The sequence below is a fragment of the Pinus tabuliformis genome, chromosome 9 (assembly GCF_031772625.1).
Source record: "Pinus tabuliformis cultivar Carrire ecotype Pingquan chromosome 9, CPIR1, whole genome shotgun sequence".
Lineage (NCBI taxonomy): Eukaryota > Viridiplantae > Streptophyta > Pinopsida > Pinales > Pinaceae > Pinus > Pinus tabuliformis.
The window spans coordinates 1737966873-1738038961 of record NC_142307.1 but is presented as its reverse complement, the minus strand read 5'-3'; positions in this window follow the sequence as shown (position 1 = coordinate 1738038961).

The following is a 72089-nucleotide window of genomic DNA, read 5'->3' as shown; positions in this document are numbered from 1 at the left end:
GTGATCAAGGAAGAACAGTATACAAGCAAGAGAAGTTTGAAGTTTGGTTTCTGAATATTGAATTGAGTTCTTATCACATCTATTTCACCGATGGCGTTGAGTGGTTTGAGACTAGAATATGCCCTTGATGGCAGTTCGGATTATATAGCCTGGAAGGATCACATGGAGGTAGTATTAGAAGATAATGGTGTAGGATTTTGTAGAATTTTTCTACAAATCAACTAGCTCTGATACCATGTAGAAATTTTTCTACAAATCAGCTAGCTCTAATACCATGCAGAAATTTCCCACCTGTAGATCAACCTGGTAATGCAATGTACCAAAGAAAAACACTTGATCTACTTCTACAAACAATTTAGCGGAAGCTTAATCAACCATGAGCAACATCAATAAGAACACATATAACTGATAAGAAGGAATCAATCACACATAACATAGAAGAATTTAACCAAGGAAAGCACCTGCCTAAAACCCCATCTCTATGTTATCATACAAGTGGAAATATAGTCCGGATTACACAAAGCCTTAGCTCGGAAGCTATCCAGCTCTCAGTACAATCCCTCTTCTACTCATAGACAATCAAAGGTTTCTCACAACCTTCTCCTCTGTCCTCTAAGCCTCCTATTTACTTGTGCAGTTTCCTTGGGGTCCAGTGTTGCCACCTGTGTGAATTGGCCTCTTCACATGCTCACTAACGTCTTATCTAACTGCACAAACTTGAAGGCGATAAATCCTCATCATGGATGAGCTTCCTTTATAGGAAAAATATTCATCCAACTGATAGTACACGGTCCCTTCTCTGATCTCAACTAGGTCTCTGTCTGAACTGCCATGCATCAGTTATCCATGAGAGAATACTCAATTATCTGAAAATAACAGTTGTCACATGCATGCAAGCATTAACAAACTGTATCTTATTAATTTAACAACTTGTTAAATTAATCTAACTGAACTTGACTAAGTTAAACTAAGTCAACTGATCCTCTCAATATAGAACTCATCATTAATTCCTCAATCAGTGGAGAAAATCAAGGACACATTCCCCAATCAGTGGAGAAATTATTGCATGTTCTCACAAAGACTTCAAGTTTGATTTTCCTTAACTAATTAACTCATGGAGAATTAACTAATTAATATTCAAACTGCTGGTAAGACCAAATTTGAATTTTACTTCCTATTTTAGACCAGGGACTGTCTAAAAATAGGAATCCAACTTGAACTTCTAAAAATATGACTTCTATTTTTAGCACTTCCATTTTTCATTCCCTATTGCCCAATCCAGCACTTATGCCCAAACTGCTATTTTTAGCACTTCTATTTTTAGCAATTTCTTGTTGCCAATTTTCAACACTCCCTCTCAACAAGAAAGGCTTCCTCTCAAACCCGATCCTGTACCTCTAGAATGCTCTGCATGCAACACATTTACCAAGTGTGGTTGCTCCAACAACTCTCAGAACAAAAAAAACTCCCAACTGACCACTCTGTTGGGCTAGAAACATACTCTGATGTTGAAGCTCTACCTGTTGCTGACAAGTACTCCCTCTCTGACCTCTATGCTACTGCAACATCTCCATGCATCTCGCACCGTTGCACCCTTCTCTGTGCTACCCTACATAGTGCAACACACTTGTGCCTCTCGCATTGTTGCAGCCTACATGCTCTGTGCTGTCCTCGGATTCCCTACACTGTAGCTCTCTCTACCACTCCATTCGCATCTGTCTCTACCCAATCATTCAATTCCTACTACTCCACATCGGGGCTTCCATAGTAAGGTCTCATCCAAGAGGTTGGGTACCTCAAGGATCCTGCCCCCCCTCCATGGGACGATCACTCCACATCGCCCCACCTCCAACCTGGAGGTATGAATGCATGTGATCCCTCTACCCACTTGGCTTGAAATTTCCCCCTACTAGATCTCTCTGCATGAGTGGATGTCTCCACTCGGTCTCCTCTCATCTTCTCTAGTTGTGGCTGCTCCACAACCTCCTGAAGTTGCTTCACCGATTGTGTCTCCTCCACAATTTTCTGAGACTTATTCTGGCGCTGCATGTTGAGAGGTAATTTACTCTCCCTCTAAACCACCAAGTATCTAACCTTTTCCTTGCTCCTCAAGGCTTTGCTTGCATCTTGTACCTCAAGTGCATACAGGTTCTTGGCTAGCACACCAATCTGTTTCCACTTTTCCGCCATCACGAAATTTCCTAGAAAAAGCGCTGATTTTAAATCGGCAATATCTCCCTCATCCAAAATCTGATTTAGCCGATTTTTTTTTTCTGATTTTGGGTATTTTTCCACAAGGAATCCAAATATACTATTTATTTTTGAAAATTTTGAACAGAAATTTTCAGATCTGTTCTGCAAACTCTCAGCCCGAAACTCAAAACTTTGAAATCTCCTCTCAGTATATTATTCTCTCCTTGATCACCTGTGCTCCGATACCATGTAGAATTTTGTAGAATTTTTCTACGAATCAGCTAGCTCTGATACCATGTAGAACTTTTTTCTACAAATCAGCTAGCTCTAATACCATGTAGAAATTTCCCACCTGTATATCAACCTGGTAATGCAATGTACTAAAGAAAAACACTTGATCTACTTCTATAAAAAATTTAGCGGAAGCTTAATCAACCATGAGAAACATCAATAAGAACACATATAACTAATAAGAAGGAATCAATCACACATAACACAAAAGAATTTACCCAGGGAAAGCACCTGCCTAAAACCCCATCTCTGTATTATCATACAAGTGGAAATATAGTCTGGATTACACAAAGCCTTAGCTCGGAAGCTATCCAGCTCTCAATACAATCCCTCTACTGCTCATAGATAGTCAAAGGCTTCTCACAAACCTTCTCCTCTACCCTCTAAGCCTCCTATTTCCTTGTGCAGTTTCCTTGGGGTCTAGTGCTGCCACCTGTGTGAATTGGCCTCTTCACATGCTCACTAACCTCTGATCTAACTGCACAAACTTGAAGGAGATAAATCCTCATCATGGATGAGCTTCCTTTATAGGAAAAATATTCATCCAACTGATAGTACATTGTCCCTTCTCTGATATCAACTAGGTCTCTATCTGAACTACCATGCATCAGTTATCCATGAGAGAATACTCAGTTATCTAAAAATAACAATTGTCACATGCATGCAAGCCAAATTGTATCTCATTAATTTAACAACTTGTTAAATTAATCTAACTGAACTTGACTAAGTTAAAATAAGTCAACTGATCCTCCCAATATGGAACTCATCCTTAATTCCTCAATAGTGGAGCAAATCAAGGACACATTCCCTAATCAGTGGAGAAATTATTACATGTTCTCACAAAGACTTCAAGTTTGATTTTCCTTAACTAATTAACTCACGGAGAATTAATTAATTAATATTCAAACTGCTGGTAAGACAAAATTTGAAGTTTACTTCCTATTTTAGACCAGGGACTGTCTAAAAATAGGAATCCAACTTGAACTGCTAAAAATAGAAATTCTATTTTTAGCACTTCCATTTTTCATTCCCTGTTACCCAATCCAGCACTAATGCCCAAACTGTTATTTTTAGTAGTGCTATTTTTAGCAATTTCTTGTTGCCAATTTCAATAAACGGTCTAAAGGACTTCATTGATCAAGAAGTCCAGAAGCCGATTGATGCTACTCAACTAGCAGAATGGAAAAAGTGTGTGGCTAGAGCTAGGAGAATCATCCTGGAGGGAGTTCGAGATCACATTGTCTCGAGCCTCCATGGGAAGGAGACTCCGTTTTCGATGGGGAAAACATTGAAAGATATTTATCAGAATAGAAGCGATAAGAGGAAGTTGGCACTGAAAGATAAACTTCAAAAGATCAAGTGCGAAAAGGGCGACACAATATCTACATTCCTGAACAAGCTCATCACCTGCAGGGATGAGCTTGGAAGCATAGGGATTGTGACAACTAATGATGACATGGTGAGTCTTGCACTCCTCAATCTTCCTAAGAGTTGGCATAGCTACCAGGACTTGGTTAATGGAAGAGAAACTGCCAGATTGGAAACAACTTTGGTCGGATCTGATGCAGGAGGAGATAAGGCGTAGCACCAGGGATGGATCTTCATCAAAACAAGATGATGAAGAAAATCTAGCTTTAGTGAGTAAAGCTAAGAAAGGGAAAGGGAAGGCATCCCAATCCAAATCTTCTCATGGTGGGAAGAAGGTTGACAATTCGAAAGGGAAATTCTTTCACTATCATGAAGTGGGCCATTATGCAATGAATTGTCCACTAAAGAAATCCAAGAAGGGTTCCTCCAAGGGATCTGATGGTGATGCATTAGCCTCACAGTTTGAGCTGGATTTCTCGCTTATCGCATGCATGGTTTCATCCATGGTGGGATGTGTTTGGTACCTGGACAGTGGAGCTTCTTTCCACATGTCGGGTGACAAGAATCTTTTCAGTACATTGGAGGAGAAGGATCTCCAGATGTAGATCAAGATGCGAAATGATGGAAAGTATTGTGTCTCAGGTGAAGGTAAAATTGTGTTTCAAAGGGAGCATAGTGCTCCTCTCACCCTATCTGTTGTTAAGTATGTACCAGGTCTAAAGAAGAATCTTGTATATGTTGCTATGCTAGAAGATAAAGGCTATGATGTAGTATTTAGTAAAGGAAAAGTTTTCCTTAGGCATATCGACACTGGGCAAACCAAACAAATAGGGATTCGAGTAAAGAATCTCTACAAGTTGGAGGTAGATGACTGTGCTGCACTAAGTTCCAAAGTAGAGGTGATGCAAACCCAAGATGTTGGCGAGCTGTGGCATAGAAGACTGGGCCACTTGCATCACCAGGCCTTGAAGATCATGCGACAAATTTCTATCGGCTTACCCAAGGGAAAACTAGAGCAAACAAACACATGCAAAGGATTCACCCTAGGTAAGTATGCAAAAGCTTCCTTTCAGGATCAGGATAGTAGAGCTGGAGCAATCTTAGAGCAAGTTCACTCAGATGTATGTGGACCATTCTCTACAGCCTCCACCTCTAAGAAAAGGTACTATGTTATTTTTATTGATGATTTTTCTCGTAGATGTTGGATCTACTTCATGCAAAAGAAGGATTAAACCTTCTTGAGGTTTTGTGAGTTTAAAGCCTTGGCAGAGAAAGAATCAGGAAAGAAATTAAAAGCCTTGCGTAGCGACAATGGTGGAGAGTATGTTTCCCAACAGTTTAAAGACTTCTATGCTACAGAAGGAATTAAACAGGAACTGATGGCACCTCATAACCCACAACAGAATGGGGTGGCCGAAAGGAAGAACAGATCTATTGTGGGAGCAGCTCGAGCGATGTTGCATGACCAAAGCCTACCACTTCATATGTGGGTTGAGGCATGCAATACAACAGTGTACCTTTAGAACAGAAGTCCTCATCGTATTTTGGGGATGAAGACACCTATGGAGGCTTTTTTGGGGAAGCGACCAGATGTGAGTCACTTCCGCATATTTGGATCACCAATTTTCTGTCATGTGACCAAAGATGCTCGGAAGACTCTAGACCCAATAGCTGAGTTGGGGATACTTGTAGGGTACACAAATACACCCGACAACTATCGTGTGTTTCTGCCTGCCAGTCAGAGGACCGTAGTGCACATGGATTTGAAGTTCAACGAGCAGAGAGCCATGCGAGTGTCACTTGAGAGGGAGCTCAAGTTGCATGGTGATGAGGAACTTTTAGTTCCAAAGGAGGAGGAGCCTCCTGATGATGTGGATCAACCACATGTAGAGGATCCAGTAGTGGAGACCACGACTCCTGGAGAGTATTCCAGAGACGAGCAGAAACGCACGTGGGAAGCTGACAGATTGATGCTAGATGTGAGAGAGAATGTGGGGTAGCCATCCTCTCAGCGCAGACAGAGGATATTTCCCGAGAGATACACTGGATACATGGCCCTGGTTGGGGATTGTGTAGCGACCGAACCTTCATCCTTTCAGGAGGCAGTGCAGCAACCAGCCTGGGTTGATGCAATGGTAGAAGAGTACGATTCTATCAGATGGAATAGTGTGTGGGATGTTGTCCCTAGACCAGGGGACAACTCAGTGGTTAGCTCTCGATGGATATACAAGGTAAAGCAGGCAGCTGATGGTAGTGTTGAGAAACACAAGGCAAGGTTTGTTGCCTGAGGTTTCTCACAGGTTGAGGGGATTGACTACGATGAGACCTTTACTCCCGTAGCAAGTTACTCATCTATCAGATCGATGTTAGCTCTATCAGCTCAGATGGGTTGGAAGATCCATCAGATGGATGTGAAGACGGAATTCCTCAATGGGAAGATTGAGGAAGAGGTATACATTGAGCAACCCGAAGGATTTGAGAACTTTGATCATGAGTCGCATGTTTTCCAACTCAAGCAAGCACTGTATGGCCTGAAGCAAGCACCTCGTGCTTGGTATACCAGGATCGACAACTATTTCACCGAGTTGGGCTTCACCAAGAGTGAAGCAGATGTGAACCTTTACCACATCATGGTAGAAGGTAAGCCATTGATTATTGTACTTTATGTCGATGATCTAATTTTGACAGGTGATGATCAGCTGATCAAATCTTGTAAAGAGGACCTTGCAAGAGAGTTTGAGATGAAGGACATAGGCCTCATGCACTACCTTCTAGGCATGGAAGTGTGGTAGAAATATGGGGAAGTATTTGTGTCTCAAGGCAAGTATGCCAATGAGATACTTAGGCGCTTTCACATGGAGAAGTTCAAACCCATGTAAACTCCTCTAGCTGGGAACTAGAGGAAAGAGGATGCTACTTCAGGTGAGGTAGTAACTACTATTGTTTATCAGCAGCTGGTGGGTTCACTTATGTATTTGGTGAACACACGACCTGACTTATGCTTTGCGGTGAACCAACTGAGTCAAGCTATGGTTCAGCCTACCAAGCTATTTTGGAAGGCAGCGAAGCATGTGCTGAGATATCTCAGAGGAACTACACAATATGGATTATGGTACATATGGACAGAGTGAGTGAAGCTACAAGGCTTCACAGATGTAGATTAAGCTAGTAGTCCATCAAACCGGAAGAGCACTTCTGGAGGAATCTTCAACCTTAGTTCAGCTGTAGTTTCTTGGTATAGCAGGAAACAAAGATCAATTTCACTTAGCTTAGCAGAGGCTAAATACATGGCTGCTAGTCAGGCAACATGTGAGGCAATTTGGATGTGGAATATTCTAGTGGGATTGTTTGTTCAGATGATGGATCCTACTGTGATATACTTTGATAATCATAGCTGCATAAAACTCTCTAAGAATCCAGTGTTTCATGATAGGTCCAAGCATATAGATATCTATTACCATCATCTACAGGACTGTGTGGTCAAGAGGATCATGATGTTGTAGTATGTTTCGACTGAGGAGCAAGATGCAGATATTTTGTCTAAGGCATTGTCAAAATGCAAGTTCAATTTCCATAGAGACAGGATCGGGGTTACCGATAATCCCTTTCTTGTTGAGAGGCAATGTTGAAATGTGCAACAAGAAATGCTAAAAATAGAACTACTATAAATAGTCGGGATATAAATAGCAGTTTAGCCATTAGAGATCTTAGCTACAATGGGTGAAAAGTGAAAGTACTAAAAATATCTTTTCTAAAAATAGCATTTCAGGATCCCTTCTTATTTTAGTCAGTCCCTGGACTAAACATAGGAAGTAAAATTCGAATTTGATATTAACAGCAGTTTGTAAATTGATTAATTAATTCATCTTGAGTTAATTAGTTAAGGTTATGAACCTGAAGTCTATGTGAGGACATGCAACAGTTTCTCCTTTGATTGAGGGATTTATCCATCAGTTAAAGAGATAAGAGTGAGTCGTAATATTGAGTTGTAATTAGTTGGCTTAGTTAACTGAGTCAAGTCCAGTTAGATTAATTTAACATTTTTTTAAATTAATGAGAGTTCAATTATTTAATGCTTGCATGCATGTAACTATTGTATTTCGGATAATTGAAGATTCACTCATGGATAACTCATGCATGTCAGTTCAGTCAGAGACTCAGTTGAGATCAGATGGAGGGATAGTGTACTATCAGTTGATAGGATATTCCTTGGTGAATATTCGTTGCATGCAGAAGGAATATTATTCCTTGAGGATTGCACAGTTGGACCTGAGGTTATAATGAGTGTGATGAGGCCAATTCACACATGTGATATCATTGGAACCCAATCAAAACTGTGCAAGGAAATAGGAGGCTTGGAGGGCTTGAGGAAGATATATTCTATGTCTATTGAGTCTTGAGCAGTATTGTTTGATTGCAGAGAGAGCAAGATAGCTTGACAGCTGATTCTTTTTGTAACTTGAACAAGATTTCCACTTGTATGATAATATAGAGTTGGGGTTTTAGGCTAGTGCTTTCCCCAGTGATATATATTCTGTGTTATGGTTGATTACTTCTCAATTCTCAGTTATATCTATTCATGCTTGATATTTCTAATGTTTAATTAAGCTTCCGCTAAATTGTTTGTAGAAGTAGATCAAGTGTTTTGCTTTAGTACATTGCATTACGAGGTGATGTACAGTGGGAAAATATACACACTGGTGCAAAGTAGAGGCAATGTTTCAACTCTGTGAATGCCTTCTATTTAGATTCAGACCAAAAAAAAATTACTTTCGCTCCTACTTTGGTGACTTGACTCAAGGGCAAAGTGATATGAGAGAATCCCAACATGAACCTACGGTAGAAATTGGCAAGACCCAGAAAGCTGCGGAGCTCTATCAGAGTGGTTGGGGCTGGCCAATCCTGAATGGCTTGCATCTTTGTTGGATCCACATGCACCCTCGTTCATCAATAATGTATCCTAGATACTAATGTCATCTAAGATCGAGATGTCAGCCAAGCCCAAGATGTCATCCAAGATCAAACTAATGAAGGTTGCAAGAGCATTCGTCAACCCAAAATGCATAACCAACCATTCTAAAAGGCCCTCCTTGGATTTGAATGTAGTCTTCCACACATCAAAGGGTTCAATTGGTACTTGGTGATATTCAAACTTTAAGTTGATCTTGCTGAAATACTTTTCCCCCTTGAGTTGGTCGAGAAGGTCATCAATCCATGGGATCGGGTACCTATTCTGGACAATGATCTTGTTCAGCGCCTGATAGTCAATACAAAGTCTCCATGTCCCATCCTTATTCTATACCAACATGATCAGGCTCCCATAGGGTGATGAACTCGGCCAGATGTGACCTTTCTGCAATAAATCTTGAATTTTCCTCTTGATATCATCATTCTCCAGAATGGATCGCCGATAGATTGGTCCATTGGGAAACGATGCACCTGGGGTTAGATCGATGGAGTGCTTGACCTGATAATTCAGAGGCACCCTTGCGGGGGAGGTGAAGATGTCCTCATACTCCTCCACGACCATGTCCATCTGTTGTTGTCGTGCGGAGGGGCTTGTCTAGAGGTTGTGGCCACCGTATTCTTCTTTCCATGAAAGCATATCGTTAGAAAAACAAATTTCCCAATTTTGGAAATGAGCTTACTGCATTGTTTTGCAGTAACCAAAGAGATGGTGGTAGGCAATGCTACCTCTATTATCTTATAAAATTTATTTCCCATAGTAACAATAACAGTGTGAGGCCTTGACTCATACACAGAATGTTGCTTCCATAAGTATGGTTGGCCTAATAATACATCACAAACATCAATGGGAGAAATGTCACATAATACATCATCTGTGAAGGGCTTGATGTTTTATGGAAGGTGGTACTGCTGGCTCATGGGAAGATCCTATCCCTGTTGAAGCCACCCGATAGTGTACAGTTGTGGGTGTGTTGTGGTCAGTAAGACTAGCCGCTTCATGACCTCTGTCGAACTGAGATTATTTTGGCTCCCGCTGTCAATAATGAACTATAGCGGGGAACCCTTTACCCACATCTAGGAGTGCAAGAGGTGCTCCTCTTCCTATGGATCTTCGGGGATCTTCGTGGTGGTAATGATGGCATTGGGCTCTGCATCGATAATCTACTTCCCTTTGTCATTCCCCTTTTCGGGTTCTAGCTCAGAGTCGGAACATGCGTCTGATTCCAAAGCCTTCAAATCGGCCACCGGTGATTTCTTGGCCCAACACTCATTTGTGTTGTGAGTGGAGCTCATATGGAACTCACACCACTTTCCCATGTCCTTCTTGGGCTTCACAGTGTTGTTCTTTGCTTATGGCTTTGGTGGGTTTTCTTGGGCCACCCCACCTTGTATTTGTCCTTTTTTCTACGATTTGGGGGCACCTTTCCCTTGCTTTGGATTCACAGATCCAAAGTCTCGCTTCTTCTGTTTAAACCTCTACTCAATCTTGATAGCTTATCGGTATGCCATGCCGGGAGAGGAGATATCCAAGAACTCCATATCATCCTGGATTTACCTGTGTAGATAGTCGCGGTACTTGAGTACCAAATGTTTCTCATAATCCTTGATACCCAACTTCATGTGAAGGGTATGAAAAACATTGGTAAACTCTGACACATCTTGGTCCCTTCCCTGCCGCAGCGTTGTCCACTTTATGTATTTATCCTCATAGCTCCCAATGGGATAGTACTACTCCTTGATGGCATCACGGAATGAATTTCAAGTGGGTGAACTGAAAAAAGTGAGGTCGCACTTTCATCCTTCTGATCATAGTAGGTTTCCCACCAGTCCTTGACATGGGGGGTAGCTTTAAGAAGAGAAAAAGTAATATTTTCTCGGTTGGAAAAATCATGAATAGAAAAATATCCTTCTAGTATATTTAACCATTTATCTATAGTGTTTGCATCTATTTAGCCCTCCAATATGGGAATGTCAGAGTTTACTTGTAACTTAAAAGGAGTAGAGCCTCTAGAGTGGCTGCTGCATGTGGATGCGTCATCAGTGGGTAATCGTTGAAGGATCTGGGCTAAGTTATCCATCATCGCATTCCATTGTTTCTCGAGGGCCTCCTTGAGAAATATTTTGATAGCATCTCCTGCCCCCTCATCTTTCTTTTCTTCCCCGATGGGCAACTATCGGGGTTTGCAAGGCTAATCTTGCAAAGGTTCAACCAAATCAATCCCTAACTTCTTATATCCCAACCTCATTGGAGACATGAAAGGAAAAATAGAGAAATAGAAGACCGCTTTGATACCACTGATCAGGATTTAAATAGGAATGTAACGAATTAAAGATATAACCATAAATACAAATATGCAGTAGAAATAACACTTCATTTCATTAATATCAAATATTGAAATATGCTTACAAACAGAATGGAAATAAGACTAGCTCAGGCAATGGTAGCTTATCTCTGAGAATAGATGTGGCAGTTACATGCCTCTGAACTGTGTTACAATCAGGCTCAAAGGCCTATTTATTATTGAGAAGAATGGAAAACCCTAAACATCCAAAAACCTAACCCTAAGAGATGAAGCGCCAAACTATGGGCCCTATTTGGGTAAATTGGTACATCAACTTCCCGAGGTCGTAACTTTGGCATACGATCTTCGTTTGACGTGAAAAATACCTTTTTAGAAATATCTATATGAGGACTACAATGTTTGAATAACCAACATTGGTCCACAACCCTTGTCCATTCCATTTTTCCCAAAAAATGTCGTTTAGGGCCTCAAATTAGCTCCAGAAGTTCAGCATCCAAAAAACTACCAAAAATAGTAAATTGTGCTACAAATAAGGAAACTGAAAAATGAAAGAAACAATGGTGGGGGTCCAAGTGGAATAGGTGGGTGGCCACCAATATCCACCTAGATCATTCCTCCCCCCTTAGGAAGCAATGTTCCCCATCATGTTGAGTTTTTCCATGAGATGAGGAAACTTCTTCTGACCTTGGTCCCTGGTGAGCCACTTTCCCTGGTAAAGGAGTTGGCCTGCTTTGACAAATTGATATAGTTGGATCCTTTGTTGTAGGTTGTTCTTGATATGCATGTCCATATCCAATAATTTGTGGCTTCATTCCATGCAATTTAGATTTAACTTTGTAGGTGTGAGCTATTCTAAAATGTCTGATGTGTCCAACAATGGTGGGAAGTAGGGTCATATGCGGTCCACATTGAACATTGGGTGCAAACCAAGGAATGGGGGAACGTTGAGCTCAAATGCATTATCTCCCACAGCCTTGGTAATGGTGTAAGGACCATATCGGAGTGGTCTGAGTTTCTGATAGGCTCCGATAAGGCGTTCCTTTTGCAAATGCAACCAGACTTTGTCGCCCACCTGAAACTTGTGTGGCACCCAATGTTGATCATGTCGCTTCTTGTACTTGGCATTTTATTTCTCTAGAATGTCATGGACCTACCGGTGGATATGTTGGATGTTCTCAATGAAGTTTTTTTCCTTATCGGCTTCTGACTAGACATGAGCCGAATCTTCCTGAGTAGCTGCAAAAGGTATGGCCACATCAATGGGACATATTGGTTGGAATCCCAATCCCACCAGAAAATGGTTATGGCCAGTCGAGATGTGGAGAGCCCAATTATAGCTATGTTTCACATATGGGAGGCTCTCATCCCATGTATGTGGATTCTTTGAGTTGTACATGCGCAAAATATAGAAATTCCCACTGTAGATCAACAGATTATGCAATATACTAAAACTCAATACAAGATCTACTTCTACAACACTTTGTGGAAGCTTAATCGAATTGAGCACATATAACTGATAAGGAGAAATCAATCACACATAACATAGAAGAAATAACCCAGGGAAAGCCTCAACCTAAAACCCAAACTCTATATTATCATACAAGTGGAAATATAGTCTGGATTACAAAAAGAATCAGCTCACAAGCTATCTTGCTCTCTCTGCAATCCTTCTACTGCTCATAGACAGTCAAAGGCCTCTCTACAACCTTCTCCTCTACCCTCCAAGCCTCATATTTCTTTGCACAATTTTCCTTGGGGTCCAGTGCAGCCACTTGTGTGGATTGGCCCCTTCACACACTCACTAACCTCTGATCTAACTGCGCAATCTTGAAGGAGATGAATCCTTCTCCATGGATGAGTTTCCTTTATAGGAAAAATCCATACAACTGATAGTATGTTGTCCCTCCTCTGATCTCAACTGGGCCTCTATCTGAAATGACATGCATGAGTTATTCATGAGAGAATATTCAGTTATCTGAAGTGCAACAGTTATATGCAACCATGCATTAACTAACTGAACTCACATTAATTTAAACAAACTATTTAAATCAATCTAACTGGACTTTAATAATTTAACTGAGCCAACTAATTAAAACTCAAATTAGAACTCATCCTTATCTCTTTAACTGATGGATAAATTCCTCAATTAATGGAGAAACTGTTGCATGTCCTCACTTAGAATTCATGTCTGATTTTTCACAACTAATTAACTCATGGTGAATTAATTAATTTATTTTCAAATAGTTCAAATTTGAATTTTACTTCCTATTTTAGTCCAAAGACTGACTAAAATTGGAATCCATCCTGAACTGCTAAAAATAGCAATTCTATTTTTAGCACTTCCCTTTTTCATTCTCTGTTGCTCAATCCAGCACTAGTACCCAAACTGCTATTTATAGCAGTGCTATTTTTAGCACTTCTATTTTTAACATTTCTTGTTGCCATTTTCAACACTCCCTCTCAACAAGAAAGGCATTCAACTTGAACCCGATCCTATACCTTTGGAATGTTCTGCATGCAACACTTCTACCAAGTGTGGTTGCTCCAACAACTCTAGAAACAAAAAAAACTCCCAACTGACCTCTTTGTTGGGCTAGAAACATACTCTGATGCTGAAGCTCTACCTGCTACTGACAAGTGCTCCCTCTCTAACCTCTGAGCTACTACAACACTCCATGCATCTTGCACCATTGCACACCTCTTTGTGCCATCCTGCACTAGTGTAACACTCATGTGCCTCTCGCATTGTTGTAGCCTGCTAGCTCTACACAGTCTTGGGACTCCTGCACTGTATCTCTCTCTACCTCTCCATCCGCATCTATCTCTACCCACTCAGCCAGTCTTGCTACTCCTCATTGGGGCTCCCATAGCAAGGTCTAATCCAAGAGGCTGGGTACCTCGAGGATCCTGCCCCTATTTCAGCCTTCTTGGGACTATTACATCACATCGCCCCACCTCCCACCTAGAGGTATGGCTGCATGTGATCCCTTTGCCCACTTGGCTCAAAATTTCCCCCTACTAGATCTCTCTGCATGAGTGGATTCCTCCACTTGGTATCCTCTCGGCTTCTCTAGTTGTGGCTACTCCACAACCTCCTGAAGCTACTTCACCAATTGTGGCTCCTCCACAATTGTCTGAGACTTCTTCTGGCGCTGCATGTTGAGAGAAAATTTACTCTCCCTCTCAACCACCAAATATCTAACCTTTGCCTTGCTCCTCAATGCTTTGCATGCATATTGTACCTCAAGTGCATACAGATTCTTAGCTAGCACAATAATCTGTTTCATCTTTCCTGTCGTCACGAAATTTTCTTGAAAAAGAGCTGATTTTAAATCAACGATATCTCCCTCATCCAAACTCCGATTCAGACATTTGTTTTTTTGAATTTGGGTATTTTTCCGCAAGGAATCCAGATTTGCTATTTGTTTCTGAAAATTTTGCAGAAAATTTTTTATATCTGCTCTGAAAACTCATGGCCCAATTCCTTTTTTTTCCTTCGAATTCTCTTCTTTGTGTATATTGTTCTCTGCTTTGATCACCTTTGCTCCGATACCATGTATAATTTTTTCTACAAAACCTCACTCTGATACCATGTAGAAATTCCCACCTGTAGATCACCTGATAATGTAATATACTAAAACAAAATACTTGATCTACTTCTACAAACAATTATGCGGAAGCTTAATCGAATTGAGCAAGATCAATTGAACACATATAACTGATAAGGAGAAATCAACCACACATAACACAGAAGAAATAACCTGGGGAAAGCCTTAGCCTAAAACCCCAACTCTCTATTATCGTACAAGTGGAAATATAGTCTGGATTACAAAAAAGATTAGCTCACAAGCTATCCCGCTCTCTCTGCAATCCTTCTGCTACTCATAGACAGTCAAAGGCCTCTCTCAAACCTTCTCCTCTGCCCTCCAAGCCTCCTATTTCTTTTCACAATTTTCCTTGGGGTCCAGTGTAGCCACTTGTGTGAATTGGCTTCTTCACACTCTCATTAACCTTTGATCTAACTGCGCAATCCTGAAGGAGATGAATCCTTCTCCATGGATGAGCTTCCTTTATAGGAAAAATCCATCCAACTGATAGTACATTGTCTCTCCTCTAATCTCAACTAGGTCTTTGTCTGAACTAACATGCATGAGTTATTCATGAGAGAATATTTAGTTATGTGAAGTGCAGCAATTATATGCAAGCGTGCATTAACTAACTTAACTCACATTAATTTAAACAAACTGTTTAGATCAATCTAACTGAACTTGACTTAGTTAACTGAGCCAACTAATTACAACTCAAATTAGAACTCATCCTTATCTCTTTAACTGATGGATAAATTCCTCAATTAATGGAGAAATTGTTGCATGTCCTCACATAGACTTCATGTTTGATTTTTCACAACTAATTAACTCATGGTGAATTAATTAATTTATTTTCAAATAGTTGTTAAGTTCAAATTCAAATTTTACTTCCTATTTTAGTCCAGGGACTGACAAAAATTGGAATCCGTCCCGAACTGCTAAAAATAGCAATTCTATTTTTATCACTTCCATTTTTCATTCCCTGTTGCTCAATCCAACACTGGTACTCAAACTACTATTTATAACAGTGCTATTTTTAGCATTTCTAGTTGTCATTTTCAACACAAAATGTGTACAATCATCTTATTGGCGACCTCTATCTGGCCATCCATTTCGGGATGGAAAATTGTGGACGTAGTGAGCTTGGTGTCCAGCATCGACCATAGACTAGACCAAAATGTGCTAAGGAACCTACTATCCCGATTTGAGATGATAGACTGTGGGATCCAAAAGTGTACCCACACTCATTCAAAGAAGAGTTTAGCAGTGGCTTCTGCTATGATATTCTTCTTGGAGGCTGCCATAATGGTCATCTTTGAAAATCTTTTGACAAACACAAAAACACAGTCGTTGCCATGCTTAGTAGAAGGAAGGCCTGACATGTAATCCATGGAGATGAATTCAAAAGGTCAACTAGGGGTAGGTACTGGAGTATAGAGACCTTGATTCTTGATGGTCGGTTTGAAAATTGTGCAAGCAGTGCATGATCTGATGTACTTCTTAACATCCTATCGAAGATTCAGCCAATAAAAATACTTTTGTAGTACTACCATTGTTTTCTCGACCCCAAAATGCCCAGCCACCTGACTATAGTGCAGTTCCCAAATCATCTTGGCTCGCTCGCTTGAAGGAACACAAAGGTTTCCCAAGTGGCATAGTAGGGCATCCTGGAGCGGAAAATATAGAACTTGCTGACCCTCCAAGAGCATCTGGTATGTGTGCTTGAATTCTTGGTCGCTTTTGTAGAGAAGTGGCCAATCATAAGTCTCGTGCCCATAATATTTGAGCATAGTGTTTAACGCCATGATCGATGCTCGATTGAGGCAGTCTGCAACATCATTGGTGCTGCCATTCTTATACTTGATATTCAAATGGAACTGTTGCAGGTATGTGGACCACTTCTGATGGAGATCATTCTGGAACTTCCCTTCTGTCTATATGAACTGTAGGGGTCGGTGATCTGTGTGGATGATTATTTCCTTCCCCAAAATGTAATGCTTCCATTTTTGGCAGGCCTACACAATTGAATACATATCTTTGTCATATGTGGGATACCTCCAGACTATGTCTGAAAGTGTCTCACTGTGATATGCCACTGGATGCCCCTCTTAAGTAAGGACTGTCCCAATAGCATAGTCAGAGGCATCTGTCTTGATCTCAAATGGATGTTGCAAGTCTAGTAAAGTGATCACTGGTGCAAAGCAGAGGTAGTGTTTCAACTCTACCAATGCCTTCTGTTGAGATTCAGACCAAAAGAATTTTTCTTTCACTCCTCCCTTGGTGACTTGACTCAAAGGCCAAGTGATATTAGAGAATCCTAACATGAACCTGCGGTAGAAATCGGCAAGACCCAGAAAGATACGGAGCTCTGTCAGAGCAGTTGGGGTTGGCCAATCCCGAATGAATTAGATCTTGGATGGATCCACATGCACCCCTTGTTCATCCATAATGTATCCCAGATACTGAAACTGGGTCATGCCAAAAGTGCATTTCTCCAAATTAGCACACATCTTGTGTTGCCACAATGTTTGGAGAACATGTCGAATGTTGTGGAAGTGCTCTTCCCAACTCTGGTTGAAGATCAGGATGTCATCCAAGCATACCACTACAAATGAGTTGGTGAATGACCGCAATATTTCATCCATCAGCCTGATGATGGTTGCAGGAGAATTTTTCAACCCAAAAGGCATAACCAACCATTCGAAAAGGCCCTCCTTGGCTTTGAAGGCATTCTTCCACACATCGGAGGGTTCGATTGGTACCTGGTGATATCTGGACTTCAAGTCGATCTTGCTGAAATATTTTTCTCCCTTGAGTTCGTCCAAAAGGTCATCAATCTATGGGATCGAGTACCTATTCTGGATAGTGATCTTGTTTAGCACCTGATATTCAACACAGAGTCTCCAAATCCCATCCTTCTTCTGTACCAACATGATCGGACTCCCACAGGGCGATGAACTCGGTCGTATGTGACCTTTCTGCAATAACTCTTGAATTTTCCTCTTGATTTCATCATTCTCCAAAATGGATCACTAATAGATTAGTCCATTGGGCAACGATGCACCTGGGGTCAGATCGATGGAGTGATTGACCTGACAGTGTAGAGGCACCCCTGCGGGGAAGGTGAACATGTCCTCGTACTCCTCCATGACCTTGTCCATTTGTTGGTGTCATGCGGAGGGGCCCTGTCTGGGGGTCGTGGCCACCGTCTTCTTCTTTCTCTGAGAGTGTATCATCAGGAAAACAAATTTCCTAGTTTTGGAAATGAGCTTACTGCATTGTTTTGCAGTAACCAAAGAGATGGCGGTAGGCAGTGCTACCTCTGAAATCCTGTACAAACTATTTCCCAAAGTAACAATAACAGCGCAAGGCCTTGACTCATACACAGCATGTCACTTCCACATATATGGTTGGCCTAGCAATACATCACAAACATCAAGGGGAGAAATTTCACATAATACCTCATCTGTGAATGGCTTGATGATGTATGGAAGGTGGCATTGCTAGCTCACGCGAAGATCCCGTCCTTGATGAAGCCACCTGATAGTGTACGGTTGTGGGTGTGTTGTGGTCGGTAAGACCAGCTGCTTCACGACCTCTACCGAAATGAGGTTCTTTTGGCTCCTGTTGTGTTCAGTAAGACCAGCTACTTCATGACCTCTGCAGAAATGAGGTTATTTTGGCTCTCACTATCAACAAGGAACTATAGCGAGGAACCTTTTACCCTCCTCTGGATCTTTGATTTCCTCCTTCTCAATATTCATGGTGGCAACGGTGGCATTGGGCTCCACATCGATAAGCTGCTTCCCTTTGTCATTCCCCTTGTCAGGTTCTGACTCAGAGTCAGAACATGCGTCTGATTCTGAAGCCTTCAACTTGAACACTAGTGACAACTTGGCTCGACACTCACTTGTGTTGTGAGTGGAGCTCTTATGGAACTCACACCACTTTCCCATGTCCTTCTTCAGCTTCGTGGTGTTTTTATTTTCTTGAGGCTTTAGCGGGCTATCTTGGGCCGCCCCGACTTGGCTTTGTACTTTGTCCTGTGGTTTGGGGACACCTTTCCCTTGCCTCAGATTCACAAATCCAAAGTCTCTCTTGTTCGGTTTAAACTTCTGCTTGATCTTAACAGAGTATCAGTACACCATACCGAGAGAGGAGATGTCCAAGAATTCCATCTCATCCTTGATGTACCTGCGTAGGAAACAGCGGTACTTGACTACAAAATGTTTCTCAGAATCCTTGATACCCAACTTCGTGCGAAGGGTATGAAAAGCATTGGTAAAATCCAGCACATCTTGGTCCCTTCCCTGTCGCAGCGTTGTTCACTTTATGTATTTATCCTCATAGCTCCTGACAGGGTAGTACTGCTCCTTGATGGCATCTCGGAATGAATTCCAAGTGCATGTGACTGAAAAAAGTGAGGTTGTACGTTCATCCTTCTACTCAGAGTAGGTTTCCCACTAGTTCTTGACGTGGGGGACGGCTTTGAGAAGAGCAAAAGTAATATTTTCTCCGCTGGAAAAATCATGAACATAAAAATATCCTTCTAGCATATTTAACTATTTATCTATAATATTTGCATCTATTTGGCCCTCAAATATGGGAATGTCAAGTTTACTTGTACCTTAAAAGCAGTGGAGCCTCCAGAGTGGCCGGTTGATGTGGATGAACTACCGATGGGTAACCGTTGAAGGATCTGGGAAAAGTTATCCATCATCTCGTTCCTTTGTTTCTCGAGGGCCTCCTCGAGTAAGATTTTGACAGGATCTCCTGCCCCTTTCCTTCCTCCATTGGCGGTCGTCGAGGTTTGCAAGGCTAATCTTTCAAAGATTCAACCAAATCAAGCCCTAACTCCTTATATCCCGACCTCGTTGGTGACATGCAAATAAAAATAGAGAAAGAGCTGACTTCTCTAATGCCACTTATCTAGATTTAAATAGGAACACAACAAATTAGAGATATAACCATAAATACAAAGATGCAGTAGAAATAACACTTCATTTATTTTATATCAAATACTGAAATATTCTTACAAACAGAATGGAAATAATACTAGCTCAGGTGATGCTAGCTTATCTCTGAGAAGAGATGTGGAGGCTACATGCCTATGAACTATGTTATAATGAGGCTCAAAGGCCTATTTATTATTGAGAAACAATGGAAAACCCTAAACATCCAAAAACCTAACCCTAGCAGATGAAGCGCCAAACTATGGGCTTGTTTGGGTAAATTAGTACATCAACTTCCTAGGGTGATAACTTTGGCATACAATCTTCATTTGACACGCATAATACCTTGTTAGAAAGACCTATCCAAAGAATACAAATTTTGAATGGCCAACATGGGTCCACAACCTATGTTGGTCCTAGGTTTCGCAAAAAACGTCGTTTAGGGCCTCAAAACAGCTTCGGAAGTTCAGGACCCAAAAAACTGCCAAAAATAGTAAATTGTGCAAGAAATAAGGAAACTGAAAAACTGAAAGAAACAATGTTCCAAGTGGAATAGGTGGGTGGCCACCAATATCCACCTGGATCACTAAGGTTTGTGTTTTCGATCAGATTTCATTGAACTGTCTCTACTTCTCTCTGATGTTTGCTCCAATCTTTTGCAGAGTTGGATCCTCTTGCAGCGAGGTCCATATTTCCATGGCCTGTTCAAATAGCTTAGTGCAGCCCTTGACTGTAGCGTCCAAAGTGGCTATCTATTCTTTGATAGCAACTTTGTGCTACTCTATGACTTTTGGGGGAGTAGTGGGTTGTATCATTAGTTGTAACTCAGAGATTTCCAATTGTAGCTCAAACCTGACTCGGTCGATTTCATCATTAGACTCTTTAACTATAGTAGCCAGCTTTTGAATTTTCTCTATGGAGGCCGCTTCTACTTGGATATTGAGCTATGGAAGCTCACTCCAGGCTTGTGCAATAGTTTCTTCCAGCTTCTAGCTTTGTGTTGTTACCTCCTCCTTTTCCTTGAGGGCCTACACCTTTTCCTCAAACATCTACTAGTTATTATTCTTTGCCTCATGGATGACCAGTAGCATGTGGTGCTCCTGTATCCTGAGTTCATCTGACACCCCTTGGTGTAGCTCATGCAGAGTCTGAATGAGAAGCACGACCAAATTCAAACTCATATTCTTCATATACAATAGGTATGCCTTCTCTTCGGCTGAGTCATCGCATAGGGACCCTTCTGGAAACTACACTATGCGGAGATCCAATGTGAGCTCTACTTCCTCAGCTGACCCACTCCCTTGATTAAGGCTCTCTTGCTTCCTACTCACCTATCCCATGCTCGCTTGAAAAATACCTATTTGGACCTGCAACTCCCACAGGCTCTATTGTATGTTACCAAGTGTCTATTGGTATTATTCTTCAAAGTGGCCCCACAAGTCCATCATGGTGTTGCGGACCACATCCCCAATTTTTTCTAAGTCTCCTTGATGACCAAAGGTGTCTTTCCTGCTGATTTATCAAACTTTTCCTTCTTGCGTGGTCCTGTGGAAGACCTCTTCTTCTTCTTCTTGACAATGTGTTATAGCTCTGATACTACTTGTTATAGCTCTGATACCACTTGTTATAGATCTAACCCGGAAATACTATAGATCTGATATGAAAATATAAGATAATGAAAATAAACCCAGAAATAATATGAAAAGATTCTTTATTGATCAAACCCTTAAGGTAGGGAAACACCATACATTCACTCCTTAAGTAAGGAGAACACTCCACAAGCCACATGCCTGTTCATACAATAATCCTTCCCTATTTCCATGTGGAGTTTCTAGCCTCTATATAGGCCTCATACATAAAATACCATGGGTCATTACCATGGTTCCCTCATACCATCAACTAATACCATGGGCCCATTACATTATTATTAACTACTTGTGGTCCCTTACATGACGTGGGTTAACCACCTTATTTATTACTATGGCTCATCCCCTTATTACATTATTACCTTGGGTACCTCCCTTGGTACCCCATATTATCCCCCCTAGGTATATAACATTCCACCCCCCTAAGCATGTTTCGTCCCCGAAACATGGGAAGAACATAAATAATAAGATCTACTCAAAAGAGTAGTCCACTGGTACCATGCACATGCATCTAGCCATCCAAGATAAAGGTGAACCCTCGATCTCGCTGGTGCCTCGCTCGCTTGAGATAGAAGTTGACCGTGGCAGCTCTTCTGTGTTGATGTGTAGTAGGTGTATCTTCTCTCCTCATTATCCGTCATACGGGGGTTGATGTCCTTGTGACTACTTGGTTACCATCTTGATGGTTGTATTGCGGGGTGATGTGGGTGATGATATGTTGAAGTTTTAACCCACGATGTCTTTTTCTTTAATTCACCCAGTTGTGGTGCCTGTTGTGGTGTCTTCTTTTCCAATATGACTTCAACCACTGAACCCTCATCAGATGTGTCAGCACCTGTTACCTTTTCTTCTTCAGCCTCTGTTTGTGTTTGATGGTCGACCATCAACTGCTCATCATCTGATATGTCAGTCCTTGGAACATCTTCTGTGTCAACCTCCGTGGACTCTACCTATTTATTGATGGAAATATCCTGTAATGTAATTTTCTTCTTTTTATACCAGAGCTTCAGGAATTTCTTCTGCACATTAATATTGATAGTACCCACAGATTCCATCCAAGGATATCCCAAAACAACATCTATATTATCCATATCTTAAGCATAAAAATAACCATGAAACACATACTTATCCATAGAAAGCTTCAAATCCTTATAAATTTGAATATCGTCATCATCAACCTGTGTATTTTCAATTTGTTTTGCTGGAACTTGCAATTTTTTTGCCAAATTAACATTGATAAAATTATGTTTACAACTAGGATTGATAGAAACAATGATCTTCTCTTTCTGAATTAATCCATGAACTTGTAATAAGGATATACCAGTAGAACATAACCCCTGACATGTCTCATTCTTTTTTCTAGCACAAGACCATTTGTCCATAAAGAGTTTTTCAAATTCTTTATCCGACAAGTCATCCAACTGTTTGATGCCAAGTGAGTTCCACCATTTGTCAGCCTCTTCTGTCAAATTAAGCCGTACTATAGCTTTCCAACATATCCCATATTTGGACTTTATTCTTTGTATGAAGTCTTCAATAGTAGGACCATTATCTTTTCCTGTAAAACATAGAGTCGCCATGAAGAGGGTTTTGAAAAAATTCACTTACTTGGAGAAAATTTGAAATTGTCACAGTTCTGTTAATATTGCTCAGAATCCCTATTATGACCTATTTTTGGAAATGTAAAAACCATTCTGCATCTGCCCATGTGATAGAAATCCTGATCCAAGCACTAGAATTTCATATCTGCGCTGCAACTCTCTCGTCGTTCCTAAAATTTCTGCAAAAAAGAGCTGATTTTAAATCAGTGATATCTCCCTCATCCGAACTCCGATTCGACCGATTTTTTTTTTTGAAATTGGGTATTTTTTCACATAGAATCCAGATCTACAATTATATTTTGCAGATCTTGCACCAGGACGTCCAGATCTGCGCCGCAAACTTGCTGCCCGGAAAATTCTCTGCAACCCCACTGATTTTTAAATTATCGATATCTCCTTCATCCAGACTCCAATTCGACCGATTTTTTTTTTTTAATCGGGTATTTTTTCACATAGAATCCAAATCTGCAATTAGAATTTATAGATCTTGCACCAAAACTTACAGATCTGATCTGAAAACTCGCCGCCCCCGAAACCTTGCAAAAAAAAAAAAAAATTCTCCACTTTTGTGCCCAAGAAAGAGCTCTGATACCACTTGTTCATACAACAATCCTTGACTATCTTCCTTGAATTGGAGTCTTTAGCCTCTATATAGGCCTCATACATATAATACCATGGGTCATTACCATGGTTCCCTCATACCATCAACTAATACCATGGGCCCATTACATTATTACTAACTACTTGTGGTCCCTTACATGATATGGGTTAACCACCTTATTTATTAGTATGGCCCATCCCATTATTACATTATTACCTTGGGTACCTCCCTTGGTACCCCATATTATTCCCCCTAGGTATATAACACAATGAAGGGGGACTCCAAATTGGTGCCCCCTTCTTCTTCCACCTCTGTTTCTTCCTCCACATGTGTTCACTCAGTGTCTGACTCGTCGAGGTCAATGGTGGCCTATGATGTAGTCTTTTCCTGTGCTGCTTCTTTTGCCTTGGCTGCCACTTATTTCTCCCTTACAACAACTTCTTTCTTCTCTGCAACCTTTTCTTGAGCGGAAGCCTTCTATGGTTCCTTCTTCTTTTTTGTTGTCATGGTCTATGTTATCAAACCTTCAGCAACCTTACCACTACCTGCAATGGAATCAGAAGGGGTGAGACAATCACTTGGCCACTTGTTGACAACCCCTAATATATCTTCCTCGACAACCAAGTAAGGCAACTTGTGCCATATTCCCATGGCATCCTTCTTTGCACGAATGTGAAGATTATGGAAATCTACCTTAAAATCAATGACATTAATGTATTGTGTGTGAAAAGTGGGTGATAACCTTAGCTGCTGGTTGATCACAATCCTTATTTTTGTCTCAAACAAAACTCAGGATATCTTTATCTCCATTATGCGTGCAGGGTGTTTAGTATCCCATGGTGAAGTGAATTTTGTAGCCTCCAGTAGGTCTGAGTCTTGCTAAGGGAATTGCCTCTCTTTAGGCGTCCTCCAGGCCACCAAAGCGATCAACAACAACAACCAGGCATAGTGGAATGCCTTGCCCTCATCCTGGGCCTCCCTGTAGTCCTCCAGAAACTCTTTACATAAGTATTGAGCCCAGTTATACTGGACTCCTTTCATGCACTACGTAGCCAAAGAGACAACTAGTGTTGGTACTTCATCTGCATAACACTTTCCCATGATCTTACCAACTAAGATCTGCGCAGAAAACTGCACCACGACATCTGAGATGGACTGGATGGAATACCCGCACATATTTTTCACCAGACCAAACTCACTCTTCATTTGGTCCGCCAACTTCTTCTCCTACAATTTACCTACAAAATACTCCACAAGGTCCACTGCTTAGTATGAAAGCAATGCTATTCAATGGATCAACATATCAATGATTGGGATGGGTTCTCCCAACCAGAGACACCCATCGTGTACCATCATCAACAGTTGGCGCACACAGATGGTGTTAATATTGGTGTGACTGAAGTGTAGCACCCACAACATATTGAGGAGCCCCGCGGCCCCAACACCAGCTACCCATTTCATTGGTTCTAGTTGCATAACATTTGACTCTTCATAGTAGAATTTTGACAGGTACCTTTTCAGCACCAATTATGGAAATTTATCATGGTCCCCCAGGTCCCAATCCTCCATTTTCAGAGTTGGTATACGAACCAACAAATTTCCCTCAAACAACACACTCTTCAGGAACAATGGTGTGGAAACCATAAACTTCGCATTGTTCGGATCTTTCAGCACTTTAGCGGTGGCTTTTTGGGGTGGGATATACTTCGGCAGCCAAGTTATCAGCTTAGACTCCTTTGCATCAATATCCTATATGCCCTTGCACAGTTCTTCATCATCCAGGTCTAGGGGCTCTATCGGTTGTTTGGACCGATCCATCTTCCCTTTCTCGTGGATTCCAGTTGGGTTTTTCAGCAGTGATTATCGCACCGGAACTTGTTGATTCTTTTTCTACTTCTTATCTTGCATCGTGGAAGCAGGAGGCTTAGGCCTTGGTGATCGAGCTGCATTATTTGGAAACCCTATAGGTACAGGTTGGGCTAGCTCTATCTTAGGGTGAGTTGCAGTCATTCTCTCAATGATGATCTTATAGTGCCATTCAGGCAAGTTATCGAACTATGACTATGAAAGAATTTCCTTCCAATCCTTCTTAGACATACAATAATTTACTTGGTTCAAAGCAAGGCGAAAAAATTTAAGGCGAACTCTTAGGAAGCAAAGTGTTATAATGCGGAGTAGTATGCCATGTTTATAGACCAATTTGAATTCAAATCCAACCATTCCCTCCAATTCCTAGTCATTAATGTACATTTGGTGGTAGATTTCCAAATATATGCTCCATAAATGTTTTTCGCCTGCTCCTTCCAATGGAAAAATCGCCATCAAATCAGCTACAATTATTCCAACGATCACTTTCTAGGTAGGCTGTGTGGGACCAATCCACCTAACGCAACTCCCCTCGGCGCCATCCTTTGATTTGTCGCACAGCCCATTCACTTTGCCTTTCTAACTATCGGGCAGTGTAGTTTATAGTCCCATAATTCCTTGCAACTACCTGGAGTATTAAGACTATCTCTCAATCATATAGTCATTGCGCAGGGGTGGGATCACCCCTGTACAGCTTCAATTAACTCCCATTGACTTTTCCTGGAAATAATTCCCCATTCAGCTTCACGAGTTGAATTGCGCCTCCATCTATAATTTCCTTCACAACATATGGCCCCAGATAATGCATCTGAAATTTTCTCGGGAACTTTGTGAACTTATTTTCATATAGCAACACTAAATCTTCGATCTGGAAGGTGTGTTATTTGATATGGCGACCATGTCATGTCTTTTCTCGGTCCTTTTGCACTTGCCAATGAAATATAGCAAAGAAACGATCCTCCTCCAACTCAACGAGCTGTGTGAGTCATTCCTCCATGGTATCGTGATCATCCATGTCCGTGCTGCAATCCGTAAGCCTGACACTATGTAATCCATGGGCATTACAACCTCTTTCCCATATACTAGTATGAACATTATTTGTCTTGTCAACATTTTTCAGATAGTCTTGCACTCCCAGAGGACCATTGGCATGTGCACATCCCAGTCATTTCTCTTTGTGTTGCAAATCTTCGTCAAAGCACTTTCCAAAATTTTGTTGAAGGCTTCTACTATGCCATTCGCTTAAGGGTGATAAAGCATACTATTTTGATGATATATCTAGAATTCCTCAAGCAATGTAGTAGTTGTCTCATTCAAGAAGTGTGTGCCCCTATCACTCATCAAAATATTAGGGCAGTCGAACCGATACAAGATATATTCAAAAATAAACTTCACGGTAGTAGTGGCGCTACAAGCTTTTACAGGTCATGCCTCCACCTACCTAGTTAAGTATTCAGTTTTGGTAATGATATATTTAGCCCCTATCTTCTTCCCTATTAGACATCGCATGTCCTGTAATATATTTTGGAGTCCTTATGCATAGTGGAAACCAAAGTCCTACATGTAGGATCTTTTGCGCAATTTATCTTCCTGCATAATGTCCTCCTACTATTCCTCCATGCCCTTAAGCAAGGATACTTTTCCCCTCATAATATGGAACTTACCTATGCAATACTTCATCAGATCCCATTTTATATAGATTTCTGTTGATAACAGAGAAATCTACAGCTCAGACCACTAATTCCTTCTTCTATTGTGTCAAATACCCTTTAGGAGATGTACCTGTAGACAAGAATTGAATTATATCTGCAAAATGTTCATCTACGACGTGAAAAACGAAGTGTTGTGCATCAAGCAACCCCATTCTCAATTTATGATAGGTGATCTAGACCAGCATTCAGGTGCCCTGGCTTCACAATTACTTGAAATCATATTCCTGGAAAAGCAGCAACCATCTGCAAATCTTGCGCCCCAACACAGGCTTGTTTACCAAGTATTTCATAGCAGAATGATCTATATACATCTTGAATTGCGCACCCAACAGCTAGTGCCTAAATTTTTCCATCGCATACACCATTGCTAAACCTTCGCACTCTATGGTTGAATATTATTTTTCTCCCTTTGACAACTTTCTACTTGCAAATGCTATGGATGCTCGATATCGCCTTCGTCTAGTTGGGTCAACACAACTCCTAGCACGATGCAGGTTGCATCTACATGAACGTGGAATTCCTTCTTCTAGTCGGGGAAAAATAAAATGGGCATGGTGACCATTTTCTCCTTTAATACATCCAAACTTTTCTGGCAACCCTCATCCCAGCAAAACATCGCATCCTTCTTCAATATTTTTTCAATAGGAGCAGTGATTTTCACATACACTCTGATGAAATTCCTATAATATCTTGTATGGCCCAACATTGCACGCTATTGTTTAACATTCTTTAGGGCTTCCAGATTGATGATTACTGCAATTTTGGCAGGGTCTACCATCAATCCCTGCTTGCAAACAACATGGCCCAAGAGTATCCCATAGGGTACACAGAATATGCATTTCTTCAAATTAAGGGATATCTGATGCTTTTGACAAGTATCCAACATGAGGCACAGATTAGTAACATGTTGCTTTACTAACCTGAACACTGTCCAATCATCGAAGTATACCTCCAAAAATTTATGGATAAATTCCTTGAAGGCCGCAATTACCACCATAGAGAAGATTGCAGGGGAATTCTTAAGCCCAATAGGCATCACTGTATACTGGAAACAACCCCATTCATTTGCGAAGATGGTCTTACTCCAGTCCACCGATGTGATCTTGATCTGATGTTACCCTGAGAATCCATATGTGAATGAATAGGCTTCCTTTCCTCCAACATTCTCCAGTACCTCATCCGTGAATGGGATAGGGAATGGACCATGGACACATGCGTTATTCAACTTCCTTAAGTCTAAGCATATCCAAATTTCACCCTGCATTTTTTTTTGAACCACCATGGGACTAACCCAGTCTAATTCCTCGATAGGTTCAATGATCTCGATTTCGAACATTTTATCCAACTCCTTGCACACTTTTTCCTTATACTTAGGATTTAATCGGTAGGGGTGTTGTTTCACTGGCTTTGCATCTAGATTCAAAGTGATCTTCATGACTCCCACATCCCATACTATCCCTTTTAGATCAAATAACTTGGTGGGAAACAAGTCCTGATACTCGTGCAATAGTTCTGTGACCTTATGTACTGTATCTTTGTCCCAATAGTCACCTATGTTTGCGAACTTTGGTTGCGCTTCCGATCCAATATTTACCTACTTGGTCTTTAAGGGCTCTAATATATCATGGTTTTATGCCTTAGGTCCTTCTATTTCATGCTATCCTTCCGACTCAGGAATGTGGATGTTCCTAATATCTTCTTCACTCTCCTCCATGCTGACATTGTAGCATTTGAGCGCATGGTGCAGCTGCGTACCCCAATCTGGTTGTACCCATTCAACCGATTCTTAAGGCATTTTGAATATAACAAAGTTTATCTCTTGCAGTGCTTCATATATACACTCAAACCCATCTTCAAAGCTAAAAGTTAACAAAAAAAATTCTTTCAAGACATCCCATTCTATGGTCCCATGTCACAGCTCCATTTCCAGATACTTGTTCATTGGGATAGTATCGAAAGGGTGGAAGAATATATGAACCCACTTAGGCTGCAGTTCCCCTCCCCATGCTTTCATCCAACAAGCTAAGTGTGTTATAGACATTTTTGGGCACTACAACCCCAAGCATGAAATGTCCATAAACCAAGGGCTCCTAAGTCCCTAAAGTTGTTGTTCTAACCCCTAAAGGAACAAGGTCAACTGATTACAGCTTCTCCCAGAAGTTCTCCATGAAAAAATGCTCAGAACTGGTCAAAACAGGATCATTTCAGCTGCCCCATAGGAAAAGTGCATTGCATCTCACCTAAATACATTGTGTAGGTGCATTGCATTTCAAAAAGCCCTTCTATGGGCTGCGATGGGTGAGAAGTGACAAATGGCAGTGTCATTCTGCGAGTGGAGAGGCATGGAATCTTTCAGAAACTTCTCCTGTGACACTTGCCTCTCTGAATTCGACCAAGGATGAGTAAGAGATCATCAATCTCCAAGTGGAAGCAAGAACTATCAGAGGGAAGACATTAATCAAATCACAAGTTGACTCATCTCCCTTACAGATATCTATATATGGATCCCTCATCCCAGAGATCCAGAGGCTGGAATTTTGCATATTGTAAGGAATTGTTGTTGGTTTCTTGAGACAACATCAGAGTGTTGGGTGATCTAAGCTTTGTATGAGGTGAAGAGGGGCTTACTTGTGGAGAGGATGATGCTAGGTCAGAACAATTGGTTGTAACTCCCTTGGCTCTTTCTTGTTTATCAATAAAAGCTATTCAAGTTTTCCTCCATACTCTTGTGTCATTTATGTTTTATGCATTTGTATGGTCAATTTACATCTGATCCTAGATTGTTTATGATTATAGATCCATATTCTTGTATAGTGCTATGCTACTGTGATCTTACAGGTACTCTGTGAAGCTGAGCGTGCAAGGGAGCAAGTAGCGAAAGACTATCAAGAGAGAGAGGAATCGAACTAGGAGATTAGCGCAAGACAAAGGTTGGTCTTCTTTGTTCTTCTCTCATCTGTATTTCATAAAGGAAAAACGAAAGTAGCTTTACTTTATTTGTTTCTAAGGTAGCTATCACACCTTAGTGGGATAAGTAGTTCTGTGTAGACACTTTTCCCTGTAACAAAATGGTGACTCCACTGGGGAGACGAATTAGTTTGTTTGTTTATCTTCCTTGATTGTTTATTTTATAAACATACAGACGGAGCCTAGAGTCGAGCCAGGTAGCTTTCGAACTACATTTGCTATGCAAATGCAAAGTAGATAAACGCCGCTTCAGTCAATCTCCGAGATTTGTTTATAAATTAAACAATTGATTCACAAACTCTCTGATTACCCCTTATGGTAGCTCTTAGAACCTCCTTAGATCTACCCCTGATTGTTGCATTACTGATTACCATTTTCTCGGCCAATACCCATGAACTGAACTGCAAACTATGACCCAGAACCCAAGCAAATTCTCGTCTCTGGCCCAACGCAGGTACTGTTCTGTGAATCTGAAATTCAGCGCACTTCCAGAGTGTAGTAGGTGCGCTACATTTCAAATTCCCTGTGTTACAGGTGCGCTGATCAGACTAGGCATTGTTTAGTTTTGGTTTCTGTGATTCATTCTTTCCAATTCTATTCATGAATTTTGCTGCCTGTAATCAGTATGTCTCTGTCTGAAACCCCTTTTCCTTGCTGTTATTCCGCCTCCTTTGTGCAAAAGAACTGTAAATGTTTTTGTGCATTTGTTGAGTCATTTTCAGTTCTCCTTTGCAAAAAGTAACGTAATCGTACTGTCGTCCTTTGATTTGAAAGTGTCGCAAGTGTCGTTTTCAGTCATAAGAAAGAGTTTGGTTGCTATTGATAGTCGATTATCCTGTTATTATTGTATTTGGTCTGAATTTGTAGTTTTTCTAGTGTCAAAAACAAGTATTCACTTCCAAATCGTAAAATGTTGTGAGTGTCTCCATTTCTGATTTCGAAAAGAAACTTGTTAGTAGTTGTTGCTTGAAAAGTAATTCAGATTTGTGCATTAGCTTTCCTTTTACCATTCACATACTAAGAAAGCCGAAAACAAATACATGCATGTGCATTTGAATTTAGACTGTTTGATTGGTTTGATTTAGGACAGTGCATTTAGAGTGTGCTCTTTTCTCTTTGTGAAAGAGTACTGTCTCTCTTTCCTTAGTAGCTAGGATTTTCATTGCACAAAGAAGATAAAAGACTGTTTATCATCTTAGATTACATTTTAGGAATTATACATCTACATCTCGCGGTGAACCTGAAAGGCAAATTTCATAAACAAGATCAACTATAAAATAAACTCAATGAATCTAACAACGCTTTGGAACCTAACGCACAACATCTAGAAGTCTAGGCTAGAGACGTATTCCGGCATCGTAAAGCCTGGTAACTGTTGTTCTCGCTGATGGTTGGGTGATTCCTCCGCTTTGAGAGGATAAGTTCCAGTACGGACTTGTGCTCCCACGTATCGTCGAGTATATTTTGGGAGACCCCAATAGGCTTAATCCTTTATCCATAGGAAGCCGTGTCTGCCGCCCTATCGATCGCAATGCACTAAACACAGCATTCGGGAAGATTGACTGCCGTACCGTAAAAAGTATTCTGCAGTTTTGCGATTGGTTTGGTAATCCCTCTACCTAGATTTCCAGAGCAGTCCCTTTCGTTCCTTTTCAGACTCCTTAATGGAAAAGGTCCATCTGAGCACTTGTCACTTCAGGCTCATTAAAAATCGAAGGCGACTAGAGTCATCTTTTGTTTTTTCTCGACTCTTAAAAATTGAAAAAACAAGTTGTGTCAAAGCATCTAAAATTTATTTTAAACGGAATAATCATCACCCTTTCCTACGTTGATCTTGGGTTGAGAAAATGGAACCCACCAACCAAGGAATTCCCCTTGGAGGAAATCCTAGTCCCTTCTCCTCTTCGGGAGATGTTGGTGCACCCCATTTGGCCACATTGTCGCTTCCAGGATTGACAATCGGCTTGCCCGTATGGCTTTTCTCAACCTCTGTCGTTCAGAACACCGCAATTCCTGAACAATCGAGTCAGCAACTAGACGAATCCAGAGTTACCCACCAACCTTCTACTTCCTCCAATTCTTTCTCTCCTCCTTCTTCGCTTGATGGGGTTGGTAAAGCCAAAAATCAAGTATCTGAGAAGAAGAAGGAAAAGAAGAAGAAAGAGAAGAAGAAGAAGGAGCCAAAAGTGAAAGGGGGCAACCAAGCATCGTCTAGCAAAAATCCACACACTGCACCGACCAGGCCTAAATCGCCATGTGTCATTTGCAAAGGAGACCACTATCATAAAGATTTTCCTTCCATCCCTCGGATCTTAAGGGACTCGTCTCCTCGTTTGCACAACCCGGTGTCGTCAACCTCTGATGATCATGTTGAAAACACACCATCGACTAGTGAAAGTGAAGCCCCAGGACAAAAAGGAAAATATAGATTTCCTTGTAAACTGTGCAAAGGTGATCATGTCGTCCACCGTTGTCCCTTCTTAGACGAGGCTAAAAGAGTTTTGGACGATCATCCGGTTTCACCGTTACGACTTCCTCCTAGATATAAAAAAACTCTTGCCGAGTCCTTCACTAGTTGAAAATCCAGATGACCTGCCCAAGTGGTCGGCCGAAGCATCTATCATTGAAGACAAACCATCTGAACCCATACCAGACGAAAGTCAAAAGGTCGAGGCGGCAGTTGACCCGGTCTTGCCTTCAGAGGTTCCATCTTCAGATGATACAATCACAGAAGAGAATAAGGATGACACCGTCCAAATTCTTTTCGTAAGCACAGACTCCGATGAACATGGGGGAAATTTACCTGTTCCTTTACCGCAGGAAGGAAGTTCGTCAGAGTCGTACCCGGCCGTCCATTCGGTCCCACCTCCAAGCAACCTAGTTGTCTCCTTCGACTAGAATCAACTAGGCAGACCCCGTTTACCGGCTAGTGTACCGTTCCGAATTATTACTCAAATATATAGAATGGTTATGGCTGGTACCATCATAGATGAAGGGGCTTATGTGAGTATCCTTTCCTCGACTGCTTGGAAAGTGCTTGGTTCGCCATCGCTTTTGCCGGAGATGAGAAATCTAACAGGCTTTGACAAAGGAACGAGTCAACCGTTAGGGACCCTTCCCAATGTGCCCATAACATTGAGAGGGAAGATCGTTCACATGAACGTAATGGTAGTCCAAGGGCCCCTGTATTATAATCTAGTCCTTGGATGAGACTATATTTATTGCATGGGAGCCATTGTCTCATCACTCTTTAGAGTAATGTGTTTTCGCACGAAGGAAGAGTGGTCAAGCTCGTAGACCAGCTTTCATTTCCCAGATCACGCATAGCAAATAGTCATATACCATCCCTAAATGGTCTTTTCACACAAGGAATGTCTCATCAATCCCCAGTCCGTCCACCTGATGAGCGCGAGTCATTCGAGGGACATGACTGAAACCCAGGGGGCATGCACCCTGGTCTGCTTCGACAGGAAAACTTCGGGTATAGGGTAGGTTTCCGCGAGAGATATATGACTAGTCTGTACTCCCGTCCATGATTGGAAAAGGAGGTTATATTGGAATAAGATTCCCTCGTCAAAGTTACGTGAGTGGAGTCGTCTCCACCACTTGCCTTTGTCTATTTCGGTAGACATCGCCAAAGAAATGTTTTGTTTGCGCTGTGAATAGAACAATCTTTGGTAACCTGAAAGAGGTAAACTTTCGTGATAAAACAAATGTTTTGTCGATAGAACAAAAGGTAACCTTGAAAATTTATTTTATACCTGGGGGCATGCAAACCTTTTGGCATGCAAGCGAAGAGCGACTGTTTTTTTTCTTAATTTGTAGGTCCTCTAACCCTTTAAACTCGTAGGATTAGTCGTTTCCTAACTTGCATAAAGAAAGGGTGTGGGGCCAAATTCTAAAAAATTGTCATTTTCATATATGAGACATTCTTATTATACGACTGGATTAATCGAGCAGTTTTAGCACATAGTTCAATCTCGTTAAAAAATAAACATAAGCCATGAGCAAATGTTTCTCCCCACGTTTAAGCTCATTAAAAAATGAACTATTTTCCAGTAAATAACCATCGTGAATGTAGTACTTCAGCCTTTAAAGCCTTGGTCGTGTTCTCATCATCACATCCACTCTGTATTGGCCGATCATTCACCTCCATTTGATTGTTTACCCCTTTTGAGGAACAGCTGCGAAGAGTGATCTCACTAGCCATCCTTGTAACACTGTTGTGATTGGAAAATTCCAAACCTTACCCAGAATCAGCTGCTACCCAATATATCACTCATTCCTCAAAAGACGAGTCTCCTTTAAGCTCTTTTAAACTGACTCGTAAAATATTAAAAGATTTCCGAGCCATTGGCCTCTCCAACTCGTTAAAGGGACCGGAAGTGCTATCCCTCCTTTAGATTTTAATCTTTTTGGACCTGAGGGATTATTACACAAAAAGATCGAGCGCTTGTTTTGTTCGGCTCGTTAAAAGTATCGAAAATTCATCCCTTCTGTATTGTTTTATACTTTTTCAGACTTAAGGGATTAGATGACGAAAAAGGAATTTTGGAGTTTCCTTTACGTTCCTTTTCAGACTCTCTAAAATTGAAAAGGACCGAGTTATCTTTGTCGTTAAACTCGTTAAAACTTAATAGCGACGAACTTGTCCATAGCAGACAAGAATGAGTTGCACTATCACTAGGCTCGTTAAAACATAGCGATGGGTTTGCCCGAAGGGCAAATTATAGAACAAGCATATGTTATCCTCCTCAAGCTTGAAAAAAATAAAGAGGTACTGGTCAACAATGATTTGGGAAAATTTGGGAAGAAAACTTGAAGAAACTTTGTTGTTAGCAAGTCGCTCTTGAACATGACACTTTCACTCTGCATCCAAGTCGGGTTGGGTTGTTTCATTCACCGGTCACATCACCATGGTCCCATCACACCATCCACATTTGGGGTTAATGCTACCAGTCTATCACGTCAGTGTTGCCGATATGTTCAAGAGAAATCATTCAGAGAATTCACCTATGTCTCACCCACTACAATACATTTACACTCCATTCTTTCATGACTGCCACCTTGAACCTTATGTCATCAAATTGTTTTCACCTCCATTAAAATCATTTGCTCCGTTCCATGTCATTGATGTGGGATTCATCAAGGCCCTCCTGTGACGGATCGCTTCTTGTCGACATCAGCTCATTATCCAAGAATTCGATCTAGGAACACCCCGTTCAGTACTTTGAAGCTTGCATGCCTCAATGGAAAGTTTCTCACTTCCGGCGACAGGTTTACATCAATGACCTTCGACCGAAATATTTTGCGTGGTGTTCGACGCCAAGTCCTTTATTCACACCACATGAATTGTACTGCAGTACCTTGTGGGTCATTATCATTATCGGTGATTCCTCTCGCGCCTATTAACAGCTTACATCATTGGCTGGTAATCAGGCGATGTCTTTCCATGTTCGACTCGAGAACATCTCTCACATGGATAGACTTGTACTTCGAGTGAAGATCGAACAAGATTGAAGACCTTGGATCTATTTTCATCCATCCGGGTTGCGATATATATTCAGGGAAATAAAGACATCAAATGTACATCATTGCTACACAGATAATCATCCAATCAAAGGGATGATGGCTCTACCAAAATCATCAGTCTACACTCAGACGATTGTCTGTCCTATGTACATGAAAATGAATTTATAAAGCTGCGCATGGGAATGCTTGCCTCAGCTAGATCATGAAAATATTATGAAGGTAATTTATTGTATTGTATCTTATTACATTTCTCCTCCCAGCTTGAAAGAACTTCGGATCCTCATAATAAAGCATTTCACCCGACATCAAAAGATTAACGACCTCATGCTTTACTGGGCAACTATTATAGACATTTTTGGGCACTACAACCCCAAGCATGAAATTTCCATAAACCAAGGGCTCCTAAGTCCCTAAAAGTGTTGTTCTAACCCCTAAAGGAACAAGGTCAACTGATTACAGCTTCTCCCAGAAGTTCTCCATGAAAAACTGCTCAGAACTGGTCAAAACAGGATCATTTCAGCTGCCCCATAGGAAAAGTGCATTGCATCTCACCTAAATACACTGTGTAGGTGCGTTGAATTTCAAAAAGCCCTTCTATGGGTTGCGATGGGCGAGAAGTGAAAAATGGCAGTGTCATTCCGCGAGGTGGAGAGGCATGGAATCTTCCAGAAACTTCTCCTGTGACACTTGCCTCTCTGAATTCGACCAAGGATGAGTAAGAGATCATCAATCTCCAAGTGGAAGCAAGAACTATCAGAGGGAAGACACTAATCAAATCACAAGTTGAATCATCTCCCTTACAGATATCTATATATGGATCCCTCATCCCAGAGATCCAGAGGTTGGAATTTTGCATATTGTAAGGAATTGTTGTTGGTTTCTTGAGACAACATCAGAGTGTTGGGTGATCTAAGCTTTGTATGAGGTGAAGAGGGGATTACTTGCTGAGAGGATGATGTTGGGTCAGAACAACTGGTTGTAACTCCCTTGGCTCTTTCTTGTTTATCAATAAAAGCTATTCAAGTTTTCCTCCATACTCTTGTGTCATTTATGTTTTATGCATTTGTATGGTCAATTTACATATGATCCTAGATTGTTTATGATTATAGATCCATATTCTTGTATAGTGCTATGCTACTGTGATCTTATAGGTACTCTCTGAAGCTGAGCGTGCAAGGGAGAAAGTAGCGAAAGACTATCAAGAGAGAGAGAATCGAACTAGTAGATTAGCGTAAGACAGAGGTTGGTCTTCTTTGTTCTTCTCTCATCTGTATTTCATAAAGGAAAAACGAAAGTAGCTTTACTTTTTTTGTTTCTAAGGTAGCTATCACACCTTAGTGGGATAAGTAGTTCTATGTAGACACTTTTCCCTGTAACAAAGTGCTCACATGGATCATCCTTCCTTGTGTATTTCTCCACAATGCGGGTATTAGCATACCCAAACTTTAACTTCAACATTCTTCGGTATTCCTTCCAATCTGCAAAATTGTTCTTATGCCTACCCCACCAACGGGCAGGTGTAGCTCGCAGAGTAATGTCTGTTGGAAATAATACTGAGAGGGGGGGTGAATCAGTATTATCTAGCAATTTAACAAATCTTCCTTATTTGATCTTTTGAATTATTCTTGCATATCAGTACCATAAAATAATGAGCATGAACAAAGAAAATAGACAGTCACACCAAAGAACACAAGATGTAAGGTGGAAACCCAATGTGGGAGAAAACCACCTGCTGCAATATGTCTCTATCTTCTTTCAATTTAGAAATTCTTTTACAATGATTTTGTACTGGTGCAGTCCTTTACCAGTACGCAGGCTGCAACCTGCAGAGAGCTACAACTCTCTCTCGTTTTCCAGTCTCTCCTGGAAGGGAGCTACAACCCCCTACTTCTTTTCATACAAGGACCACTTTTCATAAATTTTCAAACTGGATCCATAAGCATTAATTGATCATCAAGTGTAAGAGAATCACCCAATCAACTGTAGTAACCATATCAACAATAATAGGACCAAAACCCAGAACACAACAATGATAAACAAGGATTTTAAGAGAAGGAAGCACCCTGCTCAACTGCCAGCCTGAGTCCGGACTCACCCTGTTCAACTGCTAGCCTGAGTCCCTGGACTCACCCTGCTCAACTACTGACCTGAGTCCCTGGACGCACCCTGCTCAACTGCTAGCCTGCGTCCCAGATGCACCCTGCTCAACTGCTGACCTGAGTCCCTGGACGCACCCTGCTCAACTGCTAGCCTGCGTCCCGGACGCACCCTGCTCAACTGCTAGCCTGCGTCCCTCGCACTGAGTCTATTGAACTGCCTGCGTCCCAGCGCACCAGAACCCTTCCTGCACCTGCGTCCGGCGCACCTGAAATGCTTCGCTCCTGCGTCCCGGACGCACCTGAACCCTTACTACACCTGCGTCCCTCTGGGCAAAGATGATTTCAGGACTTTAGAAGTAACCCAGACAATCAGATCTGCAGATCCGAGCAAGAGCCGAAGAGATCTCGGTCCATCAGATTCGCCTTGTTTAGATCTAGACCAGATCTTACCCTCATAAGATGTTCAACCAAAAACATGATTAATCCAAATGAACTCCTTTGCTTTATATAGGCAAGCTCCTCCCCAAAACATGGAACAATACCACGAGCCGACACCATAGAAACACAAAACCGTCGGCTAGAAACCACACAAGAAACCCCCACGTGCTTTTCTCTGTCTTGAAATGTGTGCACTGGGTGGACGCACCCCCTGAACGGCTGGCCTGCGTCCCTGGACGCGGGTTCTGCATGGTATACCTGCGGGGACGCACTTTCTGAACAGATTGCCTGCGTCCTTCTTAAAAATAGAGAGCTGATCATCAAGAATAGTGATCTATCACCTGAATGGGTTGCCATCAAGGACAACACCTGAATCATAATGCCAACAATCTCCCCCTTTGGACTTGATGGCAACCTCATGATCTTCAGCTTCATTCTCCCCCTTTGACATCAAGGGCAAAGGGTATGCTCCCCCTACGCTCATGCTCCCCCTATGAACCTGATCTGCAGCAACATACCACCATGAAAGAGATAGAGACATATTGCAGCTATTTCCAAGATCTCCTTCTCCATAATGCCAACAATGCATTATGTGCTCCCCCTGAGCTTATACCACCAATAAGAAGATGTTCAACAATAAGATGATGCATCAACAACCCCCAGCTTTTGCCTGAGGTATTCAAAAGTGTCCCTAGGCAACGGTTTGGTGAAAATATCAGCAACTTGTTCCTTAGAAGGAACATACTCCAACTTGACCTTCTGTTCAAGTACTTGTTCCCGGAGAAAATGGTACTTGATTGGTATGTGCTTGGTTTTTGAATGCATAACCGGATTCTTTGAGATGCTGATTGCACTTGTGTTGTCACATAAGATAGGGATTGGAGGTGTACAAGTGATTTGATAATCCTGCAAAGTCTGCATCATCCAAAGGAGTTGGGTGCAACAAGATGCAGCAGCAACATATTCTGCTTCAGCTGTAGACAAGGCAATTGAACTCTGTTTCTTGCTGAACCAAGATACCAGTCTGGAACCCATAAAGAACGCACCACCACTTGTGCTTTTCTTGTCATCCACGCTTCCGGCCCAATCTACATCTGTATAAGCATGAAGAGTGAGATCTGTATCTCTAGGATACCATAAGCCATAATTTTGAGTCCCTTGAAGATATTTGAAAATTCTCTTCACTGCCTGAAGATGAGTTTCCTTCGGATTTGCCTGAAATCTTCCAACTATTCCAACTGCATGCATGATGTCCGGTCGGGTACCTGTCAAATATAGTAAACTTCCAATCATAGATCTGTAGGTTGGTTGATGTACTGCTGCAGATTCATCATTTGCACTAAGACTACATCCTGTGACCATGGGTGTACATACTGGTTTTGCATCTTCCATGCCATATTTCTTCAAAATCTGCTTGAGATACTTGGTTTGAGATAAAAGGATTCCTCCTTCCTTTTGTTGGATTTGCAAACCAAGGAAGTATGTCAGTTCTCCTAGCAAGGACATTTCAAATTCTTTCTGCATGACTGAGGCAAAGCTTTGACTCATAGCTTCTTCGTTGCTGCCAAAAATAATGTCATCTACATACACAACAAGTATTAGCAATTTGTCATTTTCAACTTTTATATATAGATTGCTATCTGCTGAACCTTTTGAAAAACCTTGTTGATGAAGATATTTGTCCAACCGGTAGTACCAAGCCCTTGGGGCTTGTTTGAGACCATAGAGAGCCTTTTTCAATCGGCATACAAGATTTGGATCATTTCCAAGAATGAATCCATCTGGCTGTTCAATGTACACTTCTTCTTCCAAGTCTCCATTCAGAAAGGCTGATTTTACGTCCATTTGAAATACTTTGAAGTTCTGAAAACTTGAGAGAGCAAGGAACATTCGGATGGCCTCATGTCTTGCAACAGGAGCAAAAGTTTCTTCAAAGTCTATTCCTTCTTGCTGTGCATACCCTTTACAAACAAGTCTGGCTTTGTTTCTAATTACTTCTCCATTTTCATTCAATTTATTTTTGAAGACCCATTTTGTTCCGATAACATTCTTATCCTTTGGTCTAGGAACCAGCTCCCAAGTGTTGTTCTTTTCGATTTGCTCAAGTTCTTCATCCATTGCTTTCACCCAACATTCATCTTTGCATGCCTCTTTCACATTTTGTGGTTCAGTAGAGGAGAGTAATGCCAAATAGCTTGAAGCTTCTGCAACTGTTCTTCTAGTTTGTATACCTGCTTCTTTCTGTCCCATGATCTGAGATTCTGGATGGTTCTTCTGAACATATCTGGATGGAGTCTTTTCTTCTATTCTTGTTCGTTCTTCTGCGTCTTCGTGAGGTTCTTCTTGAGATTCTTCTTGAGGTTCTTCTTCTTCATCATTCTGTCTTTGAGGGTAGCTTTCATCTTCTTCGATGTCTTCACGATGTATTTGCCTAGGAATGTATCCCTTCTCATCAACCACTACATCAATGCTGTCAACAATTCTGCCAAGTCTTTTATTGTAGCATTTGTATGCTTTGCTATGTGGAGAATAGCCAAGAAGAATGCCTTCATCTGCTCTAGGATCAAGTTTGCCAAGCTGCTCCTCAGTATTCTTGATATAGCATTTGCTCCCAAAGATTTTGAAATGCTTTACTGAAGGAGTTTTACCACTCCAGAGCTCATGAGGAGTTTGAGTGCTTTTCACCCGAACATTTGTCTTGTTGAGAATAATAACCGCAGCATGTGCAGCTTCACCCCAGAAAGTTGCGGGAGTTCCTGATTCATCAAGCATAGCACGAGCCATTTGTTGGATTGTTCTGTTCATTCTTTCAACAACTCCATTTTGCTGAGGAGTTCTAGCTGTAGAGAATTCTCTCCTTATCCCATGTTCATCACAGAAATCGAAAAATTCATTTGAAGTAAATTCCCCACCTCTGTCGGATCTGAGGCACTTAATTTTGTGACCTGATTCATTTTCAACCAAGGCTTTGAAGGATATGAATTTTTCGAATGCTTCATCTTTGTGCTTCATAAGTCCTAACCAAACAAACCTGGAGAAATCGTCAATAAATAATATCAAGTATTCCTCTCCTCTAGGTGTTCTTTTCCTGAATGGTCCACATACATCTGTATGTACTAGCTCAAGAGGCATGCTAGCTGATCCTTCTTTCTCTGGAAAGTTAGTCCTGGTTTGTTTTCCAAACTGACATGATCTGCATATGGTGTTGTCAGGAATTTTGATATCTGGAAGATCGCGAACTGCCTGATATTTGCATGCTTTCCTTATTTGAGAGAAGCTTAGATGTCCCAACCTTCGATGCCATAACCAGTGCTCTTCATCCTTGCTTAGATAGCATTGTTGTTGTCCTTCTTCAAATATGTATAGATTATTTGGAGTTCTTTTCCCTTTGAGAACTGTTTTACCTGTATCAAGATCACGAACAAGACATCCATTTGATCTGAATATAACCTCGGTTCTTTGATCACACATCTGGCTGACACTTAGTAGATTATGCTTCAATCCATCAACAAACAAAACATTTCCAGCCTTAACATCTTCTTTTAAAGGAGCAATACCTTTTCCTTTTATAGTTGCAGGAGTATCATTTCCAAAAGAGACTTTCTTTCCTTTTTCTAAAATAGAATAAGACTCAAGTTTTCTTTATCACCTGTCATATGCTTCGAACATCCACTGTCAATGTACCATAGATTTTCCTGTCCTTCTGTATAAAATGCTATCCCACATCTTTCTGTTTGAGGTTCCTTTATTCTCCATGTTTTGGTTCCTGAGGCTTGTTCCTTTTTCCGTTCTTGTTCCTTTCTTTCCTGAAACCTGCTTCTGCATTCAAAGTCTTCATGACCAAAATTATTGCAAATAGAACATTCAACTTCATTTTCAAGAGCCGAAAAGCTGTTATAGGTCTTTTTTGTAATCCCTGTCATACTTCTTTGTTTTTGAGCTTCCCTAGTCATGATTGTTTTATACGCAACACATTGAGCTGCTTTGTGACCAAAGTTATGACAAGAAAAGCATTGTCCATTGAAGAAGCTTCTGCGGTTATTGAATCTACCAGCCAACTGATTGTAATTTCTATTTTCATCTATTTTTGAACCAAACTGGGAATATTTTACCTGTGGCTGGTTGTGGCTTTTGTTCACCCTTAAGCTTGATTGCCCCTGATAGTTTCTGTTTGAAGTTTGTCCCTGCTTTACCTGATGATCTTCATTGTGCTTTTGCTCATTTCTTCTTGCTGCATCAAGATAACTTTTTGAAGTGGATGCTTGAGAAGTTTCTCCATTATAGCCCAGACCTGTCTTATTTAGTGGAGACCGCTGCACACTGATAATCTCATCCAAAGTTTCAGATCCTTTGACAAACTTGAGATTAATATCTTTTGTTTTCTCAATTTCTTTTCTAAGACCAACAATTTCACCTTCTAATTTTTCAATATGTTTTTCCTTTTCATCAATTTGAAATTGTAGAGTATCAATGATCATGTTCTTTTCTTCTATACATCTCTTGAGTCTAGTAATTTCATCATAAAGGTTATCCACATCTACAGCATCCTCATAATCATCATCTTCAAATGCCATTAACAACCTATATTTATTACCTTGTTCATCTTCATCACTGTTTGATAAGCCATCACTATCTTCATGGGTGTAGTAGCTTTTCTTATTTGCACTTTGTTTCTTGTTCCATCTAGCTGGTTCCTTTCCTTTATCCTTATAAGGACATTTTGCAGCATAATGACCTACTCTTCCACAAGCAAAGCATTTGAAAGGTAGCTTACCTCTGAACCTTCTAGAACCCCTTTGAAGATTTCTGACAAAATTTGATTCTTCTTCCTCTTCTTCTGGAACATGGCTTGCTTCATAGTGATCTTCTTTGCCTGATGCCTTAAAAGCAGCCTCCCTTCTGTCTGATGGACCTCCCTTTCTCATTTCATAAGCAGTTAGAATTCCATGTAGCTGAGACATAGTGAGAACACGGAGATTTTCTTTTTCTTCTATTGCAGATACTTTAGATTCAAACTTGGGGGATAATGATCTTAGAATCTTTTGAACTACTATAGACTCTTTTATTTCTTCACCCAAATTTTTCATACAATTAACAATCTCATCTACCCGAAGAAAATAATTAGCCACACTTTCATCATTATACATCTTGAGAGTCTCATATTGAATCCTGAGAGTTTGAAGTTTAGCTTGTTTTACCTGTTCATCTCCTTCATAGCTCGTGATCATTTTGTCCCATATTTCTTTTGCTGATTTGAAGTGCATTACCTTCATGAATTCTGTTTGGGATATACTTCCTAATAGAGTACTGACTGCTTTTGCATTTGTTTCATACTTCTTTTTCTCAGCTGGATCTGTAGGAGTAGCTGAAGGAAAAGCATAGCCTGTTTCTACAATGTCCCAAACTTCTGTACCAAGAGATTGAAGATATGCAGTAACTCTTACCTTCCAATAATTGAAGTTTGTCCCATCAAAAACCGGTGGCCTGATTGATGCTTCTCTCTCGTAGTTGCTCATGATGAACGATCTACCTTCAAGCGATCAAGCTTTTCTGAAGGACCTGCTCTGATACCAATTGTTGGAAATAATACTGAGAGGGGGGGTGAATCAGTATTATCTAGCAATTTAACAAATTTTCCTTATTTGATCTTTTGAATTATTCTTGCATATCAGTACCATAAAATAATGAGCATGAACAAAGAAAATAGACAGTCACACCAAAGAACACAAGATGTAAGGTGGAAACCCAATGTGGGAGAAAACCACCTGCTGCAATATGTCTCTATCTTCTTTCAATTTAGAAATTCTTTTACAATGATTTTGTACTGGTTCAGTCCTTTACCAGTACGCAGGCTGCAACCTGCAGAGAGCTACAACTCTCTCTCGTTTTCCAGTCTCTCCTGGAAGGGAGCTACAACCCCCTACTTCTTTTCATACAAGGACCACTTTTCATAAATTTTCAAACTGGATCCATAAGCATTAATTGATCATCAAGTGTAAGAGAATCACCCAATTAACTGTAGTAACCATATCAACAATAATAGGACCAAAACCCAGAACACAACAATGATAAACAAGGATTTTAAGAGAAGGAAGCACCCTGCTCAACTGCCAGCCTGAGTCCGGACTCACCCTGTTCAACTGCTAGCCTGAGTCCCTGGACTCACCCTGCTCAACTGCTGACCTGAGTCCCTGGACGCACCCTGCTCAACTGCTAGCCTGCGTCCCGGACGCACCCTGCTCAACTGCTGACCTGAGTCCCTGGACGCACCCTGCTCAACTGCTAGCCTGCGTCCCGGACGCACCCTGCTCAACTGCTAGCCTGCGTCCCTCGCACTGAGTCTATTGAACTGCCTGCGTCCCGGCGCACCAGAACCCTTCCTGCACCTGCGTCCGGCGCACCTGAAATGCTTCGCTCCTGCGTCCCGGACGCACCTGAACCCTTACTACACCTGCGTCCCTCTGGGCAAAGATGATTTCAGGACTTTAGAAGTAACCCAGACAATCAGATCTGCAGATCCGAGCAAGAGCCAAAGAGATCTCGGTCCATCAGATTCGCCTTGTTTAGATCTAGACCAGATCTTACCCTCATAAGATGTTCAACCAAAAACATGATTAATCCAAATGAACTCCTTTGCTTTATATAGGCAAGCTCCTCCCCAAAACATGGAACAATACCACGAGCCGACACCATAGAAACACAAAACCGTCGGCTAGAAACCACACAAGAAACCCCCACGTGCTTTTCTCTGTCTTGAAATGTGTGCACTGGGTGGACGCACCCCCTGAACGGCTGGCCTGCGTCCCTGGATGCGGGTTCTGCATGGTATACCTGCGGGGACGCACTTTCTGAACAGATTGCCTGCGTCCTTCTTAAAAATAGAGAGCTGATCATCAAGAATAGTGATCTATCACCTGAATGGGTTGCCATCAAGGACAACACCTGAATCATAATGCCAACAATGTCTAGCACTTGGAATCAATGTTCCTTTGGTACATCCCTTTCAAATTTATCCTGAAATAAATTGACATCCTTTAGAACATCATAATACAGTAAATTACGTACCTCGGTGGATATACATTGTAGCGATTTGGTAAGCCTATTGCAGCACGACGATGTTACTTCATGCAATCAGTTTTTCCAATGCTCGAGCTCCTCATCAGAATCTAAATTACAGGAGTTTTCCTTCTCCTACATAATTTTCCCATCTTCCGTAGGGTGGATCCAATCTTCATCCTGTGTAGTTAGCTTAGAGATCTGCTCAATATCATCATCATCCTCTTAATCACAGACTGGTTCAGTATATCGCGCACCTTCAGCTGGATCTAGTGGCACAATAACCCTTAGTTCTTTCTTTTCAAATTTCATACTGTGCTTCTTTAGGTTGATGGCCACATTCACATCAAAATCGGCTATGGTGCAAACCATTTCAATATCTATAATCACTCCATGTAGGCACCCCATATGAATAATATTTTTTTGATTGACCATTTTAGGTGGATCAGGCACCACTTTAGCATTTGTCTTCCCATTCTTTCCCAAGTTTTCTTTGGTAGAAATTTTGCATCAGACCCCAAATCAAGAATTACCTGGTACATTTTGTATTCTCCAATCTGCGCAGTCAATCTCATTTTGCAACTAGTCCTTTTCTTACTCTTTCCCACCTTGTGTACCACATGTTGTTCTGACAATGGGTTATTCTTGCCAATGTAGTTATCTATCAATTCTTCCAATCCTTCTACTGCCTTCTTATCCCTTAGGATTTTCATGCAAGTTTTTAAAAATGATGCTAATAATGATGGGTCTTCCCCCTGCGTAGTATTGGTCTCTTCAGACATCCTTGTACTTTGAGACCTTGATGTATAAGCTCCCGCTTCCGCGAAGCTCCTTTTTTCTTCAAAAAAAATTTCCTTCACCTTATTTACATTGAATCCTATCTCCTTATCAGTAGCCTTGTGAACCCATACATTCTCCTCGAGTTGCTTCCCTTTATCTTCCTCGGTAGCTATGCCACTTTTCGTGACAATATTAACACTAGGGCCTTCTTCGCAAGGTTCAGATCTCATCATCTAGATGTTCTAGGTAGGCTACTAAGCCTGAGTATTCTTTTCTTGCATCTTCGCAATGAGCACAGAGCAGTCTTCTATGGCATGGTCAAACTAGTGACAATATTAACATGAGGGGTGCATTGGATTCTAACAATCACGTGCAAAATAACCCACTTTCCCATAATTGTAATAGATGATCTAACCACGACCCCTTCCAGCTCCTCCCCCTCACCCTCTTCCTCAGCCTTGGAATCCTCTGTGTGCTGCAATTGCACCCTGATCTTGTTGAGGATGAGTCTCTACCTGCATTCTATATGTAGGGGTTCTATCCATCATTAATTCATAACTTCGACAATGACGCTCATCATGACCTACAAATTTGCAGAAATTGCAAAAAAACTGTTGGGGGTCTGTACAAATTTTTTTAGTAGATGACAATTATCTGTCACATGTTGTCTTGTAATCTGAAAAATAATGCACCATGGTGCTACTCCTGTGCTCAGCCCAATGGTATTTTCTGGCTTCAGGGGGATAAGGCCTCCCCCAATAAGATAATTCTGATAGACCAAGCAATGGTCCTTATCATGACCATGGCCTTTGCATTTCAAGCACCAAAATTTTGTGTGAACCTCAATCTAGACTTCCTTTCCCTTTTTGAGGCTCTACAACTCCATATGTAAGCTAGCCAACTGCGACTGAATCTGTTGCACCCCCAGATTCATATCCTAAATGGGTGAAGCTTCCAATCTCATAGCAATCTCTAATGCTTCAGCCTGTGTGCCAATTTTCTGTTGTGAAAGAGGCAATTTAAGATGGGTTAACAACGAAGCAATGTACCAATCCCTATGTTGATCATCCTTGATCTACATATTAGCCTGCTGGAGCACATTTCAACCTCTGATCAAAGTCCCATGCAGACTCATTTACCTTTTGCTGGATCTCTTTGACCTCTGTCACTGACTAGGCTTGTGACTTAGGCTTCTTGAATTCATTATTGAGCACTTTCTTTGTTTCGTCCAGTGTTGTATTTGGATGAGCCAAGAAATACTTAATATACCAAGTTAGTTCTCTATCTTGCATTGTTGTAATCTTCTATGACTTCCACATAGCATCTACTACAAAACAAAATTGTCCAGGGTCCTCTGTCCACAGGCCGCTGAATATGGGCATCTTCATCACGTTGGCCGTGTTGAATAGTGGAGGTGGAGGTGTAGGTGTATGTGTAGGTGTGTGAGGTGGAGGTGATGGTGGAGGTGGATTGGATGGATGTGTTATCCCCGCGATACCCTCTCTTACCATCTGTAGCACACCTAGACATGTCCTCAGGATACTACTTTCTTCGTCATTATCAGACGTCCCAACAGAGGATTGTACTTAGCACTTGAATCTAGATCTCTTCTGAATGTTTTTCCACTTCACATAGCTCTCGTCAGAGATCTTCTAAACATCAATTTAATGGCATAACCCTTTTCTTACACAATATAATTTTAATCCAAGTTTTCAGCGACTTCGTATACTTACCGCTTGGTCCTTTGAAGAATTGTTGTTCAACTTCACTATAACTTACAGATGTATCGATCACGAACTCAATGATGAATCCACCCAAAATGCTATCGATCCAGTAAATGACAGCCCTTACAATCTTGTTTTCTAAAGCTTCTAGATTCCTTACCAACTCTGGAGTCCACACAAAAGGGTTGTCCAACTTCCACGTACCTTGATTGTCTACCAATTTAGATAACCACTATTGTAATTCACATGGAAAAGAGCAAAAGAAAATTTCATGTTCGTCTGTATACAGATATCTATTCAACCACTCTTCCTTCGACAGACACGCATTCCTGTTTTCCTAAGCTGCAAATTCGTGCAGCTTCTGACCTATCCACTTCTTGATTTATTTCTTAGTTGGGAACCATTTATTCAACATCACACATTCCTATAAAAGATCCCGGTCTCGACAATGGAACCATTTGTTGGCTTGAGAGGGTCTAGACCCAAGTTCAGAGTTAGTTGTGCCAACCAAAAAAACCCTTCACTACTGGCCCTTTCGGCAACAACCCACATAGCGCAGGTTGCAGTCTAATTGGAAGTAGTATAGGGGGATGAAAAAACCAAGTTTTTGCATCTAAAGGTCTGTGTGATGGGTTTCAACTACTTTTATGGATTTATCTCGACCTTCGCAAAACCTAACCCTTGAAATGCAGAAATTAAGATATATTCAGATAACAACTTATACCCCTGCGATGATTTCCTTAAACATTCATAACATCAATTAAACATGTGGATTTACCACTTTCTCGCATCAATTAAGTGTTTCTTCAGATAATTGCATAAAATAGAATGAATACACTGAAATTTTATAAGTAAACATAAAGGCACAGATACACAAATATCATTCCCAAATAGTCTTTATTAGATATCATCCTTCTGTTACAGACTCTTATTCCCTACGCACACAACTGCAGGGGCCTGTGCAGTCAGCTTGTGGACTTACCAAGGTCTATGTACACACAGCTGCAAGATCCTTCCCCTTCGCCTAAGTACAAAAAAAATAATTTTTTGCCTCAGACTACTTGCCCATACAATTATCTTCAATTCCTAGTTTCCTCCTATGACTCACTATGACCCATTTTTATAGCTTCTTCTTTTACAATACCATGGTTCACAAACCATGGGCGGGTCATAAAACATCCTATCTTCTAAAAAAATTAGGGACTAAAGTCCCTTTTGACTGCTATGTAGAGACTTTATAAATATAACAAAATTAGTCACAAAATTTACCCCAGGGGACCCTGTCCCAACACATGGCTCGGAGGCATAATTTACACTGGATGAACTTTGTTATCATATCGTGTGTTTTTGATTGCTTCTTACTTGCTCCTTATTTTATTTTGATGGTTTTTTTAAGTGTTGTTTATGCATTCACAGTGTTCATGATTTCACATGGAAATATGTGTCAGTAAAAGGTCCTGTATAATGGATATTTTTGTTTGAAAGCATTCACGAAATTTTTTTGATCACCTGCTGGGATGGGGAGGTATTGTGTTGATCAATCCTTGGATATGTGGGTGGTGGAGGGAGTTTTAGAAAGAAGGGGTAGGAAGGTAGAATACAAATCTTGGTTTGAATGTTTAGACTAATAGTAAGATGGAATTGAATGGACTTCAAATGTGGGGTTCCTGATTGTTCATATCGAGGCTCCTTTCTATGACATTAACCTCATAATCTTTTTATCTGGTTGTTATTCTCCTCTTCTTTTAGTGTTTGTCTGTGTTTAGTTCAATGTGTGCTATGTGAGGATAATTGTTATTGGTCCCTTTCTTTCTTGTCTAGAGTTTTTGTCTCACTTTCAAGGAGTAGCAACTACCTGCATTGGATGTGGGGTGTTATTTCTTGGGGACTTGTTTGATGGTCTAGCTTGATATAGTTTTGAATCTAGGTGCATGTATTTGAGTTTGTATAGGAAATCCTTGGATTTAGCAAGCTATTGGTCTAAGGACCCCTGGGGTCAAGTAGTTTGTCTCTCATATTTCATTTTGTTGTTGTCTTTTGAGAGGTGATGCTGTAGTGGTTTCTTCTCAAAGGTGTACGAAAAGAAAACACTTAAGATTGTGGATGGCAAACAATTTCAACAATATAAATGGCTGTTAAACATTGTATATTTGCAAAAACGGATTGAAACAAAACATGACAAAGTCCTGATCTATGCCACAATCATATTTAAACAAAAAATGAAACAATAATAACTCCAATAATCCAATCGAAACCAGATATACAAAGAATAGATTTTATTATAACACTTGTGAAGGGAACAAACAAATGTTACCAGTCCCCCTCTATGGGATGGGTTCTTTGCTATCCTCAAACATATTTAGCTCGTGTAGAGTCTCTCTCCTCTATAATGTGCAAACCAAGAAAATTAAATGTTTGAGCTCAATGAGAACTCAAATGGAAGAAAAATGGTGTGCGACAGTGATAATAATAAGAGTTACAGTAGTGACTGCAACAATGAAAATAATCAAAAGTGAATAATGAATGGAAAACCCATCTATTTATGGCAAAATATTGAGTTATCCTTGAATAATGAGGAATAATAAAATATTATTAACCTCATTCTAGAAATAACCACTTGGAATATTTTATTATATTTGGTTAGGAGGGAAAAAAGATTTAAACTTTTATTTAGAAATAGTAAATAAATAAAAGATTTATTTATCATCTCAAGAAATATGGTTAAAGAATAATAAACAAATAATGATTTATTTAATTATTCCTAAGGGATTTAGTCAAATTTTACAAGGAATAATAATTAATTAGTGATTAATTAATTATTCCTAGAGAAAAATAAGATAATTAATAATTTATCTATTTATTTTTCATAACTAGGTCAAATATGACAAGGAATATTAATTAATCAATGGTTTAATTAATTATTCCTAGAAGATAATTAAATAAATAGTGATTTATTTAATTATTCTTCATGGGTTTAATTATAAATTACTTAACAAATGTGGTTTATTAAGTAATTTCTCATAGTGAAAGAAATTTTACTATGGTAAAATTGGCCTTACATGGTGTACTTCGATCCATCTAGTAAATTAGGCTAGATGATCAATTTTTTGGTGATAACAGATTTCTCCCAAACGTACGAGTGTTAGGAGCAAAACATATGACTGAAGTACGTTGTAAAGACACAATCACTAGACAACAAAGTGGAGTCAGAGAGAGAGAGACAAATAGAGCTAAAGTGAAAGAGGATAGGGATAGAGGGGGAGAGACCAATGCAAGTCTCCTTTTATGTTGTGGTATTGGATCTCAGTGAGGCAAGGGAGGCCTACCTATACCCGCTGAGATAACTTAGTACAAAAATAATGATGTGCCCAGAAACATAAAACTGAGCAATGAAGTACATGCTGAATGGTACATGATACGCTAGTATAACTGAGCCAGAAAATAATACAATGTGTCCCATATAAATAATGCACCTAAAAAAAACATGAGCCATGACTGAATACAATATCATCTGAGTACATGATATATAATGACCCTTCCCTCAAAAAATGGGTGGGAGGGAGGGCAGAACAACCGAAGAAGCCCTGTTGAATATGGAAGGGCTCTGCAAAACTGAATGGATCATTTGAAGGAGACGTGCATGTTAGGAACACTGCGATCGGTAGGAACTGAACCCATCAAATTTGTGAAACTTCGTCTATTGTTGTAGCATAATATGAAGGCATTCGGGCATGTGGGGGGCTACCTGAAGGGGCACCCCCTCATGAGAGCTGAAACATCTCACACACACCCAGGAATCACTGGTACAATATGCCACATCATTGGACCATCAAGTGTATGAATCATGAACATGAAACAACGAAGTCAAAGGGAAATGAGGAGTCCCTTTGCTTGATCTGAGGTGTCGAAAAAGGGTGGAAGCTGGAACCAAGATACTCTGCCCTCTAGGTCATTCATCTGGAATAGATGAGCTAATGTCGACAAAATATGGCCCGTGATAGGTGAGGCAATGAGGATCCTCAACTAAGGAATGAGGGAAAATATTAATGTGACTGATGGACTGACACCAGGGACAATGGAAAATGTGGGACTAAGGGACAAAAAGACAACTTCCCTTATCTGAGCATAAAGTGCATGGTTGACCTGGCAATGACTAACTCAACTCCGGAGGGGATGGGGAACAGTGTGACTGGAGGCCAAAATGAGCAACATAGGATGAACAGTATGTAAATATGGATGGAATACTATTACAATATATAATGGGACATGAAATAGACTCCATGGATGTAAAGGTGACTCATCGCGGATGCTCTTGAACAAGGGTGACTTGATGATGCTGCCACATAGAATAGGCCCTGTGGGGACCATGAAAGCATGATTAAATGGTGGTTACTCATGACAAAAATCAACATGTGAGATGAAAAGTGCTAAGGGAAGGTGGTCACCAAAGTACAAGCATCACATATGAAGAAATTTGATTTTGAGAGGCGACGAAGTGACCCTTCTTGGAAAAATGGCTTCCTGGTGAAGTGTCAAATCATAAAAAATAAGAGAGACCCATTATAGTACTCGATGAGAGCTTTCCAACGGTGTTGATGGTTCATAAAACTGAGCTATGGTTTGGTCACAATGGGAGACAAAAAAACTGTGGGTTTTTCTCTGAAAGGACGTTTTCCCTCCAATTTGAGAGGAGGAGAATGCCCTAAATCTTATGGAGATTGTAGTAGACAAACTGAGCATCAGAATCAAGATCTGCGACTTTTAGGCAAGTGGCCTTACTTGTTTAAAGATGTCCTTAATTCTTCTTGGAACGATGGTTCCTGGTGAAGAATTAAGGGAAGAGGAAAACGAGAATGAACTACTAGAGGAGGTCTAGAATCATTCTCACCCACTAAGTCAAACATGGGGACTATGTGGACATATAGTATAATATTTGAAGATATTGTATCAAACATCTACGATATGCGATGTGCATATGGCTCGACGAAGAGGCTGGTAGGAAAAACTATCCAAGAAATGGGAGGATAATAGACCATACCTACATTCGATGGGATCTAGGCCAAGACTTATGTTAATCAATTGAGAAAATGGCCAACGAATGAACAAGATTCCCCCAAGCATGGGATACTAGCCGCAACCATATGTGATGGAGGGGATTGTTATGGTATGTAAAGTTTGGAATGATGCTCCCTACCAAGGGGAGTTTGTGGAGCTCTAGTGTGTTTTGAGTGCTAAAAAAAGGGATTCAAGCATCTCTTCCCAGCTTGGCATGAGATCCTCCAAAGGATGATAAGGCGATGTAGGGGCCTATGTGCCCCCCAGTATGTGATGGGCATACTGGAAGTATTTAGAGTGGTGGAATCCAAATATGGAAGCAAGTACGCACGATGGTGCATATCATCCCAAGGATAATCAGGGGTAGTCATGGCTTCCCTGATATCCTCATCAAAATTGAATATGGGGGGATGAGAGGAATATTGACTACATGATGTGGTGGTGGTACCTAGAGCATCATCCTGAGAAAGAAGGTCCACATATGCATCATTTGGAATGGTAGACGATGAGCTAGTAGACAGAGGATCTATGGATGTTGAGGCCTGGGATTCTATCGAAGAGGTTTGATAGAAGTGCATGCAAAAATCTCTTAAAGGTTTTCCTACGAGGAACTCAAGGATGATGACAGGTAAAGGATATGGTCTATGGAGTACATCATCTCGACATCAGACGGAGGGATCACGATGGTGGGACCAGAGTCCCCATGTTCTGGTTTACTAATGGTACCAGAATCCATGGGTAGAGGAGTAGGTGATCCACTACGAGTGGTCTCGTATTCGTGAAGCACCTCAAGGCAATCGGGAAATTAATCAAGACAAAGGCAACAATGAGAATAGTGACCATGATGATCGCACAAGGTACAAGAGTGATTTGTGCGTAATGTTCTGAGTTTCTTGGTTGGACCTAGTAAGTTAACATGTACTTTAGGAATATTTTACTTAGGGAAAGTTTCATGAACCAAAGGTTTGAGATGAGGAAGTTCAGGACAATTATTGGTGGCGTGCCCAACAACTTTACACAAAGCACACAGAGGTGACAACTTTAGGGCCTTGGGGGCTGGAGGAGCTTAAGGAGTCTTGTCCTTAGGTTATTTCCTCTTGGTTTTGCCCCCCTTTCCGGATGCTTTCGCAGCAGGAGTGGGTTCTTGTTGAGGTTGTGATGGAACTGAAGTAGCGGTAGGGGCCGTGGGGACCGATTGAACTAGGGTCAAAGCATGATATGGTCATAGCTGACCAGACAGAGTGCTTGCAGGGGGATCAATGTACCATACTTGGATCCCCAAATTTATATTAGGGAGGACAAGCAAATCCATGATAGGGACAAAAAATATTCCCGGAGGAGGAAACAAGAAAGGTATATGCCCTGCAGGGTAATGTCCTGGCAGAACAACTCCTGGATGGTTGATACCTGGAGAAAAAGTTCCTGGTGGGAACATAGGGGAGGCATCCACAAATGGAGGAGGTCCTAGGGGGTGGATCCGAATGGCTCAGTTAAGAGGGTAACAACAGGGTGTTGAGGAGCCAATAATTGATTAGATGTATCAGACTGCTTGAGAGCAGCCCGTGATGCTTGTAACATGCAAACACTTAAAGATCTAGGCTCAAATATGAGAGAGTGAGGACCAGGGAAAGCACCCAACAATGAGGAATCTTTTTAGACTCCGAGTGAAACATTGGTGAGAGGAGTTGAAGACTCCTTATTTGACATTGACGAGATAATGGACTCGGGGGAGGTCACGGATGTTGGCTCATAGTAAGTCAACTGATTGATGGTGACGATCTTCCCTTCATGGGGGAAGCACATCTTGTGGAAAACTACAGATGTGACGACTGACATGGCATATGTGTAACTACGACCCAAGAGAATATTTTAATATAAAGGGGCATCAATAACCTTAATGTCTACATGGACAGTCTTGCCCATAACAGTCATGGGACAATTGTGATACATTTCAAGAGGCTGGGAGGAATTTCCATCCCAAGCACGCAAAGTGATGGTGGATGGGGATAGCTCATGTGACTTAAGTTGTTTCCAAATGGCAGCGGACATCACACAGGTGGATGCACCTTCGTCAATAATGCATCGGGAGATGATGGAATTAAGGACTCGAATTGGTATCTAGAAAGAAATGGATGAAGGTAATGGGGGATGCTTTGATGTATCAACTGGGAAGACAATAAAATGATCGTTGGAAGGTTCTATTGCACGCAAAGCAATTAGTAGAGCTTTCTTTTGATATGGGCATGACTGGAGTACTTCCAGTGTCGACATGGCAACAACTGATTGTGCCAAGTTGTCTACTATACTGTATGTATAGGCAACTTGGTTAGAAGTCGTGTTATGACATAATGGCCACTTGGGGATCTTGGGAATTGCCTCAACTTTAGGTTGTGTAGAGTTTCTCTCCTCTATAATCTGTAAACCCGACAAATAAAATGTTTGAGCTCAATGGGAACTCAAATGGAAGAAAAATGGTGTGTGATAGTGATTATAATCAGAATTACAGTAGTGAGTACTACAATGAAAATAATCAAAAGTGAATAATGAATGGAAAACCCTTCTATTTATAAAAGAATATTGACGTATCCTCAAATAATGAGAAAAATAAAAATATTATTAACCCCATTCTAGAAATAACCACTTGGAATATTTTATTATATTTGGTTAAGAGGGAAAAAGTATTTGAACTTTTATTTAGAAATAATTAATAAATAAATGATTTATTTATCATCTCAAGAAATATGGTTAAGGAATAATAAACAAATAATGATTTATTTAATTATTCCTAAGGGATTTAGTCAAATTTGACAAGGAATAATAATCAATTAAGGATTAATTAACTATTCCTAGAGAAAAATAAGATAATTAAAAATTTATCTCTTTATTTTTCATAACTAGGTCAAATATGACAAGGAATATTAATTAATCAATGGTTTAATTAATTATTCCTAGAATATAATTAAATAAATAGTGATTTATTTAATTATTCTTTATGGATTTAATTATAAATTACTTAACAAATGTGGTTTATTAAGTAATTTCTCACAGTGAAAGGAATTTTACTATGGTAAAATTGCCCTTACATGGTGTACTTCGATCCAGCTAGTAAATTACGCTAAATGATAAATTTTTTGGTGATAACAGGTGGTTTGTTAATTAGAGTGGTGGTAGTTTAGGGAATTGGGAGTTCTAGTGTTGTATCGCCTTAGTGCTTAGTGTTGTCTTCATGCTGCGTCAGCGAGGGCATGGACGCCATGGGGCTAGTGGGTGTGGCCTGAAAATCCACTCACATGGCCAATGGCAGGCCCAAGAGGCTATGACCACATATTATATAATTACCGCTCTGATACTTGGGGGGATATTCAGAGGATGGAGACTTAGGTTACTCGAGAGCATCAGTCATTCTAAGATTCAGAGTTATTGAAGGAGGTCTCTGGTTGTCTTTCGGACCCTAACCACTCAAGGGGGAGAAGGATTTTGTACCTACTTCCTGTATACCTCCTTTGGCAGCTCAAGACTTTGTTGGAAAAGATGTTACAAGAAAAAACATGAGGGCTAAAACATTGTCATTTCATTTCTCAATGATATCCACCGAAATAAATGGAAATTTCAAGATAGCCTTGATAGAATGCAAGCTCTCTTAGCCCACATGCAATGCTATATCCAATGTGAGTTTAAACTTAGAGTGCCACATGGCTCGAGTGCAAAGGATTTGGAGCCTATGATGTCATTGGACACTTGAATTGGCTGAAATGTTATGATTACGTCTTAGTGGTCTTCTTTTAGTTTTATGTTATCATTGTTGTTTCTTGTTTCCAATAAATAACTCTAGTTTCCCCTATAGCTGAGTAAGGCCAATCCATATAATCTATTTTCTAAGGTAATATAATTAACTTACGAAAAAATACAAAATATTTAAATTAAATTTTATTTAATATAAAATTTTAAGATAAATTTAAATCTATTTTTTATTGATGTGTTTTGATGACATAATTTTTACATTTATTTCAATATAATATATATTTTAAAAATATTAAATTTTAATTTTAATAAATACAAAATTGATTTTTTTTTTAGGTTTTAAAATTTATTTTTCAAATTGAGTTAGGTTAAATAAAATTGTAGTAAGTGAACTTGGTCCTAAATTAAAATCATTGGAACTGATTTTGTCTCTTCATAATAAAAAAAAATAGTCGACCATGACAACAACGTCTCAAATTCTCCGGAATCCGTTTATTCTGTGCTTAAATATTGGTTGCCAACGCATGAACAGTACAAAAATATTTGTGAATTCCAATGATGTTAATTTATTAAGCCAATAAAATAAGGTAGGCTTATTTACTAGGCTATCGAGCCATTAATATGCCGAGTAGTATATGCCCATCACTAAATAATATACTTCTTTCGATTCAACTATGTATATATATTGCCCTGTGTATTTATGGCTCAATAAACTTAGAAGTATTGGTTGCGGTAGAATAAGCCAAAACAAAGATATAGATTTTTATTATTAAACTATTCATAAAATCATAGCTAAACGAAATAAAAAAGTAACGATGTAACAACCTTCGGGGTAAATGTGCATATAAAAAAAACATTATAGGAATAGAAATACAATAAAAGTATCAGCCATCAAAAGCCATATATATATCAGTGCATTTTCACATGAAAATAAAGGGAATGAATTTTTCATTAACAAATGCAACGAACCAACCGGTGATGGGACTACCACGTTCCACCCGACCATAGATTGGTTGAGCCAAGTCTCTCTTCAACCAATCACCCTTGTGCCATATTCCAAGCATGAATTTGGGACTCATATAACACATCAAAAAACACCAATCAATGTGGATGCCACCGGAGTTCTCCGCCTACACCGTGAGGAATTTGAGTGCCTCCTAGTCTCTCAAGATTTATCATGCATCCGCAGTCTGATCCAGGGATCACTAGGCCCTACACCGAGACATACTCTCTAGGCTTTATCGTGCATTCCATCCCAGAATCACTAGGCCCAACAGAGAGAAAATCCACCTCTTGCCTTTACAGTATATCCCGCCATTCACCGACAAGGATTCCTAGGCCCTCCGAGGCACACAATCTGGATTTAACGCAACCCATAATTCGGTTCAGGGGTCACTAGGCTAGTGGCTTCATGCATCCTCAGTCTAGTTCAGGGACCACTACCACCATGTGTTTGTCAATTCGAAGATCCACCCCACTCGGCTTCAAATCCAATCTGGCCATCCCCCACAAAACGCATGAGAGAACCCATCTCATCAAATCTATCAGGAAATGGCAAGGATAGGCTGAAAATACTATCACACCTAGAAAAACCCATGCCATGGTAGAAATGAAATATATGCAATCCCATGCATGCCAAATCTAGCAAGGAAAATACACATGCAAGTTGATACCTGCAATGAAGCCTGTTGTAGCCACTTGATCCTCCCTTTCCCTACTTGATCCTTGCTTCCTCTTGCCTTCTTTTCCTTTCTTTCTCCAATGCCAAAGTGCTCCAAGGAAACTCTAAGTAACCAAGAGTATGAGAGAGAGAGAGAGAATAATGAGAGAGCTCCAAATCTAAACTGGCCATATCTTGACCATTGATCCTCAGAAGCCTTTTTATTAATGAAGCCTCTATTTTCTTCATTTTCCATTAGTTTCCTTCATTTTCCTCCTCACATGCAACCTATGACCTTTCACCTCCTTTTTCTCCTAATTTCCATTATTTTCCTTCATTTCCTCCTCACATGCAAATTGTGACGTTTTACCTTCCTTTTCTCCTAATTTCCATTATTTTCAAAAATAAATGTGCCAAAATACCTCTTTGCCTCTTTAATGCCTTAGCCATTGCCTTTGCCAATTTCCTTAGCCATAAACAACCAAATTAACACCCCCTAGGATGTCTTGCGAACCATTCAGCTTGGAATATGTGTCCCATCATCCATGGTATTTATATATTTTTACATGGAATTTTCACTAGGGTTGTTACAGAACCCTCCCCCTTCGGGGAACATCGTCCTCAGTGTTTAATGACACCTATAACCAACATGACTGCTGAAAAAAACATACTTCCCATGGAGCTTTATAACATAGCTCGTTGCAGTATTTATAATGAATGACCCACTTAAAAGAAAAAACATAATGAAAACATGATCATATAAAAACCATACCGCATATTGGAGCTTTATAACATAGCTAATCACAATGTTTACAATGATATACACATATACATATATACACACTTGCTCAACCAGCAAATAAAGAATATGATGCCTTTATTAATCAACAAGGGAATCCAGAGGCTCACACCTCCACCCTCAAAGTAATACCAGGATTCACCTCCTACCTAGGAAGTCTAGAATCCACTGCAAATTCAAATATGCATCCAATGTCTAGCACTATAATCCCATGCCACTTGTCCTCTCAGATAACAGTTACCATCTCATTATTCCAGGGCACACTCCCAATGTGCATCTGATTCCATCTGGCAATGCTAATGACCAAAACAAATCCATTCATGACCTTCCCTTCTCTGCTACACAGTCCCTCAGAAATCCAGTCACCCCTTCCGTGCAGTCACTCACCTTCCAAGTTCTGCTGGCACCCCCATCCTAGGCAGTCCATCCCTTGGCAAGGCTTCCTTGCATCAAAAGATTCAAAGACCAATGCATATACCTGCCTCAAAACCTCATACCGATCATAGCATGCTCATGGAAATCAATGGACACTATTGGGTACCAGTGTCCCATAATGGCCCTGCTCCTAAAGTGCTTTACCAGCATACTGTTGCATGTTTCAATTCCTTTATTGCTACTGCTAATTCTTGCAGTCGATTTCAACCACCCAACTGAGCATTTCATGCATTCCTATACCAAGAACATAACTTCCAATATATTTAAAATAAATTTAAATAAATTCACATCATACCTCATTGGTAGCTTGTTAAGAAGGTACATTTGCAATCCTGTTTGCTTCCTATCACAATAAGTCAAACTAGAATATTTGACCAAATAAACATGTATAAAAATATCACATCAAGTTAGCTCAAAACATAACCAACAAAATCATAAATCACATGTAACCATCATAAACCAGAATCATAGATCCCATATAATCATCATATACCATAGTCATAAATCACATGCATAATAAAACTGAAATAAAATGATGATACTTATCCTTTCATCAATCCTTAGCTTCTACTTTTTGTCTTCATTTCGTACACACTCCAAATTAGTTGCTACACCCAACAAACACCTAGTGTCTTCTACTCAACCATGTGCGTAGACACATAGTTTGAATCACACACATACAACCACACGACATACCACACCATGCAATACATGCATCTACACCTGACATACAACACATACACCTACACCCAGTGTATACAATACAATGCATCCATCTATACTCAATGTGAAATACCACCCAATACATATACCTACACAGAGTACCACACAACGAGTATGCACGCCACAATACCATGACTACATGATGCACGCACATAATATCCCATGCCCATAAAACAACATGTATGACATGCACACAATACCACACGTGCACCAGTACCATATCTACAACATGTACACAGTACCACCAGTACACTGCACCACCTGCACAATGTGTGCACAACAACACATGTGCATGGCACCACCTGCTCAATGTGTACACAATGCCACATGTACGCTACACCGCTATACAATGCGTACACAATACCACATGTACACAGTACCACATGTACGACATGTACACGACAACACATGTACACAACTCCATATGCACGATATGTACATAGCACCACATGCACACAGCACCACTTGTACAATGTGTACACAGCACCACTTGTATAATTATGCAAACCACACCATATGTACATAGTACCAATGTACCACATACATGCAACACCACTTGTACATACCACTACATACATGTACATAGCATCATCTACACACATCAGTGCATATCCAACATGTGCATAGCACCATATGCACAAAACACTGCATATTCATCATGAAGACAATACAATATGTATACAATACCCCATATGCAATATTCCCACAACCCTATTTGTACTATCCTGTACATAACACTTCATAAATAACATGTACACATGCTATGTATACATAACACCACAAGTTCACACATCATAGATGCAACATGTACAACATATACAACATATGCATAACAGTAGTACCACACATCCAAAACCATATTGTCCTTAACAAGAAACCTTGCTTTCGGTATTTCATCCATGTTTATCCTAGCATGCCACAGACCACACTGCTATCCTTCAACATTACCTGTTATAACATAGACATAGGCATAATACAAGTATACAATATCAAATCATATCCACATGATACTGACCTCATATATTTGTTGTGACTATTCTTCCCAATTGATTCCTCGTAAGACCAGAAACCTCTTCAGGTTATTCTCATGCATAAGCAATCATTCCTCCACAAGAATGATCCTTGACAACCCTGTTAGATAGTAACATAGATACATGGATACATACATACCTATATAAACGTTAGCATAAAACAATCATGATCCTGTCAGACAATGATATACATACATACATGTATACATATATAAACTTCAACATAATCAAGATCATAAAATAATTACCAGATAACATAAGGTCTAGGTTAAGATAAATTCCTTATTTATGCACAGACATTGAGAGCAATAGTGCCCAGCATATCCAAAGCATATGACAACTCAAATCCATTTACTTTACATTTTTTGGTTACCTTTCTTGTGTCTGCGTTGCTACTTTGCATTTACCATAATGGACCCAACCAGTCCAACCAACTGTCATAGTCTTACCTTTCAGTGCACTTACTCATGCACAAAGCTTCATCTAGGTCTTACATCATCGATTGGGTACCACACATCTCTCCCAATTTCCATCAACTTTCCTCTTTCCCAACCAATTCCCAAGACTCAAAACATAAAAGGCAAGACAAGAAACAAACAAGAAGAATACCATAAAAACCAATAACAACATGACTCTGCAAACAAAGTGGTATGGCCATACACTAGACATAAAAAAAAGCCACAAATCAAGCTCCACAATTCATAAAAGACCGAAAGCACAATACTAACAATAAACATCATGACTCAATCCCCATGGTTCCCAAGGAAAGATCAACATGAGCCTTCTTCAAGGTTTCATGGCAACCTCTCTTGCCATGCAACTCCCTGCATCATGCTCACACATGTCAACCACATGTTCAAAATATCAATACAATCATATCTATTAATTTGAAATCAACTTTTACAAACGATCATGTCATAATCCATAGTCAATGCATAGTCATCAATCACAATACTACAAATATCACCTACTATACTCAAGTGCATAACTGTCTCAACACATACATGTTATTACAATCATCTTAAAATAAAATCATTTGAACACATACTCATATTAAGCAATTCATAAATCATTCAACCAATTGCAAAGATACCATGTTAAATAAATCAACTAGTCACCAAACACTCAAATGCCAAATAGACATCATAATCAAACAACCAAAAACTCATACCTTAATGTATATCAGGGGAGGCGATCTTGTCTGCACAATCAATCTAATTAGCACAATATAAATTTACAGCACATCAACTCAGGAACTCATAAGATAGTGATATCCATAACAATATTTAACTAACATGTTCACATCGTAAACTCATACACAATTATCATTCACACATATGAAAATTAAATATAGATTAGTATGACACCATCTCAAAAATATGTCGGTTCATACCTGAATATCACAAAAATAACCATCTACATAGGTCAAAACCAGGTTAACACAATACATATAATGATCTAAAAATCACTCGTGAGTGATCTCAGTTAATTAATTAATTAATGAAGGCATTACAGACTCATGTTTTGTTGTGTGTGTCTATGTTATCTTAGGCAACAGATCGATTAGGTTGCAAAATACACAGACACTTGGAAAATGGAAAACAATAAGAGAAACACAGTAAGCAAGTACAAGAACACAACACATTAATAAGGAGTTCACCCTATTCTCTAGGGCTATGTCTTTGGTCTAGCTCTCAATGGTGGCCTTCTTTTATTTTGTCTTCAAAGCATAGATTTACAATGAGGAGCTCAACTTGAGTCTCCTGAGATAGATAATGCTTGGTAGGGTGGTTCTTAGATTCCCCAAGCCACTAGAGTGTACAGACTCTTTCCTTACCAAGTCTCGACCTCTCTGGTCTTTAATGGGATGAGTCCAATGTGGTGCTCAATTCCCAACAGATGTCCTCACAGGGATCGCTTGAACCTCTCAAGCCTTCTGTCTTCTCGATGCTGCCTTACGCTACAGGTGAACTCGGCTCTCTGTTTCTTTTCTACCTCTTGCTTCACTGTCTCTTTCTTGCTTGTCTCTGTTCTCCTCCTTCTCCTTATATTCTCTATCTGTTCATGGCTTAAAGACAATCTATTCTTCACTTTTCTCTTCCTCTTCCACCCCTTCGGATCGCCTGCTGTTGTTCGATTGGAGTTCCCTGCCTATGCGTCATCGCCAACATCTCATAGGGAAGTGGCCACTTGTCCTCTTACGAACTGCACCAACGCTTCCTCAAACAGTTTGGTATTTCGGTTACGTTGTGAAATGATTCACCCGCCAACTCATTTGTCAAATCGGACTTCAGACTTTTATGTGTTGTAGCTTATTTTCCCTTCAGATCCAATTTCTTATCAGGCACAATCTCTGTCGTCAGATCTGGAGCCCCCAGATCCTACGGTGTTCGCTTGTATCATGCAGTTGACTTTCTCGACCGTAAGCCCGCGATGAGAGGAGGTTTTCTCTCTCATCCGTCGAACATGCGTTGTGCAATGTATGTAATCGCTCATTCTCTACCAAATCCACTTACCGCCAAAAATGCCTCCAATATTCCGCCGGTTTTGGAGCGTGGGACTCGCCTTTTGCTGTAACGCTTTCCCAACAGTTTCCTAGCTTCCCATGCAGCTGAGTGATTCGGGGCCTTTCCTTCTCGAGGGGTTTTTCACAATGAATCGTGCATCAGAAACAACCTCTATTTTCCAATCCAGACTTCCCAATTGCCAGTTTGCATCCTGTACGGTCTCCATGGGCCTTGGTCAGCGCGCTTTGGCCGAGGTCCTCGTCGTTCCTTGCTGGCTACAAACTGCCACTGTCCAAAGGTCTTCCTGATAGCTCTTTGTTCATAAATTTTTGAAGTCTGTCCTGATTTGATACAGTCATAGCACTTTGCTAGTTTTCATGGATCCAATTCGGATCACGGCATTCCCACTTAAAAAGCCTTTGTACCACCAAAAGTTGGTTTTCAAGCATCGACTAAGTGAGGGTACAATTGTCTCACTTGTCCAATCTCTATCCACTTTGCATTGCACGGCTTTGAACCCTTGAGCCCAACTCTAAGGTACTCAACATCTCCCTTGCATGTCGTCCTCACCTTCCTGTCCAGAATTGTGTCTTCCTGCAATTCATTAATATATTTAGGTAACAGGTCATCAATAGAAGGCAATTGAATCTACTCTTCAAGATCTTCAATTAGTGAAGGTTCAAACAATCTCAAGCAATTTGCATTTACGACTGAGTAGATGTGCATGTAAGCTGGTAGATCAAGGCAAAAAGCATTCTCACCAATCTTCTCAAGTATCTTGAAGGGTCCATACCTGATAGGCTTTAGCTTTTTACCTTCACCTTGCATCCTATCCTTGCTGATATACAACCAGGCTTGGTCACCAACTTGGAAACTATTCTCCATCCGATGCTTTTCATGCCTTGCCTTGTATTTGGCTTGGCTCTTTCCAGCTGTTCCTGTACTACGTGGTGGATCTCTTGGATCTGTTCAATGAACCTAGTTGCCATGTCCACATCACTGTGTCCCTCAACTGTGGTGTCTTTACCAAAGAAAAAATCCAAAGGAGACCTTGGTGTGAACCCAAAACAGGTCTCAAAAGGAGATCTCTATGTAGAAGAATGTTTTGCTCTATTGTAAGCATCCTGCACATAACATAAATCTTCATCCCAAAGCTTAGGATGCTTGCTGCAATATCCCCTAAGTAACTGGATCACTATCTTGTTAACTACTTCTGTCTGGCCATCAGTTTTTGGATGAAAAGATGTGCTTTTCTTTAATTTGGTGTCCATCAGTTCCCACATACTTGACCAAAACTTCCCCAAAAATCGGGCGTCTCGATCAGATATAATGGAAGTGGGTAATCCAAAATGAGCCCATACATGTTGAAAGAACAGTTTTGCAGTTTGCTCAGCTGTAATTTGTTTATTACAAGGTATCAAAACACACATTTTGTTGAACCTATCCACAACAACATACAGATAATCATGACCTTTCCTAGATTTAGGCAGTCCTCCAACAAAATCCATGGAAACACTTTCCCAAGGGTGAGAAGGAACTGGTAATGGAGTGTACAAGCCTAATTTACTATTGCTGGGCTTTAGCACACATAGTACACCCTCTTAGATATCTAGAAATGGTCTCGTTCATTTTTTGCCAATAACAAAATCTTTGCAGCTATGCAACTGTTTTACTTACCCCAAAGTGACCTGATATTAGAGAAGTGTGTGCTTCTCGAATTATCTTTACTCTTTCAATTTCTGGAATGCATAACTTCCCACAATGATATAAGAGTCGGTCCTTTACATGATAATCCAATTCTTTTACTCGTTTGCCTTGACTTAAAGTTGCATATACATCCTTAAAGTCTATATCTTGATCATATTGTTCAATGTAACTCTCATGTAACACAGAATTATGCTCAAGTATAGTAGATGCATTTATAATGGGTCTAGATAACATATCTGCAACTTTATTATGTATGCCCTTTTTATATCTGATGATTAAATGAAACTGTTGTAGAAAACCCATCCATCTATAGTGTCTTGATTGCTGCAACTTAGTTTGGGAGTGTATATATTGAAGTGGTTGATGATTAGTATGTATTACTGTCTCTTTTCCCATTAAGTAATGTTTCCACTTTTTCACACTCTATACTAATGTATACAATTCTTTATCATATGTAGGATAGTTAACTACTGCAGAATTAAATGTCTCAGAATGATAACATATGGGTTTTTCGTGTTGTGTCAACACTGCTCCCATGGCATAGTCACTGGCATCCGTTTGGATCTCAAATGGTCTTTGAAGATCAGGCAGTGTTAGTACAGGTGTTGTACTAATCTTTTCTTTCAAGGTGTTGAAGGCTTTCTGTTGTTTGCCTCCCCACTGAAATACCTTTTTCAATCTTGTTAAAGCATGTAAGGGAGCCGCAATTGAGGAAAAGTGTTGGCATTATGAGACAAGTGTTGTCCTTGATGGAAAATCACACAAATGATAAATTATAATGCAGCAAATTTATTTGATAAATTATAGTGCAACAAAGTTTCCTTCATGTAGAGAAAAGTTCACGCACTTTTATGCAGAGAAAAGTTTATTCCATGTAGAGAAAAGTTCACGCACTTTTATGCAGAGAAAAGTTTATTCCATGTAGAGAAAATTTCACGCACTTTTATGCAGAGAAAAGTTTATTCCATGTAGAGAAAAGTTCACGCACTTTTATGAAGAGAAAAGTTTATTCCATGTAGAGAAAATTTCACGCACTTTTATGCAGAGAAAAGTTTATTTAATGTAGAGAAAATTTCACGCACTTATATGCAGAGAAAATTTTATTTCATGTAGAGAAAAGTTCACGCACTTTTATTCAGAGAAAAGTTTATTTCATGTAGAGAAAAAGTTCACGCACTTTCATGCAAGGAAAAGCACATATATGTTGGAGAACTTACCTTTGGTCCATGGTATTTAGTCCTTGGTATTTGAACCTATGGTTTTGGACCATGGTACCTCGTCAGAAGTGTTGATCCCAAGTATTGGGTTCGTGGTATTGGTTTATTATGGTTTTGGTCCGTGGTATTGCATGTAGAGAAAAAAGTTCATGCACTTTCATGCAAGGAAAAGTGCGTATATGTTGGAGAACTTACCTTTGGTCCATGGTAGTTAGTCCTTGGTATTTGAACCTATGGTTTTGGACCATGGTACCTCGTCAGAAGTGTTGATCCCAAGTATTGGTTCATGGTATTAGTTCGACAGTTTTTGATCCTATGGTTTTGGCCCGTGGTATTGCATCCAAAAGTGTTGATCTCACGCACTTTCATGGTTGGTTCATGGTATTAGTTCGACAGTTTTTGATCCTATGGTTTTGGCCCGTGGTAATGCATCCAAAAGTGTTGATCTCACGCACTTTCATGGTTGGTTCATGGTATTAGTCCAACAGTTTTTTGATCATATGGTTTTGGACCGTGGTATTGAGAAAGGACTAAGGCTATAAAAGAGGAAGGAGATCATTTGACAAAGCATCATCTGAATTATTGAATATCTAGATCTGGAATATTGTGATTGGGTTATGGTGCAGATCTGGATCTGAGCTAAAGAGGGATCTCACCGGTTGATGGAGAACAAGATCTAAGGATAGACCGGGATCAAATGGTTTGAAATGAACTATCTCTATATAGTTGATTATGCTTATTCTAGATCTGTATACTGACGCTTGTAATGATCTGAACTGGGTATAACTTAAGTTTGAAATAGCTGCAAGTCATGATTGAATATTTATAGATCTGTACGCGGGTTGGCTTTGGTGAAAGCACGTATGTACGCAGGTTTGGTTCATTGTAGTAGCATATACCATTTGAGCTATGATGTTTAAAGTTACAGGTGGTTCAGGTTGGTTATGTGTTCTGATGACTGTTTAATGGTGTCAGTATTCTACATATTCAGTTTGATTGATTGTGTTGATGGATGAGATCTAGTAATGGATCTAATGGACTAGATCGGGTTGCTAACACTCATATTATCCTTGTATATGTATTGATCTGGTGATTGGGTGATTCAGAAGATTGATTGATTATGTGCTTCAATGATATTTATGGGTCCAGTATGAAAATTGGATGAAATGTGGCCTTTCAGATTATATGTTGTGCTTCAGGTGTATCCAGTCTGAAAATTTATGAAACGTGGTCCCTGGAAGAAAGAGAAGGTTGTAGCCTTCTGTAGGCCAGCACCTACGTACTAGTATCTTGGCTAGTACAAGATCTAAGGGGGTTGTAGCTCCCTTCCAGGAGAAGCTGGAGAACGAGAGAGGGTTGTAGCTCTCTGCAAGTTGTAGCCTACGTACTGGTAAAGGACTGCACCAGTACAAAATCATTGTAAAAGGAATTTCTAATTGAAAGAAGATAGAGACATATTGCAGCATGTGGTTTTCTCCCACATTGGGTTTCCACCTTATATCATGGTGTTCATGTGTGTAGCTTATGTGTGATGATTTGTTCTATTTTACTGCACCTGTTTACTGTTAATATGGTTGATAATGTTCTAATGCACTCATTAAGGATCAACTAACTGAATCATAAGAAGTTGTGGAAGTAGCATATATGAATCTAAATATGGAAATGAAAAAGTTTTATTGATGTGATAATACTGATTCACCCCCCCTCTCAGTATTATTTCCAACAAAAAGTTGGAAATGAACTTCCTCCAATATTGTGTTGCTCCTAAGAAGCTTCTAAATTCTGTAGCAGATTTGTGTTTAGGCCAGTTTACATTGACTGCCACCTTAGAGGAATCTATCTTCAATTCACCACCCCATACTATATGAACCAAATAATTTAGAGATGTTTTTCCAAATTCACATTTTGAGAGTTTAACATAAATTTTTTTCTCTTTTCAAAACATCTAGTGTCTTCTTAACATGCTTTAAGGGTTCTTCCCACATTTTGCTAAATATCATAATGTCATCCAGATACACAATAACAAAATCATCAAGAAAAGGTCTGAGTAAATCATTCATTAATCTCATGAAAGTAGCAAGAGCATTAGTCAATCCAAAAGGCATAACCAGCCACTCATACAATCCCTACTTTGTTTTGAAATCAATCTTCCATGCATCTTGTTCTGCAACTCTGACTTGATGGTATCCACTATGCAAGTCTAGCTTGGAGAAATAAAAAACTTCTTTCAATTGATCTAAAAGATCATCTATGTGAGGAAGGGGATAATGATTTTTTATTGTTATCTTATTCAGTGCTCGGTAATCAATGCACATTCTCCACGAGCCATCTTTCTTTCTTACCAAAACGATTGTTGACCAACATGGTGATGTGCTAGGTCTATTGAACCATTTCTCGAGCAACTCCTGCACCTACTTCTTGATTTCTGTGTTCTCTAAAGCGGACAACCTGTACATTCCAATGTTAGGCAATGGAGCATCTTGCTGCAAAATAATATCATGCACTATTTCCTTTTTGGGTGGCAAACCTTTAGGTTCTTGAAATAAGACATCATACTCTGAAACAACCTTTTCTAACTTAGCTTGTTGTTTAGCATTAAAACCTTCAAATACATTGGTTTTATCGGGTTTCTTTTCCTTTAAAACCATCAGTAAGAATTGTTTGCATGAATTTATCATTCTTTTCATCTGCCCTAGGTTTATGAGAGTATAATTATTCTTGAGCTTATGAGCTCTTACAAAGTATTCGATTCCATCTTTAACAAGTAGATACTTGTTCTCAGCTCTATAGAAAATAGCTTTTCTATCATACAAGTAAGGATTTCCTAAAACAATTCCACATATATCCAAAGGAATTATGTCTAACTCAACCTTATCTACAAATGCTAACCCAAAAGAAAACTTGAGTCACTTGTTGTTGTACTTTATCATTCAACCATCCTAATGGGTATGGTTTCTTGTGAGGTGTAGTTACTAATCCCAACTTCTTTACAATTGCTTCAAAAATTAAATTTACTTGTGAGCCACTATCAAACAAAGTATCAATATTTTTATGTTTGGAAATGACTTGAATATGGAAAAGCTCATGACTTTTTCTTCATCAATAGTAGATTGTACATAATTACTAGTAGATGCTTCAGAATCCTTACCTCTTATATCTGTGGCTGCAATGGTTTTTTCATCTCCTGAGTCTGACCCCAAATCTTTCTGAATAGCCACAACAATCTTCTTCTTCTTGCCCTCGAATTTCTTAGGTCTCAGCTCTGGATGCAAAATCCAATAGTGCTCATCATCATGCCCATCCTTTTTACAATGAGTGCATGAAGCCTTGCTTTTATGTGCAGTGTTAGCCTTCCTTTCTTTCCATTTCTACTTTCTTTTCTCCTTATTCTTGCTTGCAGTGGGTTGGGATGATCCCCCAACTTCTGGACTTCCATTCTTTCCTCTAGCTTCTAGATGAGTAGCTTGTACAGATACCTCATCTATACTAGTGGGATTAAACATGAGAATGGTGTGCCTCATGTAGTTGTGTAGACCGCCAATGTACTTCAACAAAGTCTCAAGTGAGTTTAATGAGATTCCTAGAATCAATGCTCTCTTTCTAAATTCTTTAGTGTATCCCTGTACACTTTGCCCTTTCAACTGTCGAAGAGTTTGCCAGCTCATCATGGCTTGCTGCATGTAGTCCAATGGATAGAACTGCTTTTTTATTGCAGAAACAAATTCACTCCAGACAGAGATAGTCTTACCATGTCTTTTCATGTCAGCTTGGGTCCTGCCTTCCCACCAAACCAAGGCAGTGCCTCCAAGGCATAGGCTTGCCAGCTAAATCTTGCTCTTGTCTGAATCGATATTCTACACTCTGCAATAAACATCAATTTGTCTAATCCAATTGTCCATCTTTTCTGCATTCAACTCTCCATCATATATAGGTAAATCAAATTTGACATCTATTTTAATCAAAGATTCCTTCTTTTTAGGGCTATTAGGAGGTGTGAGAAAGCTTTCTTCTTTCCCTTTGCCTTTTGAGTGGTCATGGAAATGAGACTCATCTTCTCCTCTACCATGGACTTTATGGCTAGGAAACTATCTATGAATTGAGGGTCTCACCCTATATAACCTTCCTCTGACATTTTCTTTCAAGGATAAACTCTCCCAATTTCAGGATTAGTTTCCACCAACTCTCCTTCTCCTAATTTGATCTTTGATCTAGTTAGCATTCAACAGCGAAATCCAACACAAGCTTGTCTAACCTTAACAGCCTAGAGCTCTGATACCACTTGATCTGAAAATTAGTCGTGAGTTATCTCAGTTAATTAATTAATTAATGAAGGTATTACAGACTCATGTGTTGGTGTGTGTGTCTATGTTATCTTAGGCAACAGATCGATCAGATTGCAAAATACACAAACACATGGAAAATGGAAAACAGTAAGAGAAACACAGTAAGCAAATAAAAGAACACAACAATTTAATAAGGAGTCCTATTCTCCATGGCTACATCTCTAGTCCAGCTCTCAGTGGTGGCCTTATTTTATTGTTTCTTCAAAGCAGAGATTTACAATGAGGAGCTCAACTTGAGTCTCCTGAAACAGATAATGCTTGGTAGGGTGGTTCTTGGATTCCCCAAGCCACTAGAGTGCATAGACTCTTTCCTTACCAAGTCTCAACCTCTCTGGTCTTTAATGGGATGAGTCTAGTGTGGTGCTCAATTCCCGAAAGATGTCCTCACATGGATCGCTTGAACCTCTCAAGCCTTTTGTCTGCTCGATGCTGCCTTACGCTGTAGGTTAGCTCAGCTCTTTGTTTCTTTTCTGCCTCTTGCTTCACTATCTCTTTCTCGCTTGTCTCTATTCTCCTCCTTCTCCTTTTGTTCTCTATCCATTCATGGCTTAAAGCCAATCTATTCTTGACTGTTCGCTTCCTCTTCTGCCCCTTCAGATCACTTGCTGTTGTTCGTTTGGAGTTCCTTGTCTCTACATCATCAGCAACGTCTCATAGGGAAGCAGCCACTTGTCCTCCCTCAAACTGTGCCATATCTTCCTCAAATGGTTCATTATTTCAGTTACGTTGTGAAATGATTCACCCACCAACTCAATAGTCAAATCGGACTTCAGACTTTTATGTGTTGTAGCTTATTTTCCCTTCAGATCTGGTTTCTTTCGGGTGCAATCTCCGCCATCAGATCTGGAGCCCCCAGATCCTACGATGTTCACTCTTATCGCGCGGTTGACTTGCTTGACCGTTAGCCTGCGATGAGAGGAATTTTTCTCTCTCATCCGCTGGACACGTATCGTGCAATGTATGGAATCGCTCGTTCTCTGTCAAATCCGCTTGCCGCCCAAAATGCCTCCGATATTCCATCGATTTTGGAGCGTGGAACCCGCCTTTCGCTGTAGTGCTTTCCCTACAGTTTCCAAGCTTCCCATGTGACCGAGCGCTTCAGGGCCTTTCCTTCTCGAGGGGTTTTGCCCAGTGATGCACGATTAGCGCTAAATCAAAAACGGCCTCTGTTTTTTTATCCGGACTTC